This window comes from Leuciscus leuciscus (assembly GCF_965113295.1).
Source record: "Leuciscus leuciscus genome assembly, chromosome: 16".
In the NCBI taxonomy this organism is placed as follows: domain Eukaryota; kingdom Metazoa; phylum Chordata; class Actinopteri; order Cypriniformes; family Leuciscidae; genus Leuciscus; species Leuciscus leuciscus.
Window position 1 is genome coordinate 6,758,052 of NC_138740.1, and position 72,089 is coordinate 6,830,140.

The 72,089-nt window shown below is 38.4% G+C and overlaps 1 pseudogene across 1 annotated transcript; it reads left to right on the plus strand.

Moving 5' to 3' along the window:
- The first annotated feature begins 1,513 nt into the window (after positions 1-1,513).
- Positions 1,514-36,484, plus strand: LOC309477511 (DNA repair protein RAD50-like; annotated as a pseudogene). Its single transcript has 25 exons — positions 1,514-1,522; positions 1,723-1,806; positions 2,006-2,148; positions 3,883-4,068; positions 5,905-6,109; positions 12,686-12,814; positions 13,910-14,075; positions 14,526-14,719; positions 15,115-15,321; positions 16,313-16,495; positions 17,896-18,048; positions 18,660-18,835; positions 20,871-21,108; positions 22,061-22,250; positions 24,136-24,262; positions 25,542-25,735; positions 28,073-28,183; positions 28,359-28,451; positions 28,548-28,661; positions 30,319-30,446; positions 31,205-31,429; positions 35,151-35,236; positions 35,393-35,535; positions 35,650-35,783; positions 35,937-36,484. The product of its transcript is annotated as a DNA repair protein RAD50-like (transcript).
- Positions 36,485-72,089: the final 35,605 nt, after the last annotated feature.

Here is a 72,089-nt window from a genome sequence, read left to right on the forward strand (position 1 = left end):
CATGGCGAGACGCAGCACAGCACCACACTTTTGGAGCGAGGAGGAAAGCGCAAACAAAGGCGATCGCTATCTGCCCGAACTATTCATTATCCGCGTGCTGCTGCTGTTGTTGTTGTCTTTGGATACTGGAAAAAGAATCGGAAATGACGCATATTGCGTCTTAAGGAAGTCCGTACGTCCAGACGCTAACCGCGCGTCGCCGTTTACATCGGGATATTGTAAATTCCATGTATACAGGAGTAACTCTCTCTGCTCACGCATGTAAACGCGTTATTCCGAATGTTTCAGAAACCCAAATAGTGACCTTAACCCGACCATAACCCGGATATTGGCTGCATGTAAACGTAGTCAGTGACTAATAGGTCTGAGAGAAAATCTGCAAACTCTTTTAGGAAATCAGCGTAAGGCCCTGGCGGTCTATATACGGTAGCCAAGGCTAGAGATAATAGGGATGTTTTTCTAACATCTAAGAGCGTAACATTTAGTACAAGTACTTCAAATGAAATAAACGTATAACCCGTTTTCTGGGTAACATTTAGAATATCTTTATAAATGGTTGCAACACCTCCGCCACGACCAATCAGACGGGGCTCATGCTTATAACAGTATCCAGGAGGAGTAGACTCATTAATACCGAAATAATCATTTGGTTTAAGCCAGGTTTCAGTAAGGCAAAGTATATCGAAGCTATTATCTGTGACTATTTCATTTACAATAACTGCCTTAGGTGTGAGTGATCTAATGTTTAGAAGACCTAGCTTTAGAAATAGTTTTTGTTTACTAATAGCAACATTTTCTGTTTTAATAACAATTAGATTTTTCCTAGATCCTGCATTAGATTTATTATTTGATCTCACTAAACGAGGAATAGACACGGTTTCTATGCAATGTTCTACACTAGTATTTATATCAGTTGAATTGGTGCAGCAGAGACTATGATTTGGACTTTTGGTTACTAAAAAGTCCAAATAACTTGAATTACTCCTGTCAAGGACCTACTTTGGGATCGTGGACAAAGGTGTTTCCTTTACTTCCTGGTGGAAAGTCTCCTGAAGTGATGTATTTGAGACACTCAATGATGGTCTGGAAATTCATAAAAAGAAATAGTTATTGCTTCTTATACTTAAGTAGCAATACTTGGTAACACTTTAGGTAACACTTTATTTTACAGTGTCATTGTTACAGTGTAATTATATATTCAAGTACTGAGTAATAATAATTAACAACATGTACTTACTATAGGGTTAGGGTAGGTTTAGGATTTGGTTGAGGGTTAATTGCATGTAATTATGCATAATTTACTCGTATTACTATGGTAAGTACATGTAACCTATGTAACAAGGACACTGTAAAATAAAGTGTGGTCCCACTTTACATTAAGTGGCCCTAATACCTGTGAACGTACATGGTAACTACATGTGTACATAGTATGTAACTACAGTGTAATTACAAACTGGTACATAGTATCTACAGCTGTAATGTTTGTGTAACTACACATGTAACGACCCACAGAATGGTATGTGTAAGTACACATGTGTAACAGGAATTATGTAACTACAATTTTGTAGTTTTTTACAAATATAAAGTGTGTGAACATTCGCCGGTTCCCACCTCCTTCTTCCCATAGCAATATACCTTGTTACAGCGTTTTTAGAGTAACCCTTTCTCCATGGGGCGCAGGAATAAGGTGGCTATTAACTATTTCTTTTTATGAATTTCCAGACCATCATTGAGTGTCTCAAATACATCACTTCAGGAGACTTTCCACCAGGAAGTAAAGGAAACACCTTTGTCCACGATCCCAAAGTAGGTCCTTGACAGGAGTAATTCAAGTAAACAAATATAAGCTGTTATAGAAATGTTCTCAATTACACATATTTTTGCTTGTCTTATTCAACTTTTTCAAACTTGCAAACATTGTTTCGTATTGTCAATGCAAGAGCTGGGCAGTATGACACTTAGTTTTTAAAGAGTTTTAATTATAGATAATGTTGGTCTGTTGTAGGATGTTCATGAAACGGATGTACAGGCACGGATCAGACTCCAGTTTAGAGATGTGAATGGCGATGCTGTGGTAGTCCAGAAGTCTATGCAAAGTACACAGAAGGGAAAGAAAACTGAGTTCAAATTCCTTGAGGGTTTCATCAAGTAAGTTGTCTTTTACTAGTCTCTTATACTCACCAAGGCTTCATTTATTTGAGCAAAAATTCAGTAAAAGTAGCAATACTGTAAAAATATTATGTTCCCATTCAGTCAGTCATGTTTGACGTTACGATGATACTGATGTAATGGGGTCTCGCCTGGGAGACCGATCACCTCCAAGTGGTAACAAAACGAGCCAATGGACATTGGCCAGTGAGATTTGCATGTCGAATCACGCCCACCCAGACAATACGGTTATAAATAGGACCGGTATACTCAATTCATACATACTTTGCTTCTAAGCTGAGTGGTTGTCAAGCGATCGCTCATTTCTAGATCACCTTCACAGAAGAGTGCAAATTTTCTAAAGAAAATGAAGAGAGCAAAACAGCAATTTGCATTGCTATTAGGAGTTCTACACCAAAAACAGCAATTGTTATTGCTACTGTTTGCTTTCCTTTCAGCTCGGAAACCATTCCCTCACCAGCTGTAGCGTCTGGAGTCATTGGCTCAGTCCGTAGTGACCTGGACTTTCTCGAGGTATCAGCAAGCCCTGCCATCACTTCCTCTTCCTCTGTAGTCTCTGTCGAATTCCAAGCCACATTCTCCATCGTCGCCTTCTTCATCTGTGACCGCAACCCAGCCCTGGTTTTTCGTCCTTTTAGCGCTGTTTTGTGAGTTGATATCCCACCGCTGCCACCACTTTGGGGGGAAGGGAAAAAGTAACTGGAGTCCGTAAAAAAAAACAAAAAACATGGCTTACTCACACAGCACTCCTATGCAGGGTGTAATTTATTTACAGTGCCAATGAGTAAGACAGTCCACAGTGAAGTATATTTGTACATGTGTGCACAACCTGTTTGGCCGACGCAGTGTTTACCCGCCGAAAGACCGACTACTCCCAGACAACAAACAAACAAACGAACGAAGACACAAGGACAAAACACAAGACACGGATAATGTGTGTGTGTGTGTGTGTGTGTGTGTGTGTGTGGGGAAGGGAAATGTGGTGCAGAGAAATGTCCGTGAGCCATCGGTCCGTCGTGAGGAGTGCAGTATGGAGTGAATTGATTTGCGCAGGCATTTAATTTAGGTATGTTTTGCGGCACATGGGAGAAAATGAAGACTCTTACGCTCACTCTTACATCCAACAACAGAACACCGGGATTGCTTACAAGACACTGTCACTAGAGCTGCTCGAGCGCAGAGGAAATGGCGGATAGCGTACAACTCGCTGAGGGCGGAAACTATGGTAATGCAGGACTGTCAGTCAGCGGCCATGGGCGGGGCCTGAGCAGTATGATGTCACACTGCTCAGAGAATCAAAACGGCATATCTAATGAGACTGCTTTGGTTTAATGGGGATTAAAGTAAAAGGAGATGGTGGATTTTTATCATTGTAGGGTGATTGTGTTCACACACTGCCAACACACATTAATGTCCAAATACCATGTAAAAGTGGATTTTGCATAATAGGTGCCCTATAATATTCATGAGGTGAGACATTGCTATTAAAGGATAAGCACCCAGCACTTCGCCCACACATCGCACCAGAACCGTTTTTGGAACCAAAACTTAGGAATTTCGCACGGTTCCAGCATTTTAAAAAAAACACTTCCGGTTCTCGGTTCCCAACCCTTTACTCCCACTTGGCCCATGAAAAGTGTAAATTATGTTCCCTGTTTGAAGGACTTGTTTTCTTGTTGGATGTTAATACATCTTGACCTCTCTTGATGTCAGGCACAGAGAGAAAGAGATCCAGAGCTCTAAATGTGCTGAACTAGACCGTGAGATGATCTCATCCCTGGGCGTCTCCAAAGCTGTCATCAGCCATGTCATCTTCTGCCACCAAGAGGAGTCCAACTGGCCTCTCAGTGAAGGGAAAGCCCTCAAGCAGAAGTTTGATGAGATTTTCTCAGCCACAAGGTATTTTTATCTGGACAATGGCTTTGTCACTGAAGCTTCATTCATTAAAAGGGTCATATTGTACTTTTTATTATTGTTCTTTTTTTTTTTTTTTTTTGAGGTCCACATATGACTCTTTGGTAAAATATGTTTTAGTTTTTCCTTTTACATCCTCTCTCTGAAACTTAGAATTAGACGATCCCCTTCACAAATGCTTAATGGGCAACAGCACTGAATGCCTTTAATTTTTGTCTAGTAATTTTTATAGCAATAATGCTTTTGGAGTGTGAAGGATGTTTTCAGTCAGTTTATGAGTTCATCAAGTTATTTTATCTCAAAAGATCTAGGAAAAGGTATTCTTGCTGCATAGATATATCATCCCCATAACAGCATTCAAATGAAGTTTTAATCATTAATATGTAATAAAAAAAAATAAATAAAAATAAAAATATATATATATATATATATATATATATATATAGTGGTTTGAAAAAGTGTTTGCCCCCTTGGTAAATATGATCAACTATGGCTGTAAAAAATAAATCTGCATTTTTAATCCTTTTGATATTTTATTTAAAAAATGTGCAAAAATCGAACCTTTCATTGAAGTAAAATAATTGAAAGTGTGGGGAAAATCACATTATGAAATAAATGTTTTTCTCCAAAACACGTTGGGAACAATTGTTTGCCCCCTTTTATTAAATACTTTTTGCAACCTCTGTTTTCCAAGATAACAGCTCTGAGTTTTCTCCTATAATGCCTGATGAGTTTGGAGAACACCTGACAAGAGATCAGAGACCATTCCTCCATACAGAATCTCTCCATCCTGTTCTCCGTTATAAGATTTCTAGCACAGGCTGTCAGGTTTAGATTATTATCTGTTGGTATTTGATCGAATCCATGATGCCATGTATCTGAACAAGATGTCCAGGACCTCTGGCAGAAAATTAGGCCCACAGCATTAAAGATACAGCAGAGTATTTCATTTTACACATGGGGTACTTTTTTATCCCTGTGTGCACCAAACCCATCTTAAGTGTTTGCTGCCGAAAAAGCTAATGTTTTTGTTTCATCTGACCATCTGGACATCTTGTTCAGATACATGGCATCACGGATTCGATCAAATACCAACAGGATGGAGAGATTCTGTATGGAGGAATGGTCTCTGATCTCTTGTCAGGTGTTCTCCAAACTCATCAGGCATTATAGGAGAAAACTCAGATCTGTTATCTTGGAAAACAGAGGTTGCAAAAAGTATTTAATAAAAGGGGGCAAACAATTGTTCCCAACGTGTTTTGGAGAAAAACATTTATTTCATAATGTGATTTTCCCCACACTTTCAATTATTTTACTCCAATGAAAGGTTAGATTTTTGCACATTTTTAAAATAAGATATCAAAAGGATTTAAAATGCAGATTTATTTTTTACAGCCATATTTGATCATATTTACCAAGGGGGCAAACACTTTTTCACACCACTATATATATATATATAACCTACAAGAAAACATCATCCCATTCCAAAGTCTTTTTAGAAGTTTGATATGTGTATATAATTATTTCTTTTCCCCTTTTCCCCTTCATTTAATGCATATTATTACCCTATAAAGGACTGTTGTGTATTATCTACACAATATATGTTTTGTAAATACTGTAAATTCTCAACAATCATGCCAGAGAAGCTTTGAACACTATGGGTCTAATTCTGTAGGCCTACACCAGTAGATGGCGATAAATGAGTGTCTATTTAAACAGACTTTTTTGCATATTGGCTTGTTGTCCTGTGGTGTCATTTACTCATATTAAGCTGGCATTACAAATGAATGGCCGAAAATAACCAAAACCTTTTGCTTAAAGGTACATTATGGTATTGGAGACCCTGAAGAAGTTGAGACAGAAGCAGGCCCAGACTGTTATTCTCTGCAGTACGGACCTCAAGTACCTAAAACAGTACAAAGATAAAGCCCTAGAGATTAGAGAGCTGCTGTCCACTAAAGAGGCTCAGCTTTCTTCATCCAAAGAGAATGTCCAACGCATCGAGAATCAGATTGACCCACTGAAGGCGAGACACCAAGAATTTGTTGGCTGATCCGGTTTTCTTTTTCTTTTCTGTGGGATTTTAGAATAGAGGTTTTCCATTTTTGAGATCTGTGGCAGTTGATTGTTTTGGATAATGAATATTTAAAATTGTATTTAATAGAGGCAGGTGTATGGGTGGGCCGGTAGACATGATTAATCAGTACAAATTTTGGACTATCGTCTCTATCGCAGTTACACGCTCACGTGACGTTGCTGTGCGGCATGGTCACGAAAACGTATCATTTGCATGCGTTTTCAAGCATTGGCCTTGAATGGTTAAATACACAAACTTGTATGTCAAAATTCATTTATGTCTTATGTGAAAGTAAACAGCTGAGAAAGAAAACACATGTGTATATTGGGTCAGGGTATTCGGTCTTAAAGTGCCTTATATTCCTGCTGTCTGTCTTTCATGATTATCAAACTACAAAAGAGTGAAAATCTCTCCCTGACTAAATCACTTTTGTACATTTAATTAGAAGAAATTTATGTTTAACTTCCCCATTGAAGACTATAGTGTTTTTTATTATTATTTGATTATACAGTTTATGTAGCATTTCTTATTTATTTGTTCTTCAGCATTTTTTATTTTTTATTTATAAAATTTTTTGGTCATATATCTTGGAAATTGGTTTCTTATTCTTATTTTATCGCTGACTGTTTACGTCTTCGAGCTTGAGTTTGTTTTTTGTTTTGTTTTTTAAGCCTAGTATTCGTTTTTTGTGACAGGAATTATGACATTTCTATGGTATCAACATTTTTGTAATCATAACCTAATTTAAAGCAAAATGATATATATGGTGATATTGTTACGGCGTCCAGTGACATGCCTGTTATTCAGTCTCGAGCGCCATCCCCTGAATACTGAGTATGCATACTTGGTCTAGTTTGGCCATTTGTGCGCTGATGATCGATGCACCTGTTCGCAATGAGCGCTGGGCTCTAGCGTATATCTGGCTCATCAGCTCAGTGTTCCTTGCGAAGTATTGTTCCACTACTGTGTTGCATATCTGAGCATTCTTTGATAATCTATATAACCTATCTCTGATTTCTGGAACCCCTGCTTGTCCTAACGACTCTGATTCTGTGCAGCCTGCCAAGTGAACCTCTGCCTGTGACCCGACTTCGATTCACGCCGCCTGCCCTGAACTAAGCCTGCCTGACCATTGAGAACGGACTGTACCAGCTACCTTGCCCTCTTTTCCCCTTAACCCTTTACCTTCACTCTAACCATTAATAAAACGTTGCACATGGATCCGTCTCAGTCTCCTGCTTCAAAACAGAATACTTCGCCACCACAGGATCCAGCAACAGTGTCCGTTCTATCTACTGCATTTAAAGCCCAAGCATCTCAACTCGCTACTCACCATCGTCAGTTGACCCATCTAACCTCGTTGACAGAGGAACTGGTGAAGGCAGTGCAGAGTTTACAGAAGCCCACGGAGGAAACCCCTGTGCCAGTCGCGCCAGTTCCAACGCCAGCCGCTGACTCTGCATCCTCCAGCACTCGTATTTCTCTTCCTGAAAAATATGAAGGGGATCCAGGTAAATGCAAGGGTTTCATGCTTCAGTGTTCCATGTATTTCGCCCGGCAGCCCGCTCAGTACGCTACGGACATGGACAAGATTACGTTTATCTGTTCTCTATTCATGGGGCGGGCTTTGGAGTGGATCACCGCAGTCTGGAGGCCGGATGGAACCGCTTTCGCCTCTTATGCCGACTTTCTTGAGCGCTTCAAGGCCGTTTTCGAGCATTCTGTGGAGGGGAAGGGATCGGAAGACCGCCTACTGGAGCTCACCCAGGGGAAGTGTACCGCTGCTGATTACGCGCTCAAGTTCCGCACTTACGCAGCGCAGACGGACTGGACTGATAGCGCCTTAAAGGTGGTGTATCGACGGGGACTCAACTACGACCTCCAAGCTGAGCTGGCCTGTCGCGATGAGGGGAGGAACCTGGATCAGTTCATTTACTTGTCCATTCAGATTGACAACCTCATACGATCACGCCGTTGCGGCATCCGCTCCTCGACTTATGCACACCATATCCCCAGTCCGCACTCTCCGGGTCCCCTGGCATCGGAGGCTGGAGAGCCTATGCAAATTAACGCCACACGGTTGACGGAGGAGGAGCGTGAACGCCGGAGGATGTTAAAGCTGTGCATGTACTGTGGAGGAGATGGACACTTCCGTTTGCACTGTCCCCAGCTATCCACACGCAAAGAAAAGACAACGGTGAGTCTAACTCTTGACAGTCTAAATCCTCTCTCCTGTGTTTCTGTGCCCCTTGAATTTACAAAGATTAATCAAATATTTTTTACTTCTGCACTGATCGATTCTGGGGCGGCGGGGAATTTTATGTCTCAAGAGTTTGCTCATAAGCACAAGATATCTCTAATTCCCTCCACGTCTCCTCTCACAGTCGAAGCCGTTGACGGACGGCCCCTTGGCACGGGGCGCATCACTCATATGACGCAGGAACTGCAAATGCGCACCGGACTGCTGCACTGTGAAAAAATTCAGTTTTACGTTCTTCAAGCCTCACATACTCCTGTCATACTGGGTCTTCCCTGGCTAAGGAAACATAATCCTCACCTGCAATGGTCCACGGGTCAGATCGTTCGCTGGGGTGAAGATTGCTTTTTCAAATGTTTAAGCCAAGTAAAACCATTGTCCGTTCGAAACATCTCAGCACTCAGTGGAAGCGCCGCTCTTTCCAGTCTCCCAGCGGAGTACAGCGATTTGCAGGAAGCATTCAGCAAAGTTAAAGCCACCCAGTTACCTCCACATCGAGAGTACGACTGTGCCATTGAACTCATGCCCGGATCCGCGCCTCCCAGGGGACGCATTTTCCCCCTTTCACAGCCCGAGACGGAAGCCATGGAGAATTACATCCAGGAAGAGTTGGCCAAGGGTTTCATTCGTTCTTCCACCTCTCCTGTATCAGCTGGATTTTTCTTCGTTAAGAAAAAGGATGGAGGTCTACGTCCATGTATAGATTACAGAGCCCTTAATGACTGCACTGTGAAATTCCGCTATCCTCTGCCGTTAGTTCCCGCGGCACTTGAGCTCCTCCGCACAGCAAAGTATTTCACGAAACTGGATCTGCGCTCAGCTTATAACTTGGTTCGTATCCGTGAGGGGGATGAATGGAAGACAGCGTTCTCCACAAGCACCGGCCACTACGAATATTTGGTGATGCCGTTCGGCCTTTCCAACTGTCCAGCTGTTTTCCAGTCATTCATGAATGACGTATTCCGAGACATGCTTCAGCGCTATGTAATTGTCTACATCGACGACATACTTGTGTACTCAGACACTTTGTCGGACCATGTTCAGCACGTACGGGCCGTGCTTCAAAGACTCATACAAAATCAACTTTATGCCAAGTTTGAAAAGTGCGAGTTCCACCAGACATCCACTTCATTCCTGGGTTACATCATCAGTCCTGAGGGCGTGGCAATGGATGATGGTAAGGTCAGAGCGGTGCTGGATTGGCCCCAACCTACCACTCTCAAAGAGTTACAGCGCTTCCTGGGCTTCGCAAACTTTTATCGGCGGTTCATCCGAGGTTTCAGTTCGGTGGCGGCTCCGCTGACTGCGCTGGTGCGTAAAGGTACCACTCGCCTTCCCTGGACTGAGAGCGCCACTCAAGCTTTCAATCAGCTCAAATTCTGCTTCACTACTGCCCCGATCTTGCGTCACCCCAATCCAGAGTGGCCCTTCATCGTAGAAGTTGATGCTTCCAGTACAGGCCTGGGCGCCGTTCTCTCTCAGCGCCAAGGAAATCCCGCTAAATTGCATCCGTGCGCATTCTACTCCAGAAAACTGAACCCTGCAGAACGAAATTACGACGTCGGAGACCGTGAGTTACTGGCCATGAAATCTGCATTTGAAGAGTGGCGGCACTGGCTCGAGGGGTCCTCTCATCCATTTACTGTGTTTACCGACCATAAAAATCTTGAATATCTGCGAACTGCCAAGAGATTGAACCCACGCCAAGCCCGGTGGTCTTTGTTCTTTTCTCGTTTCCAGTTTACTGTGACGTATCGCCCTGGATCAAAGAACACGAAAGCTGACTCCCTGTCTCGTCAGTACGACTCTGAACTCACCAGTCAGACTCCCGAAAACATTCTCCGTCCTGACCTGGTCATCGGTCCCATCCAGTGGGATATTGAGACTGAATTAGAACAAGTTAACACTAACTCCGAACCTCCGCCTGACTGTCCTCCAGGAAAAATGTTCGTGCCCGAAGCGCTCCGGGAGAAGGTGCTTAAACACGTCCATGCACTGCCTAGCTCTGGTCACCCTGGCATCACTACTACGATTCATATTCTCCGGAACCGTTACTGGTGGCCCACACTGCCTCAAGACACGACCAACTTCGTTCAGCAATGCCAGAACTGCAATACCCAGAAATCTTCACGGCTCCTACCTGCAGGTCTTCTACAGCCTCTACCGGTACCCCAACGCCCATGGTCACACATAGCCGTTGATTTCATTACTGACCTCCCTCCTTCTGACGGACATACAACAATCCTTACTGTTGTCGATCGCTTCTCAAAAGCATGTCGTCTTATTCCCCTGCCTAAACTGCCCACAGCCCTGCAAACTGCTGAGCACCTCTGTAATCTGGTCTTCCGTTTCTATGGCTTACCTGATGACATTGTCTCTGATCGCGGACCACAGTTTACCTCTCGTGTCTGGGCAGCCTTTTTCCGGAGGCTCCAAGTGAATGTCAGCCTCACATCTGGGTACCACCCTCAGTCTAACGGGCAGGCTGAACGTCTCAATCAGGAGATTATCCGTTTCTTAAGATCCTACTGTCATTTCCACCAGGAGGATTGGAGTCGGTATCTCGTGTGGGCTGAATACGCTCAAAATTCCATTTGTAAGCACTCCACGGGTCAAACGCCTTTCAAGTGCATACTTGGTTATCAGCCACCTCTGTTCCCCTGGTCCGGCGAGCCCTCTACTGTACCGGCTGTGGATGACTGGATGAAGCGCAGTGAGGAGACGTGGAATCTAGCTCACACCCATCTTTTACGTGCCGTCAATCGCACTAAGAGACAAGCTGATCGTCACCGCCGTGCTGGTCCCGTCTATCAGCCCGGTCAGTGGGTGTGGTTATCCACCCGGGATTTCCGACTCAATCTGCCCAGCAAGAAACTCAGCCCTAAATTCATGGGTCCCTACAGGATTATACGGCAAATTACCCCAGTGTCTTTCCGCCTTGCCCTGCCCCGTCAGCTCCGCATTGCTCCCACATTTCATGTTTCTCTATTGAAGCCAGCCACTGCACCTTCCACAGTCAGAAATGTAGAGTCTGAGGATCCCCGTTCCCAGCCCATCCTGATAGAGGGCGAAGAGGCGTACCGTGTGCGCCATCTGCTGGATTCTAGACGTCGGGGCGGGCGTTTACAGTATCTTGTAGAATGGGAGGGCTTTGGTCCTGAAGAACGCTCCTGGGTGGACTCAAAAGACATTCTGGATCCTTTGCTCGTTCAAGTATTTCATCATGATCACCCAAACAAACCCGCTCCTCGTCCCCGCGGCAGACCTCGCCGCCGTCAGGGTTTTCGCGCCAGGAGTCGCTCCCAGGGAGGGGGCTCTGTTACGGCGTCCAGTGACATGCCTGTTATTCAGTCTCGAGCGCCGTCCCCTGAATACTGAGTATGCATACTTGGTCTAGTTTGGCCATTTGTGCGCTGATGATCGATGCACCTGTTCGCAATGAGCGCTGGGCTCTAGCGTATATCTGGCTCATCAGCTCAGTGTTCCTTGCGAAGTATTGTTCCACTACTGTGTTGCATATCTGAGCATTCTTTGATAATCTATATAACCTATCTCTGATTTCTGGAACCCCTGCTTGTCCTAACGACTCTGATTCTGTGCAGCCTGCCAAGTGAACCTCTGCCTGTGACCCGACTTCGATTCACGCCGCCTGCCCTGAACTAAGCCTGCCTGACCATTGAGAACGGACTGTACCAGCTACCTTGCCCTCTTTTCCCCTTAACCCTTTACCTTCACTCTAACCATTAATAAAACGTTGCACATGGATCCGTCTCAGTCTCCTGCTTCAAAACAGATATATATCGTTATCATGAAATAAATTACTTGTATCGTGATATAAGATTTTATTCATATCGTTGTTGTCATTGGCAGCAAATTCATCCCAAAAATATATGTTTTACATGTATGTATTTACATAAACATGTAATAATGTGTTTTTGTAAATAATCCAGTCATTTAAATTCTTTATTAATAAAAAGGTCATCAAGATTAGTACTTTTTTTTTTTGATACTTGTTATTTATTTATACTTATTATTTTGATACCAAACTAAAATATAAAATTGATTCTAAATTATTGATAAGTCTGACATCAGTGCAAAAACAGAAGCTTTACATTATGATCAGTTGAGTTAAAAACAAAAGATAGATGAGCCCCACTGAAAATAGTCCAAATGTGTGCTTGTGACTGCACATCAGTTGAATTTTAGCCCATACACTAATGCAGTCATGTGATGTATATTCACTAAACACACTTTCCCCATGTTTTCAGAACCGACTGTATGACATAGACAGCAGCCTCAGCAAAATAATGAAGTTGGATATTGACATCAAAGCTCTGGACAGCAGGAAGCAACAGATGAAGGATGATAACCGGGAACTAGAGGAAAAGATGGAGCAGGTAACCCAAGGTTTTTTTTTTGTTGTTTTTTTATATCAGTCATCAGTTATGAAGCTTTCACTGCTTCTCAGTATTAGTCATAAATGCCAGATAAGGATCATGCGAAAGCAGAGGAAGTGTTTTGCATAGAAAACATGTACAGGATGTTCAATAATTTATGGTTTTGGTATATTAACTGCTGCTGTTTTTCATCTGATGTTGGAATGAGGGGTTTGCGTTTGCTTGTTTTATATTGTTTGAAAATAAAAGAGGTCCATCCACTAAGTTTTCTTACTAAAAGCCATAACATTTTCTTCATTTACCTAAGGGTTCTTCTGGACTATTGGGGATCCAAATAAACTCTTAGTGTTATACTATGTGTTTGTTCTCAACAGTGCTCCCATTGAAGTCACATTAGTGTTGATGCTTTGGTTCACTGGTAGTCAAGTCAAGTCTCCTTTATTTATAGAGCGCTTTTTACAATACAGTTTGTTATCAAAGCAGCTTTACAGAGATAACAGGAAAATAGTGCAGCAAAGTTTGTTTCCAGAAGAAAACAGCGTCACAGTCCAGCTTAAGTAAGCTCAGTGATGTTTCATTTTTGGTGTAAAAAAAAAGTTAGTAATTTAGTTAATTTATATATATATATATATATATATATATATATATATATATATATATATATATATATATATGTATAGCAGCTCTGGTGAAAACAGTGATGTCATCATCCAGCTCACTTCAGTTCTCAGATAATGGTGTCAATGCAGGCAGATCAATAATATTGTTGAATATTAAATTAAATGTCCCCAAGTGACAGATTTGAGTTCAACCTGAGTCATGTCTCGATTTATTCCTCCCCTCTTTCTTTCCCCAAAGGTTACTTCTTAAATTGTAATAAAACAGAGAGACAATCATCAATATTAAACATGTCTTGAGTCTGGAGAAATGTAGAGTTGTCAGCATTACAATGAAACGTAATACCATGTTTTCAAAACATATCACCTAAAGAGAGCATGTACGGAAAGAAAACGAAGGGCCTAAGACAGAGCCTTGCAGCACACCGTGTGTTCATTCCTTGGGGCGCCTTGACTCTGTCTTGTGCTGTGTTTTTAGATGTTTCAGGGCTCAGATGATGAGCTGCAGGACATGTATCAGAACCACCAGCAGACTGTCAAAGAGAAGGAACGGAGACTTACGGAGTGCCAGCGCGAGTTAGAACGGGCCGGCCGAGAGTGCAAGAGGATGGACCGCATCAAAAATGACTTGCTAGTTGAGCAAGGTAGTCGTTTGCTCCTTTGCTATTCATTTATTGTTGTGTGGTGGTGGTGGAAATGTGTTCTCTATATCAAATGGTTGTTTCGTTGATTGTAGTATTTAAAAGAGTCAATAGAAGAATAGTGACGTCCTTAAGTTCTTATATAAAGTGCTCTCGTCTCGAGCTTTTGGCGTTAAACACATATATTTTTGCTTTTCTCCCACTTTGTGGCCTTCATCATTTATCCTCTTTTTAAATTGAAATAACTACTACTGCAAAGTTACTTCACTTAAGAAATTTTGCTTTTATAGATTAGTTATTCCAGTCCTAAAGTACACTATACTTGTAGACATGCACTAATAACTAGGCTAATACTTTCACATCGAGTGATTTTGCTCAAAATGCATTTTTAGCAGGAAAAAAGTTTATTCTTTCTAAGAGCTGTTCATCGTCATTGTTTCTTTTCATTTGAAGGCCGTCTGCAGCTGGAGGCAGATAGACACACACAAAACATTAAAAAGAGGGACACCCAGGTGAAGAGTTTAGCGTCTTCCCTGGAGTTGGAGGGCTATGATCGGACTCCTCTTAACGAAAGACAACTCCAGAGCTTCCACAGACAAGTCAAAGAGAGACTGGACCAGGACACTGAAGCCCTCAACCAAACTATGGTAGATAATTGAACTGCAGGACATCATTTACCACCCAGTTCACGCTCTTTTGTATGTATGTATATATATATATATATACAGTATATATATATATATATATATATATATATATATACACTGTATATATATATATATATATATATATATATATATATTGCATTGCCAATTTTTATACACTTTATGAAGTGTTTTATCCAATATAGAGACATATGTAATGTTTGGGTAACTCTTTAATTATATTATTTTTGTATTATTCAATGCTTAACAGAAAATTATTAAATAATATTAATTCAGATATTTATAAATATCCTGAAACTTCATATATTTTCAAAAGTTCAGTATTAGTATCAGTATATAGCATGTTGCCATTTTTAATAATAATTTCTTGTTTTCAGCAAGATATGCAGGAGAAAGAGGCACAGAAGCAGCAAAGCATCGATGATCTCCGTAATAAGAAGACCGGTCTAGAGAGAACCGTTGAGCTGAAGAGAGACATACAGGCCAAGAAACAACAGGAACTGAAGAACATCAAGTGTGATCTCCAAAAACTGGAGGGCTCCTCTAGCAGACTGCAGGAGCTGGACACTGAGCTTCAGAAAGCGGTTAGATCTGCACTACACCACTAAACTTGCTTTGAGCATTAAGCCCAAAGTATACTTAGTTTTTTTTAACGCATGCGCTAGCATATGCGTACAGTCGAACTCGTAGCCTTTCAAAATAGACTCCATTTGATAGCATGCAGAAACGCAGACGGTCGACACATGCACTCTAGAAAGTTTCATCTGTGTCCAGTGTTTGCCCTATTTTTCTCCAGAAGTTATGACTGATAAAAATGTCTTTTAAAATAAAGTTGCGGCTTTCTCATAACACCCCTCACACAAACGCTTGTCAATGTGTGTTTGTTGTTGTTGCAGTCTTCAGTATGTTCTATGTTGTTGTTGTTCCGTCTCTTTTAGTTTCGTTTTCTACTGTGAAACAACAGCCGGGCCAGTGTTGCCACCTTATGGAACAACTGAGTAGTGCAAAACAAATTCAGTTCGCTTGTGCGACCTGCGCATACAAAACGTATTTCATTTGTCAATGTTCTGTTGGTTTCCACCAACTGAACCTTTAACTAAAATGACTATGGAAAACATTTATGTATATAGCGCGTTCATGTCAGCTAACAGCTTGCACCAGCTCAATCCCTCTTTTGGGGTAAAAAACTACTTTGAGGTTTACTGAAGACACACAGTGAGAAAATAGCGATGAAAAGACAGACACAGTCATTTTTGCAGCTGACCTTATTGCATACATATGTAGGAGTTTCCCTTTCAGATGTAAAATTGATGTGAGAAGTGTATTTAAATAAATTATACAACGTAATCTACTAAGATCTGCGGTATTCAATTTACTGGTATTTGCGACATTATTTTTAATGTCAGTCAGGATTACAGTCTCACGCTAATTTGCCCTGTTTAATAAATCTGGCCTAAAATCTGAAAATAAATTGTAGAAAGAAAACAATACTAACACCGCAACCAACAAAACTACCATCATTGACACCCTGCATTGCTTTTGTATGTGTTTTTCTTAATGTATGTGTGTTTATAGGAGCTTGAGCTTGATAATGCCACGCAGGCCTGTACTGTGGACAGTCTGAAGGCAGAAGTAATCGATCTACAGAAGGAGAAAACTGAACTGGATCTGGCCCAGCGCAGACTGGACCAGGAGATGGAACTGCTCAACACACACACCAGGGCACATGCAGAGATGGACATGCTCAAGAAGACCAAGGTGAACACACACATCATTCTCGCCCGCAGCCATATCACCTGTAGCCCAAGACTGGTTTCCCACTGAAGCTGAGCAGGGTTGAGTCTGAGTCTGTCAGTACCTGGATGGGAGACTCCTGGGAAAACTAGGTTGAGGCCAGTAGGGGGCGCTGCTCACCCTGTGGTCTGTGTGGGTCCTAACGTCCCACTATAGTGATGGGGACACTATACTGTCAAAAAAAGCACGTCCTTCAGATGAGATGTTAAACCGAAGTCCATACTCTCTCCAGTTGTGGTTGAGGAGAGACCGTATGTACAGTATTGTACATTAGTACATTAGAAAAGCGCTTTATAAATGCTTCATCCATCCATTGTGATAACACCTTTATGCCTAATTCCGAAACAAATGTAGCAAACAAACAAAACAAATGTCTTTGGACAATAAAGGGGTGCAGAGATGACATCAGAATTCTGCTAATAATCTCGAGATACCACAATATATCCTACAAAATGTGTAAAGTTCTAGATGTGTTTGAGTTTGCCAGCACAATGTTTGCAGTAAATAACTGTAACACTAGATGTCAGTACAGTCTTTCTGCAGTTTCCTGACCGCCTAATATCCTCCAGTCTTTTATAAACACTTCAGTTTGTCATTTTTACATCACAAAAAATTAACTATTTATAACAATAGTGTACATTTGTACACTATTACAATTGTACATTGTGTTAAATTTCAGTTTCAACAAAAAAAGTTGAATTGATGCCTATTAAAATGAAAACTAATGCTAGGTTTATTTTAAAATGTTTGATGGGGCATCAGCATAATTTATAACATTCCATGCTGCCTAAAGCAAGATATGATTGGAAATCTGAATTTAAAAATGAATGGTCAATCAAACACATCATCTTTTACAAACATTGGTCATCCATTTCTTACTTTGATAATTTTTCAGATTAATTTCTTTAATTGAATAGATTGCTTTTAAATAATTATTTATTAAGGTCATGTGCAATCTATAAAATAGTTCCTTCAGAAATTAGGCTATGTTTTCATACTCTTTTTAAAAAGCAAGAGTGTTTTAGCAAAGACAATATATGCTACTATTTATGTTTTAGAAGTTTGCAGATTTTTATATACAGTATATGGATGAACCAAATTATTCCCATTATTACATTTATCAAAATGTGCTGAATCAGAGCAAACTGTGAGATATTACCTGGACGTCACTTAGGCCAAAAGGCATTCTTTCTAGGCAGTTATGGCAGTATACAGAATATACAGCACAGTAATGTCTGGATAGTGTGATCTATAGACTCTAATATAGCAGTTTTATGATCAGTGCTTATGCCAGACAGAGGCTTGCAAAGAGACAGCTTTATCCAACTAGAAAATAAATAGTTCATCTCTGCTTCGGATTCCAGATGGAGAAAGAGGAGCAAGTGAGGAAGATCAAGTCGAGACACAATGAAGAGCTGGTGTCTCTGCTAGGACACTTTCCAAGTAAGAGCGAGCTGGCAGACTGGATCCACTCCAAAACCAGAGAGATCAACCAGAGAACGGCTCAGCAAAATGAAGTCTGTCGCCCTTTGATTTGTTTATCCGCAAACGTTTATTATAATAAGCTAGAGAATGCCATAAATGATGATATTCAGTGTGAGGGCCTATAATGTTTCATGCAGTTTTAATCAGTATTTAAATGTCTACGTGATGAGCGACATACACACATGCATTGACACTGATGTAACAGAAAATACTGGCCTTTGTACAACCACCCACATACTTAAATCTTATACATATTTGGTTTCGATTTCTGGGTGCCTGAGGAACAGGTCATCTTCAGGTCAGTGGAACATGCAGTGTAGTTTTCAAATGGTGACGTTTAGCTTACACAGACATGTCTAAAATAGGGCTGTCTAGCAAATATGGCAGATATGACTTGCACTTGTAGTAGTGTACATAAACTGTTCGTAAGTTCACACACATCAATAAAATACATGTTTATGTGCAAAATAATATTGGAGAATGTACAATTTTCCAAATGCTGTATTTACACAATAAAATGTAATTATCCTCCAACTTTAACAGTGCTGAGATAATTCCCAATAAATGTTAATACATCCTTTACAGCCTTCAGATAAATTAACTAGCATTACTAGACAAGACTTTTCATTTTTATTTTTCATAGTAAGGAGCTTGCATCTGGAGAACAGAAGAAGACTCACTTAATGGCAGAAATCAAACATAAGGAAGAGCAGCTGGTCAACTATGAAGAGAGACTTTTCAATGTGTGCGGCAGTCAGGACTTCCAGTCAGACCTGAGTAAACTGGAGGATGAGCTGGAGAAGTCCTCTAAAGAGAGAGGTATGCTCTCACAAAACATTTCAGATCCACACTAAATCTACATACTGTGCTCATTTTGTTGGCAAATCTTCAGAATAATACAAAAAATCATATACATTTGGTAGAAAATGCTAATATAATGGACAAATCATACATGAGCCCGTTAGGGTCGAGGGATGCGTTTTGTGTATGATGGCCTTCGAATTCTGCTGAAGTCTTTGAAGCTTTTCAGATGCAGATTCTGTGTGGGCCTGCTTGACGGTAAATTACTGTTTATTGGTAAACAGGATATAGACTTTCTTTATGCCAAGTAGAGCAATGACTGTTGATATGAAGTCTGATAAGATATCAAGCTGGGACCCACACAGCTGAGTTTATGAAGTCCACAGCAGTTACACAACCCAGTATGTGTGTGAATTCAGAACATTCCTGGTTTTCTCAGTCTTCCGTGTTTTGAATGTGATTATCGGAAGTGTTGGGGAAAGTTACTTTGAAAAGTAATGCATTACAATATTGCGTTACTCCCTTAAAAAGTAACTAATTGCGCTACTTAGTTACTTTTTTTTTAAAGTAATGAGTTATGTTAATTTTGCGTTACTTTTTTTGCACCTGGGCTGGGCTTGTTTTTTTTATAACAAAAAAGTTATATTTTTGGGCAAATGTAAAGACCCTTTCACACCAAAAGTGAAATAATAAGCCTCAGGCTGAAGGAAATTCATGGCTGTACAGTAGAGGGCGCAGCTCAAACAAACCTATCAGCTCTGCTGCCATTTCTGGATAATGGAAGAATAGGATGCAGGTTTAACACTTTAACCAATAAAACTTAAAAATTAAAAGTTTAACACTTACTTTAACCAATAAAACAAAAAAAATCTATAGTCATTTTTGCTTATGGTTTAACTGAATCATCAAGGCAAGGCAAGGCAGGCAAGACAAGGCAAGTTTATTTATATAGCACATTTCATACACAATGGCAATTCAAAGTGCTTTACATAGAAGAAATAAAAATAATAAAAATAAATAAGAATAATTAAAACAGTTATATATACAGAAAAATAAAATACAGTACAGTACAAACAGTCGGACGAACAGTGGCACAGTGCTCATTCAGTAAATGCATAGCTAAACAGAAGTGTTTTGAGTCTGGATTTGAATGTGACCACTGTAGGAGCACATCTGATCTCTTCTGGGAGCTGGTTCCAGCATAATAGCTAAAAGCGGACTCACCATGCTTAGAGTGAACCCTTGGTATTTCTAGCTGATATGATCCTAATGACCTGAGTGATCAGTTGGGTTTATATTCAGTGAGCATATCTGCAATGTATTGAGGTCCTAGGCCATTGAATGATTTATATACCAGTAATAATACTTTAAAATCAATCCTAAATGTAACTGGGAGCCAGTGTAAAGACCTGAGGACTGGTGTGATATGTTCATATTTCCTGGTTCTGCTCAGAATCCTGGCCGCAGCGTTCTGTATGAGCTGACACTGTCTTATGGTCTTTTTGGGAAGGCCAGTGAGGAGTCCATTACAGTAATCCACCCTGCTGGTGATGAAAGCATGCACAAGTTTCTCTACTTGTTTCTCTACATTATCAAAGGTCAGAAACAAGTACATTGGTCAATAAAGTGAGATTAAATGCATAAAAATGTATGTTTTATTTAACATATTTAGTTTTTGAAGGTTTGCATAGTATTTTGATTCTGCATTTCACTGATTTTATTCATTTTGAGAAATATTGAATCTTTTTTTGTGCAAGTGAGATGAGTAAATGCACGCTCACTTTTAGTCTAGAACTGCAATAAGCATCATGTTCACACAGCACACAAACACACACACACAACACCTCTCCACTTACTCATGATTCTCTCAACATTGGGACAGGAGAGCTCTCATTATTCTCGTAATTTTGTTGTAATTTTGATATTTTGTTGGAAATTTTAAACTTTACTTTACAAGTTACTTGAAAAAGTAATCTGATTACATATCTCAAGTTGCTTGTAATGAGTTCCCCCCAGCACTGATTCTCATTATCTTTTTGTCTTCTCTTGGCAGCCATGCTGGCGGGCGCCACCGCTGTGTGCAGTCAGTTCATCAGTCAGCTGACGGAGGAGGGCGAGCCCTGCTGTCCCGTGTGTCAGCGTGTGTTCCCCTCAGAGGCCGAGCTCCAGGACGTCATTAATGACATGCAGTCCAAGCTGCGGCTCGTCCCAGACAAACTGAAGAACACCGAGCAGGACCTGAAGAGGAAAGAGCGCAGGCGTGATGAAATGATGGCACTGAAGCCCATCAGGCAATAACACTTTTCTGGCCATTCAGTTATCACTTTATCTATCTATCTGTCCATTCCTCAATCTGTTTATCACTTTAACTATCCATCCTTTATTTCATGTTTATACATCCATCTTTTACTTCACCTATCCATGCATCCATCCATCATCCACCTGTTTACCCCTTCATTCCTGCATCCATCCACCTGTTTACCCATTCATTCCTGCATCCATCCACCTGTTTACCCCTTCATTCCCCATCCTTCCATCTATCCATTCATCATCCACCTGTTTACCCCTTCATTCCCCACCCATCCATCTATCCACACATCATCCACCTGTTTATCTATTCATTCCTCCATCCTTCCATCATCCATCATCCATCCATCCATCCATCCACCTGTTAATCCCTTCATTCCTCCATCCATCCATCCATCCATCCATCCATCCATCCATCCATCCATCCATCCATCCATACTTCTTCCTGTTTACCCCTTCATTCCCCCCTCTGTCCACCTGTTTACCCCTTCATTTCTCCATCCCTCATCCCTCATCAATCCTTCCTCCTGTTTACCCCTTCATTTCTCCATCCCTCATCCATCCTTCCTCCTGTTTACTCCTTCATTCCCTCCTCTGTCCACTTGTTTACCCCCTTCATTCCCCCCTCTGTCCACCTGATTAGCACTTCATTTCTCCATCCCTCATCCATCGTTCCTCCTATTTACCCCTTCATTCCCCCCTCTGTCCACCTGTTTACCCCTTCATTTCTCCATCCCTCATCCATCCTTCCTCCTGTTCATCCCTTCATTCCCCCATCCATTCATCCATCCATCCACTTACTTACCCCTTCATTCCTCCATCCATACTTCCTCCTTTTTACCCCTTCATTCCCCATCCATCCATCCATCCACCAGATTACCCCTCCTTCCATCCACCCCTTATATTGATATTGATGAATATTTTTTGTCTTGACAGGCAGTCTATAGTGGAGCTCCAGGAGAAAGAGCTGCCAGAGCTCAGAAATAAACTCCAGCGTGTGAATCGAGACATTGAGAAGCTGAAAGGAGACACTGAGGAGCAGGAGACGCTGCTGTGCACACTGATGTCTGAGGAAGACACCGCCAAGGCCTGTCTGCAGGACGTCTCCCTCATGGATCGCTATCAGGTCTAAGCTCATCTCCAGCCAGTCCAAACGCAGAAAATAAAATCCAGTAACATGCAGCACATCAGAACAATACAACATTTACTTAAAGACTTATTTATTTATCACATAGAACATTCAGAAAACTGCAGTATTTGGGATTCTTATTAAAAATACACAATACTGAAAGTTTATTATATACTAAATCTCAAGTTTTCTGAAGTCATATACTGTAGTAGCTTTATGAAGAATAGAGCAAAAGTTGTTATCCGGTTGTAAAGGTGCACAATGCAGGATTTTCAGTTACTGTTTGTAAACACAACATTTAAACTTGGCCCCTCCTCACAGGCTGAAAACCGCCAGAGACACAAGCCCTCTCCCTGTCTATCAGTTGCACACGCAGCCGAACGACTCAAGAGAACACCAGCGGGAACATGAGCAATGAGCTGTTTTGTTATAAAAAATCATCCAAAAATAGCATTGTGTATACTAAAGGCCAATTTATACTTCTGCGTCGGGTTCGCGTAGAAGGTACGGCGTAGCATACGCGTTGACGTGTACCATACGTCGTACCCTTCGCCGTACCCTGACGCGCACCTCCTCAAAAATGTAACTACGCGTCGCGGCGACGCGGACCGCAAGATCTGTGATTGGTCGGCTGGATAGCATCGTGTTTCCTCCTACGCATTTCCGGAAGGATCTTCTGCACTCTGCACCGCCCGCCCGCCATTTTTAAATTCCGAAGATCAGTGAAGAGCCATGGAAATAGACCAAGTGACCGAGAGATTGCTTGAAGAAGTGCGGAAATACAGCCATCTGTATGACTCCTGTCCTTCAGTCGCCATTGCTCGTAGAAACCTAAACTCAAAACAGCCGCGAGGAATGTAAACACAGTGGAACTGGAACATTAAAACCCACCCGCGCCAACTAGCGTTTCGGCGGTGTAACTGCAGAGCAACACAGACATTCGCAGAAGTATAAATGCTCACGACGGCGTCGCCTACGTGCGTACCCTACGACGTACACTACGGCGTACACTCGACGCAGAAGTATAAATTGGGCTTTAAGAACAGATACGCAAATAATTAGATGACTGCTTGTAATTTGCGAGCGAGTTTAGCCATCATCAGTCTAGCTCACTAATAAACAATAATTACGTGTCATCATAAAAACATAATTATAATGCCTAGTATTCTGACGGATTACAGATAGCTGTCAACAAGGCAGTAGCAACTTACCGGACAACTTAACCAAGCTTCAGACTCACATGATGAAGTCCCGTCCTCACCTGTGCCACGCATCATTATTGGCTGGGGCTACACATTCCACAGGAATTCAGGAAGAAAATATGAAAATATAGGCAGTAGTGTATTTGTAGACACAAACACCGCTGCACACTTCTAGTGGACCATAAACCGTGATTGAGAGGCATTATTTAGTATTAGTCTATACACAATTTTTTCCCCGAAAATCCTGCACAAGTGCACCTTTAAGTCTGATTTCATACATTACAGTTTCCAGGTCCAAATGCTCCTTTGGATCCCAAAAGCAAACAAACTGTGCTAATATACTCTCATGGTGTGCTGTACTACTCCTGAAAAAATCAGGATCTTAACCTTTATCTCCATAGAAATCTAAAAACAAATTGTTATGAATCATTACAATTTTGGTGTCCGGGACAGAGTCCAGAGACTATAGTGTTCTCCATGTTTTAAAAAAAAAAAAAGCTTAGCTTAAAGGTGTGCTATAAATGAATAGTTCTCATAAATGGCTTTCGATATATTATTCTCACTTGAAATAGAGTATAAACGTGGATGCAACAGTAATTGATGTGGCACAAGTTAGTATTAGCACAACGCAGTATTTTTATTGAACTGTGGGTAATCAGAATGTTTCCTGTCATATGTAGCTTGACCTGAAGGATGTGGAGAGAAAGATCGCTCAGCATGCAGCCAAGCTTCAGGGAGTTGACCTCAGCCGAACCATGACGCAGGTCAGCCAGGAGAAACAAGAGACCCAACACCGCCTGGACACCAGTACGTTCAGCTCTTTATGTAGAATACAAAACACTTTTTGTGAATCTCATGTGAATGTACACTCCTGTTCAAAAGTTTGGGGTCTGAAAGAAGTCTCTTGTGCTCACCAAGGCTGCATCTATTTGATCAAAAATACAGTAAAAACATGTGGACAATTATTACAATTTATAATGTTTTCTGTTTTAATATATACAAAAATAGTAGTGTAATTTATTCCAGTGATAGCAAGGCTGAATTTTCAGCATCATTACTCCAGTCTTCAGTGTCACATGATCCTTCAGTTCATTTGGTACTGCTTAAAACAGTTGTGCTGCTTAATATTTTTGTGGAAACCATGATACTTTTTTCAGGAGTCTTTATGGATAGAAAGTTCAAAAGAACAGCATTTCAAAACCGCATTTGAAATCCTTTGTTACATAATAAATATCTTTACTGTCAATTTTAATCTGTTTAAATAGTCTTTTGCTGAATTAAAAGTATTCATTTACTGACCCCAATCTTTTGAATGGCCATGTACATTAATTTAAACGTGTCATTTGTTCTTTGATATTCTTATTTTATATTTATATAAATTTATAAGGGAAATTGTATATCCTGAGTACTGTATCAACAGATAGACAGAACGACCAACTCAGATAGATAGATAGATAGATAGATAGATAGATAGATAGATAGATAGATAGATAGATAGATAGATAGATAGATAGATTGATGCTAATAGGAAAAGGTATTTTTTCGATACTTTTAATCACTTTCACTACTTAGGGTGAGTTGCACCAATAGGGATTACGCTTATGTGTATCTAGTAATTCTGTTGCACCAAACTTTAAAATTTGTTTAAAAATAAGCATGCTCTCATTTAAACTATCATTTTGATCCTAGTTTTATTTTACATTTAAGATAAATTAACTTTAATCTTGTTGCTCCATTACTTTAAACTCTGATTTAAATCTCAGTTAGGGATAATCTTTAAATTTACAGGAGAGGTTTAAATGCACCTACAATAATAATAAAATAAAATAAAAACACATAAAATTAAAATATGTGGCTGACTAAACAAAGTAATGTAATATAAAAGAAACTGCATGCATTGTTAATATAAAAGAAGTATTAGCAAAATGCTATTGGAATTTATTTTAAATGTAGCATGTCACACCACAGCAAATGTTAACAAAGTATTTCATGTCAAATACCCAAATACTGGTAAAATAAGTTCTAACACCTACTGTATATGACCCTGTTTATCACTGTGTCTCCATGTGATGCTCCTCGTGTTTAGCCTGCAGTAAGATCGAGCTGAAAAGGAAACTGATCCAGGACCAGCAGGAGCAGATCCAGGCCTTGAAAAGCAGCGTAAACGAGATTCGTGGAGAAAAGCTCCTGGTCTCCAGCAACATGCAGAAGCGTCAACAGTTGGAGGAGCAGTGTGTGGAGTTCTCCACTGAAATCCAGACGCTCCAACGAGACATTCGAGTGAGGAGCGCCTCTCCACTTTAATGTGCCTTTCATTCATAATGAGAAAAGTTCCCTTTCATAGGTTCACTCGATGCAGCGTCATTAGCTGACATTATCGAAACACCCTCCAGGTATGAAGATTGTCTGAAACCTGTATAGAATCACACCAATTCATTGGCTGATTGTGCTTGCACCGGTCACTAAGGCATGTGTCACCAGGATGTTATCATGGCATCACTCCTCAGATTTCTGCTCTTCAGAAATCTGAGCCATGTAGTGTGTTTCTTCTGATTTGAATGGATTCATCATGTTTGGTGGCCTTCATCACGGAGATTATTATCCTCTGGGTGAAAACAATGGCATTTCGTAAGTATGTGGCTCTGTGTCCTTTTTTATTACGAGCGAGGACTCGCATGATAAGTGCTTGGGCTATCATCATGCTCAAGCCGCCTTTAATGACTTGTCAGCACTGCAAGAATTTTAAAATGAAAGTGCTTAGTTTTTTTCTCTGAGGAAACAATGATTGGACATCCCTCTATAACTAGTTCTGCTATTGCTGAAGTGCTGCATGACCTAAAGCTTAGGGATCTGATTGTTGAGTTAGGGGATAGTGGAGGCTATGGAGAGTGAGCCCATGAATTTCTGTCATGCTTTCCCTATCGCTCTCTAAATTGCATACTGAAAGCCTCTCCGGATGAGTTTGCACATGATGATTTGTGTGCAGATCTGTTAGCTCGTGGTGCAATATATTTCGGTTTGGAGAATCAGACCGATTCTAGGCCACCTAAACCATATCTGCCCTGCAGGCCTTTGCCCTTCTTCTAGGATCTCCATCAGGGTATATCAATCACAATCTCAGATGCTTCTGAGTTCACCACTATCTGTAAAACTGTGTCTGAGATGTAGGTGGTTGAAGGTACACTTGTTCCTCAGATTCAAACCGAAGATTGGTTTGTTACGATCTATCTGAAGGATGAGTATTTTTGTTTTAAAATTGTCCAGAGGCACAGGAATTTCCTCAGGTTGGATTTTACCAGTTTTGTTTTGTTTTTTCTCAATTGGCCCTCATTTAAGTATTTTCATTTGGTTCTGATTTGCAGGGGCTTGAGTTGAGACTAAACCTTCAGAAAGGGTAGGATACCCTCTACGAGGCACATATGTGCCTTCAAGTGTTGTCTTATTGCATCGTGGTGCAGAGACTGACAGTTGGATCTGATTCGCTGTCTGTGGATTGACTCTCTGGTTTTCTGCTTTATCAAGGTGTGAGGCAGCCAAGACATTTCTGCTCTGTACAATTTCCCTCATTGGATTTATCTTTTTGAAAGGGTTAAAAGATTCTCCATTTGAGCCAATGGAATCAGCTTTAGAGAAGAGTCTGACACTTAAGACAGTGTTATTGGCTCTGTCCTCTCTTGAGAGAATCAGAGATTTACAGGCCTGGCAAAGGTCTTGTTATGACCTAGGTTAGGATATATATACCCAAGGCTGCATCAGCTTAATTTCGTTCCTAGGTTGCAGTGTTGCCCTTTTCTATTCCACTCTTTGAGTCTTGGGATAATGTAAAAGATTGCATAGGTGTTTCCCAGTTAAGAGTATTTTAAGTCGATTTCGCTGCTATGTGGAAAAAATCCAACAGTTACAGAATGCACCGGTTCGTTTATCGACCCCAGAGAGTTAAAGGTTTATGTTGACCATACAAGCTAATGGTGTAAGTCTGAGTAGCTGATGTTGCATTGGGTGAGAAATGCTATTTGTAAAGCTTATGAGGCGTGTGGGTTATCTTCACCTCTGGACACTTTTATAACAGTTTATAATCTTGATATTAACCTGACCCCAGGTTCCCAGTTTTGTTGTTGTTGTTGTTTTTTTTGCTTTTTGCTTGAGCGGGGTGTTATTTATTCATGTTTGTCAGTGTTTTGTGTTTATGCAATCACAGACTGATAAACCAGCAGTTATCTCGTAGTGTAGTGCTGTGGTTTACTGTTCCCATAGCTTCAGCTCCTGACTCAGCGTTATATGAACCCATAAAAGGGAACATCTATAGATTACTTATGTATTTATTCAGTAAGATTGCATCAAACTGATCAAAAATGACAGTAATATACATTTTAGTATAATAGTATAATGGCTGCTGAAAATTCAGCTTTGCCATCTCAGGAGTAACTTACATTTTAAATAAATATTTAAATAGAAAAACAGTTTTCACAACAGTTTTTACTGTATTTTTATCGAGTAAATGCAGCTGTGGAGAGCATAAGATAATTCTTTCAAAAACATAAAATCTTACGGACCCCAGACTTTTGAACGATAATGTAATCATATTTTTACTGGTGTGTCATGATTTGTGTTTATTAGGATGCAAAGGAGCAGATGTCTCCTCTAGCTGAAACTCTGGAGAAGTTCCAGCTGGAGAAACAGGACATTGCAAAGCGCAGGATGCAGAAACGGGAAGAAGGGCAAGAAAAGGTGTTGGTTAATTTGTTTTTGCATTTGTGTTTTAGGTTTTATGTGACTTATTTATGTTTACTGTGAAATTATTCACCACAATGTATTACATGAAAGGTTGTGGATTTTTACTTTAATGCAAGCCAAAGTCATTGCTTATCATCAGAGTTGACTAAAACTTTATACTTTCTTTTAGATAAATTCACTCAAGGAAAAAGTTAAAAACTTGACCCTCCTTGAAAGAGAGATCACCAAGTACATTGAAGAGGGCAAAGACAGCTACAAAGAGGTACGACAAAATAATGTGCATCTCTTAGCTCTCGTTTCCTAATAAATGCAAGTATGTTTTCTCATTTATTTTCTTTTTTAACTTTTTCCTATTTAGCAAAAAGAAACTGAGCTACAAGAGGTTGACAAACAACTACACGAGGCTGAAAAACAGCGAGAGAAGACCAATAAAGACATGGGCAACATCCGACAAGATATTGACACTCAGAAGGTCAAGCAAAGCTTTATGTGTTTTTGCTTTTGTTGTTGCATAGGCCTATATATATACAGTTGTAATCTAAATTATTCAACCCCCATTGCAAATCAGATTTATTGGCAATATTTACAGACTTTCAGCTGTTTGCAATGAACAAATCAAACAAAGGTAATTTAAATAGCTCAACACAACAAATCTTTCAAGTGGTTTCCCCAAATTCAACTGAAAATGCCACTTTTTAATGACTTCTGCAGTTCTAAAATTATTCAACCCTTTAATGGCAAGCATCTTCATTACTTTACATTACATTACTTACATACTGTACATCATTACAGCTGTTTGACCTGCTGCAAACGAGATGTTTACCCAGACAGCAGCTTCTGGCAGCGTTTCTGAGGAATCTTAGCCCATTCCTCATGAGCAATATTACCCCAGTAATATTCATTAATTCTGAATATTAGAATATTTTTCAGTAATATTCTTGGGTTTGCGTGCTGCAACCGTCGTCTTCAAATCCCACCAGATATTTTCTATGGAAGTTCGGTGACTGTGATGCCACCATAGAATCTTCCAGGACTTCTTCTGCAACCAAGCCTTAGTGGAATTTTCGGTATGCTTGGGATAATTTTCCTGTTGGAAGGTCCAATGACGCCCAAGCTTTAGCTTCCTCACTAGGATTTCCTGATACTTTAATGAATCCATCTCTCCTTCCACACACTGCAGGCTTCCAGTGTTAGAGGATGCAAAGCAGCCGCAGAGCATCACAGAGTCCCACCATGCTTAACTGTTGGCAGAGTTTTTTTTCCAGTTTTGTTTCATCGCTCCACAGAACCTCTGTGACTTATTTATATGATTTTGAGCAAATTGGAGCTGACTTTTCTTGTGCTTTTGGGTTAGTAGTGGTGTACGTCTTGGAGTTCTGGCATGAAAACCGCATGCGTTTAGTACGTACCTTACTGTGCAAGCTGAAACCTCAGTGTCTGTTGCCACCAAGTCTTGCTGCAGGTCTTTTGCGGTCACTCAAGGGTTTAGGGTTAGGGTTAGGGCTACTCGGGTGGTTGGATAATTTTGCGACTGCAGAAGTCATTTAAAGTTGCATTCATGTAATCACAGATGTACTTGATGATGGTGAGATCAGATCTCCGTGTGGAGCACCGGCTGTTGTCAGACTCCTTGTGCATTTTAAAATATCACTGGATTATTACAATTAATGGCAAAAGGAATCTTTAGAAATGTAAACGGATATTTCCTACTGACATACTACAGCAAAAGATCCAAATAACTGCATGGCTTAAATAAATTTTTGGGGGGTGAAAATACTAAAGTGCCTAAGACTTTTGTACAGTACTGTATATATAAGTGCGTTCATTTACTGGATTAATCGTACCTAACGTTAATTTTTTTTATATATTTTTTTATTTGTAATAATTTCATATTCTCCAAATCAATGCAGAAACAACATAAAGACAGTAGCCTATATTTTAAATATTTGTTTAATGAAAGAAGGCCAATATCACCGATACCAAAACTGCTATTGATGTCTCTATGAAATAGATTTTTTCACCATTTTAGCCATTAATTATAGGCATTTAGCGTTACAGTATAATTTAATTATACAATATAGCTATTCATTTCCATTTTTAATGATATATGATTTTGTGATTTTTAACAGGTTCAAGAACGCTGCCTACAAGATAACTTGACCTCACGGAAGCGTGCGGAGGAGCTGAAAGGGGTATCTAGAAAACTTGAGGCTTTGCTTAAGGAGATGGGAAACATGCAAGTCGTGCAGTTGCGCAAGTATGAGATAACTTATACCTCTTATATACAACTACCAAGTGCCAGTTAGGAAGTCCTGATGATGTTTGACACTTTCTGAAGCTCAGAAGACTTTATATGCTGAGTATGTTCTTTGGTTACCATAACTCTAAATGAATCTCTCTCACCAACTCATAGATTTTACTCCTTGCTACTTTAATGAAACCTAGTTTGTTTAAAGGGGAACTATGCAGTTTTTTTTAGCTTAATTTACCATAACTGAACGGCTTCGGAGTCATTGGAATGGTTATATGACTTTTTTCGGGTTGAATGGTGGTCTTCTCGCACCCCCTTAGCGCCTGTGAGCGGAAAAAATCACCCTTGCAACTTTGGGCCGGCGGGCCTGACCTCAGCGTCAGGAAGTATCGTGTGATATCAGGTCTCGGGATGTAATTAATTGCTTTACGGCACTGCACACATACACTATCTAAACATTTAAATGCTGGCCTTCTATGTATCATACACACCTCAGTGGACATGGCTCCATGCGTTCGCCGGCTTCTTTGAAAACAAATGCACATGACCAGAGTTAGAAGATGGGATGAGGGAGAGTCACCAATGAGTTTTGACGACAGTGTTGTCAAATATCTATTCCGAAGCTGTAGGGGGAGCTCTATAGAGAAACTGGCGAGAAAACAACGAAGGAATTGCCAAAACTGCATAGCGCCGCTTTAAATGTTCACAAAGGCTGAGAGTTCAAATGAGTGTGTATCTTAAAGAGTGTATCTTCTGTTGTCAAGTGAGCGGCGAGAAGTCGAGCGAAAGTTGGATGACCTGAAAAAGAACCGCAGTGTGGCTGTCGGTCGGCAGAAAGGCTACGAGGACGAGATCCTCCGTTTTCGTAAAGAGCTCAATGAGGATCAATATAGCCGGGCTGAGGATCTCTACAGAGACAAAATGATTGTCATGAGAACAACAGAGTTGGCCAATAAGGACCTGGACATCTACTATAAAGCTCTAGACCAGTAAGTAGGTTTTGCTATCAGGGGTTTTCTGAAGGGTAATTTCAAGTAGCGGTTTGTCAGAGTGTGTAGGTTTGGTTTTGATGTGGTTCGGCAGAGAACAAGAATCAACAATCAGCAACAGGCCATGTGTGCGATGACCTAGACTGAAGGAAGTCTGACTCAACTTTTAGCACTAATGGTGTAGTTGAATCATCACTAACTGGTGGGCTTAATATCACAAGGACTTCACAGAAAGATGCTAAATCGCTTAACATGTTATAACCATTGCTATGGTGATCTTGCCATGTAAAATAATTGTGTAATGTATACAAAATTTGGTCCAAAACATTATATTACACACTATACACATTTTTGTATATTTATTCAGAAAATACTAAGAAATTGTTCAGCAGATGATATTATACAAAGCGCTTTATGTAAGAGAAACAAGCAATTTTTCATACAAGAACAAACAATAATCACTGCAATACCCAGTAAAGTTAGAGTAAGCTACAACATAGGTAAAATTGCAGAAAAGTAATAAAGAAAGCATCATTTTATTTGCAGGAAATGCCTTTGATTGTTATTGTACTTTAAAGGGCTCATGACATGAGAAATCAAATTTCCCTTGACCTTTTGACACATAAGAGGTCTTTATACCGTTAAAATACCCTAGAAGTTGTTAAAACATCCTCCTCATTAAAACAAAAGCATTTAACCGAGCTACAAAAGCAGTTTGTTAGGATATTACAGGGTCTGTGATGTCACATGGGCAAATACACTTGCATATGATATTTTTCCACACAATTGTGGGACTAGTACTAACACTAAACTCAGGTCCTTGTGGAACTATACTGGTTCAGATCATATTTTAATGTTGATTCTCTCCTGCATGAAGACCCTGGCTAAGTGGTTCGATGCACAAGCACTGACCACTCATTTATAGTTTATGAGATCTGTGTACAATTTACATTCATTTGACTCGTCCAAATTTGATCTCATTTTCATTGGTCTCTGTTCTGCACAAATTTAAAATCAAATTTACAAAAAATTATGGTTTCTGTTGAGGAATATACAGAGGAAGTCACAAATCATTATCGTTGGTTTAGATCGGTATCGTCCTGCGTCTTCACAGAAGTTACATCAGCAGGCCTGTGGTTGTCTGAATCGTTCTGCCGTCATCAGCCTATCTACAGTGCACAGGCGTTATCCTGACTTTTCAGCCGTTACTCTTCAATTTCTTATTCTTATTCTTTAAGATATCGAGTTTAAATTGTCAATGACTTTTCTTTACTTTATAAAAGATCACAGTTGTCAGTATAGTCATGTCACTCCAAATATTGAATAATCAGTACTTGAGACACAGTAGCTATAGTGGTCTATTAGTCACTCATTACTGCTCCATTGTGAATAAATTAATAAATCAACAGCATTTATTGCATAATCTCTATTTTAGACTGTATTCAGTTTGCACCAGAAATAGCAGTTTTTAGGCCAAATTGTGCAACTCTCTTAAAACCACAACAGATTATTTCAAAGTTTCAGGGTTTGTCACATTGCTTCTAGCAAACACCGGATATGGCTTATCATTGAATAGAATAAAATAAAATAACTTCAGTAAATTTGGATATTTCAGTAAATATTGCATAAAATAAGAGATTTTATCTCCATTTTGTTTGTCGACTACTTTTAATGTTTTATGCGCACTAACAAAGAAGATAAATTTGTAACACTTTACAATAAGGTTTAATTTGTTAACAATAGTTCATCTATTAACTAACATGAACTAACCATGAGCAATACATTTGTAAATTATATTTATATTTGTAAATATAAAATACAGCTGTGCATTGTTTGTTAATGTTACCTTATAGTGCATTAACTAATGTTAACAAATACAACTTTTGATTTTAATAGTATTCGTAAATGTTTAAATTAACATTAACAAAGATTAACAAATGCTGTAGAAGTGCAGCTCATTAGTTTATTTACCTTATTGTAAAGTCATCATCATCATCATCATCTTCCGCTTATCCGGGGATAAGTATTTATACAGTCATAACACTATAACACTACAGTATTTATATCGTTTTTACCTCTTGTACACAGCCGCGTCCAAGTGATCTGAGAGCGCGGGCGGGTATAGATATATACACTAGATGTCGCATTGGCTACGGTTTCGTTCCAATGAACTGCAGTAGCCAAGGCGACTTCTATTGTATATATCTATACCCGCCCGCGCTCTCAGATCACTTGGACGCGGCTGTGTACAAGAGGTAAAAACGATATAAATACTGTTCGTTTTCTCACACAAACCGCTCGTTTCGTGTCTTAGGCCATCAATGTGTACTTACGATGGGGAATTGTTTCATTTGGACGACGGGGAATTGTTTTAATTTGGACTCTGTGCATGCTCTTTGAGATAATGACCATAGACCTGCATTATATGACTGACAGACAAGAATGGTTTGACCTAAAAATATCAAAATTGAAACTACTGCGGAAAAAAAGACACCTACATCTTGGATGCCCTTGAGGTAAGCTAAAACATACCAAAATTTAAGTTCAAAGTGAACTATCCCTTTAATCATCGTGTCACAGTTAAAATCCTCTATTAAATCTAATTTAATTTCCTACCGTTTCGGAGAGAAATGTAGCAGCACGTTCATCTGCCAGTGGGTCTTTCATGGAGACTGTCCTCATGTGTTTGCAATTTGAATATAATAATGCATTTAAAAGTTGAACCGACGTCACTCAAATGCTTTTTGGGCGCAATTGGATAGACCTAAAACCAATCAGAGCGATCGTCATCGTGTAAAGCCCGCCTCAACGTTTCTGATTGATGCCGCGATTTCGACGGATTAGAAATGGGCTTAAATGAGCTCTTTGCCAGACTACTTCTCGAGCAAATCTGAATTTGCCGGAAGTTGTCTGGGTTTTCCCAGGCTACTGTGTATAGGGAGCGGCAGCACATTTTATAAGATATTTGTCAATGACACTCAGGATCTGTTGGCACCAAATCCTCCAGTCAAGTCAAGTAAACTTCATTTATATAGCGCTTTTAACAATATAGATTGTTTCAAAGCAGCTTTACAGTGATAATAGGAAATTAAAGTAACAGAGACTGTTTTGGCTTTACAGCAGCTCTAGAATAAAGTTATTGTCCAGCTAAAGTTAGTTTTGATTGATTCACTTCTGTCGCAACGATCATTAGTTATTTACTTAGGGGCCGCTAACACGACACTGTTCTAACAGAAAATCCTCAATGCGATCCGGCCGCACATTTGCACAAAACTCGAGAACACAAACCATGAAATAGGTTTCAAGGTACAAGCCTTGAAAAATGATTAAAAAAAATGTATTGCTTCCGCGTAGCCACATGAACTGGAATTATCCCGACAGCGTTTTATCTGTACAGAGGTGAAGGGAAGGAGGCCTTCACAGGGGAGAGACTAGTTGAGACTTCAGGACTGCGTTGTCGTTGTGTCCAGGAGCAGGTCCTTCATTAGATACGGATACGCCCTGGATCCGGGGGACTGTGGTAAACCTCAGGATAAACAGAGAGACTAATATTAGCGTAACACTGAGTAACACCTATGACACAGAATACTGCAGCAAGGCTAGCATGCACAATTAAATAACCAATATCGACGGATACCAAAAAAAAAAAAAAAGATATGGTACAGATATATCGTGCATTCCTAGTATATATGAATATTCATGAAGCTATTTTTTGTTACAGAACAATAATGAAGTTTCACAGCATGAAGATGGAGGAGATTAATAAAATCATCAGAGATTTATGGCGGAGCACATACAGGGGACAAGGTCTGCCTTTACACACAAATGTTTGTCTGCAATTATGGCTTTGTTTTCATGAATCTTTTGTCCTGCTTGATAAGGTGTCAAATCTTTGTTTGATTGTTTGATACTTATTATATATAGTGACCTTTTACCATGAGTATGTCTCCTGATCTCCCACAGACATTGAGTACGTAGAGATTCGCTCTGATGTGGATGAGAACGCCTCTGCCGGCCTGAAAAGAAGGACTTACAACTATAGAGTGGTAATGGTCAAAGGAGACACGGCTTTGGACATGCGGGGACGTTGCAGTGCTGGACAAAAGGTCAAAAAGCATCTACGTGTATCTTGTGTTTCTCTATCACTCCAGTGAAAAAAAAATCTCTCTTAGAATCACCCAAGGTTCCCATTTAAATGTTTTCTGCACGTTTGTCTGTAGGTTCTCGCCTCCCTCATAATACGGTTGGCACTGGCTGAGACGTTCTGTCTGAACTGTGGGATTCTGGCACTGGATGAGCCCACCACCAATTTAGACAGAGAGAATATAGAGTCCTTGGCACATGCACTGGTGGAGTGAGTCTTTTTTTTGTTGTTGCATAAATACAGCCAGTTTTTAAAGAGGAAACACAATGTATTTACAGCAAGAGCAAAATGACAAAACAAGAACTTTTATTTGCCTTTTGACACTTTAACTCACTAAAAGATGTGCCATTGGTTTCTTTGCAGGATAATCAAGAGTCGTTCTCGCCAACGCAACTTCCAGCTGCTTGTTATCACTCACGACGAGGATTTTGTCGAGCTCCTGGGACGATCCAACTATGTGGAGCATTTCTACAGGATCAGGAAGAACCAGGACCAGTGCTCAGAAATCACAAAGTGCAGTATCAACACACTCAACTCCTACCTGCACTGATGCCTCAGATCAGATGAGAGAAGAAAGACTGTTAGTCTATATTCAGAGGTGACATAGAATCAAAGTTTAATTTATTAGACAGTTGATTAGCATGATCTAAACTCAGTCTCCATGTACCAAATCTAAGCACCTAGCAGTAAATCGTCCACAAAACCATACTTGCATTAATTGTCGAGTTAAATTGAATTTATGTAAAAATGTTTTAACTCAACATTTTACACAAGAATGTTTTTGCGTAAAATTTACACACAAAATTGTTCTGTTTCATGAAAGGCACAATGTGATTCAACTTTACTAATATTAGTTTGTACATTTAGTTGCCTTTTTTCTGAAATATTAAAAAAATATTTTCTTGTTCTAATTTCTGAATCATGATCTACTTATTTGTGACCTCACGTCAATATCTGTAATGGTGGCATCAAACATATTTGGATTAGGGCTGTCGATTGGTTTAAAAAAAAAAAGTTAAGGCTTCTGTAATTAATCACGAGTAATTGCACCTAACATTAACATTTGTTATCATCAATATGCAGTGCATCCGGAAAGTATTCACGGCACTTCACTTTTTCCACATTTTGTTATGTTACAGCCTTATTCCAAAATGGATTCAATTCATTATTGTCCTCAAAATTCTACAAACAATACCTTATAATGACAACGTGAAAGAAGTATGTTTGAAATCTTTGTAAATTTATTAAAAAAAAGAAGAAAAAAAAAAGAAGAAAAATCACATTTACATAAGTATTCACAGCCTTTGCTCAATACTTTGTTGTAGCACCTTTGTCACCAATTACAGCCTCAAGTCTTTGAGTATGATGCTACAAGCTTGGCACAGCTATTTTTGGGCAGTTTCTCCAATTCTTCTCAAGAATCTCTCAAGCTCCATCAGGTTGGATGGGGAGCGTCGGTGCACAGCCATTTTCAGATCTCTCCAGAGATGTCCAATCGGGTTCAAGTCTGGGCTCTGGCTGGGCCACTCAAGGACATTCACAGAGTTGTCCCGTAGCCACTCCTTTGTTATCTTGGCTGTGTGCTTAGGGTCGTTGTCCTGTTGGTAGATGAACCGTCGCTCCAGTCTGAGGTCCAGAGCGCTCTGGAGCAGGTTTTCATCAAGGATGTCTCTGTACATTGCTGCATTCATCTTTCCCTCGATCCGGACTAGTCTCCCAGTTCTTGCCTCTGAATGATTCTGCCACCATCATGCTTTACTGTAGGGATGGTATTGGCCAGGTGATGAGCGGTGCCTGGTTTCCTCCAGACATGACACTTGCCATTCAGGCCAAAGAGGTCAATCTTTGTTTCATCAGACCAGAGAATTTTATTTTTCATGGTCTGAGAGTCCTTCAGGTGTCTTTTGTCAAACTCCAGGTGGGCTGTCATGTGCCTTTTACTTAGGAGTGGCTTCCGTCTGGCCACTCTACCATACAGGCCTGATTGGTGGATTACCGTCCTTCGGATGAGACGTAAAACCGAGGTCCTGTCGCTCTGTGGTCATTAAAAATCCCATGGCATTTCTCGTAAAGAGTAGGGGTGTAACCCCGGTGTCCTGGCCACATTCCACCCATTGGCCCTTACCAATCATGGCCTCCTAATAATCCCCTTACATTGAATTGGCTCTATCACTCTCTCTCCTCTCTCCACCTATAGCTGGTGTGTGGTGAGCGCACTGGCGCCGTTGTACTGTGGCTGCCGTCGCATCATCCAAGTGGATGCTGCACACTGGTGGTGGTTGAGGAGAGATCCCCTGATATGATTGTAAAGCGCTTTGGGTGTACAGCAGTAGTACATATGAAAGCGCTATATAAATACCTCATTCATTCATTCATTACTGCAGAGATGGTTGTTCTTCTGGAAGCAGGGTTCCCACAGGTCCTTGAAATCCTTGAAAGTTTGTGAATCTGAAAAAATAAAATAAATTCAAGGCCCTGGAAAGTTTTTGAAAGTAAACATACATAGATAAAGCAGGTCCTTGAAAGTGCTTGAATTTATTTTGTGCAAAATTCCATATTATTCCCTCCGGTCCGCTTATGTGTTATTTCGCCAACACTTCGTGGCTTATGCATTCTAGCTTGCATGATTTGCGTTAGTTACGCACATTTACGCGTTACGTTAAGTGTTTCCCGCGTGAGGTACTTTGTGTTGTACATTGCCATGACGTTCATGTGCACAAAACTACTACGATGGTACCTCAACATTTGTTGTTGGACACAACAAACGTGTCCCCACATTAAGTCCTTGAACTTGAGGGTATTGGACCTGGAAAGTCCTTGAAAGGTACTTGAATTTGAGGTTAACCGAGGTGTGGGAACCCTGTGGAAGGTTCTTCTCTCTCCACAGAGAAACGCTGGAGATTTGTCAGACTGACCATCGGGTTCTTGGTCAGCTCCCTGACTAAGGCCCTTCTCCCCCGATCGCTCAGTTTTGCCGGGTGGCCAGCTCTAGGAAGAGTCCTGGTGGTTCCAAACTTCTTCCATTTACGGATGATGTACTCATTGGGACCTTAAATGCTGCAGAAATTGTTCTGTACCCTTCCCCAGATCTGTGCCTCAATACAATCCTGTCTCGGAGGTCTACAGACAATTATTGTACTACATGGCTTGGTTTGTGCTCTGACATGCACTCTTCTTCTTCAAGATTTTATTGGCGGTTGACAAACAACAAAATGGTGTATTACCGCCACCGACTGGTATGGAGTGTGGATCAAAATTACATTTTTATATCCTCTCCCACAAATTAGTTATTCTAAGATACTGAAAAATAAAACTATAACATTAATTTCCCGAGTTATTTTGTAAAATATCTCCTAGTATGAATTGAATTTTTATTTTTTCTAGATTTTGCATTAGAATCCTTCTTTCAGGCTTGTATTTCTGACAGTATGGCATAACATGTTCCACAGTTTCTTCTTGCTCACAAAATTCACACCTTCCCGTATCATGTTTACCCATTTCATGTAAAAAATCTCATCCTTGATATTATCTCATCTCTCCTGTTTTTTCCTGCACTTCTCTCCCACTTTCCTTTGAATTCTGTAATACCATCGACCTTTCTTCTCCATATCCCATTGTTTTTGCCACCTTACCTTCAACCTTTCCTTAATAATACTCTTGATTTCATTCTTACTTATACTAACACTTTAGTTAATGTAATTGTTTTTTATGGCTTCTTTTGCTGCCTCATCTGCCATTTAATTTCCTTGGATACCAATATGTGCGGGTAGTCGGGTACCCATAAAAATATCACTTTAAGTCCCATCATTTGAATTCTGTATAATGTTTGCTGTATTTCTATTAAAATGTCTGGTCTACTTTCCGAATGACTGTATTGTAAGCTAGCCAATGATGAACTTGAGTCTGAACAAACAACTGATTTCAAAGGTCTTTTCTCCTCTATCCACTGTGTTGCTAATAATAGTGCAATCATTTCTCCTGTATAAACAGATAACTCATCACTGATCCTTTTCCTTATTGATAACTGAAACTCTGGAACAGTAAAAGCAACTCCTATCTTACACTCCTTTGATGCATCTGTGTAGATCTGAACATAGCTGTGGTACTCATTAATATATGTCTGCACATTACATGAATTACATTCCTTATTCTTGTTTTTCTTTTCTTTTCTTGTTTTTTCTTTGTAAAATCTACTGTGGCGTCTGAAAGTAACCAAGGTTTTATTACTGGTAGTGGTTTAGTTGAACTAACTTTTAACTGATTAACTTTAAGTTCTGTTGCTTTCTGTATGACTGTCCATCCGAAGCTTTTTGTTTTCCTCCTCTCTTTTTCCCAACAGGGCTTTGTCTTGTGTTGGATGCTCTTGACTATGGCCTTGACTATGGCCCAATAATTCAGTGATAACTGTATCCTTCTCATTTCTGATGACATTTCCCCCATTTCTACTGTAGTGCTATAATTGGTGTAGTTTTTATAGCTCCTGTACATAGTCTCAATACCTGATGCTGTATACTGTCTAAGAGACAGACGTATCTGCTGCTGATCCATACACCACACAACCATAATCTATTACAGATCTAATCAGCCCACTATATATGGCCTTTTATGCCATTCTATCTGCTCCCCATCCACTTCCTACTAAACACCTCATTATATTTATCACTTTCTTACATTTGTCCAATATTTTCTGGATATGCATCGCCCATGTAATTCTTTCGTCAAACCACAACCCTAAAAACGTAATGTTTCACTCTTTTCAGTTCTTTATTATATAATTTTAGATTTACCTCACCTCCAATTTTTTTTCCTTGTAAAAAAAACATTATCTTTGTCTTGTCAACTGAGAATTTTAAACCCCATCAATATGACCATTCTTCAACTATTGTAATAGCCTCCTGTATTTATTTATTTTTTTACAATAAAATCAATGTTCCTTCCCCTCTTCCAGATCGCCCCATCATCAGCAAAAAGTGAAAACCCCAGCCCATTCTCCAAATCCTCAAATACATCATTTATCATTATAGCAAATAATAAAGGACTCATTATACTTCCTTGTGGAGTTCCATTTTCGATCATAAACTTTTTTCTGAATATCTGTTTCCTATTCTAACTTTTATTGCTCTCCCTAATAAAAAAATCCTTGATCCATCTATACATTTGACCTTTAATTCCTAACTTGCCTAATTTGATTAACAGCCCTTCTCTCTCTACATCATGTTGTATGCTTTCTCTATATCAAAGAAAAATGCCACTACACTCTAGCCTGGAAATCCAGACCTAAATCTGAAAGATTAATGGTCTGGCGTCGACTAATGAAAATCGGCCAGCTCGAGGGGCGGCACCAAGCATGCATTTTAAAAATCTCACTGAAAAAATATGTATTATTTTCCACATAATACATTAACCTTTCATTTACCTTTTTTCCCCCCATTATATTACAGATGTTAGATGTCAAAGCAATTGGTCTATAATTTCCTGGATTTGTGCAATCTTTCCCTGGTTTGCGTATTGGAACTATCATAGTATGCACGTGTTGCCTGAACAACATATTAAAGTCACCATGAAATGGACAATTCTTGTTTTTATTGAATATTGCAATAAAGAAATAATTTATTATAAATGATTTATCCATGCACATCATATATATATTAACGTGCCCTCGTCCCAAGGACGCAATTCTGAGAACCGCTTAGAGAAAACTGCATTGTATATACACACATAGGACCACTCCCACCATCACAATGCAATGGACATTGTGCAGGGATGATTTTTGTCCAAATTAATCAAGGCTAGAAATTATGAGAAAAAAATCTGAATTGCAGGATATAAGGAGTTTCGAAATGTGAATTGTGAGATTAAAAAGGCGCAATTACCTTTTATTCTGTGGCGGAAACAAGCTTCTATACATCACTGAATTAAAACAGCTGAAGAAACTAAGAGGTGGATCCTGTAAAATCTTTTATTAGCTTTATTATAATATCATCATCATCAACATCATATTCTGAGAGTAGAAAACCAGCTACAATCTCAGAGTCTTGCTCACATGAGGCATTCTTACAAATCAATCAGTGGTAAAAAAAACAACAAAAAAACATTCAAATCAGACAATCTCAAAATCTGTCTCTTAAATCGCAATGTCCCTCAGCCTGTGACAGACCGGCTTATTGTTTTATAAATGAGCTATAATATACCCATTAATGCGACTTTTGGTGCTGGTTTTGTGCAGTGCTTTGTAATTAGTTGTAATTAGTTAACTGTGAGATAATGGAAGGAGTGCAGTCTCTTGACCCCAAAAGCCCATCATTCTTAAAAGAGGAACCCCTGCTTGCTTTGGGGAAAACATTCGAGTCAGATTTAGAAGACCTTAAGCATGAGCTTCATCAAACGAGACGGCTTCTTTTAAGAAGGGAGAAAAGTGGAGAGAGACCAGCTTCTCTACTTGAGTTTGTGGGGTTTTTGGAAGAGGTTTTCCATGAACTTTTTAGGCTTAGTAAAATTTCGGTTGCGATTCCAGTTAGCACTGCATCCTGCGAAAGAAGTTTCTCTGCCCTTAAATTAATAAAAACCCACCTCAGGACAACAATGGCAGATGATAGATTAAGTCACCTGTGCATACTCAGTGTTGAGTCAAGGAGGGCATATTCCATTAATATGGAGGACTTTGTAAAACATTTTGCTTCATCTCACCAGAACCGCAGAATTATGCTGTTCTGAATGTTTGTTTTTGTGAACTTAGTGATGTCATACCACTGGGTAGATGCAGGTCATACCTGGTACAACTATTGAAGTTTATCATTAGAGTCAGTGTTAAAGGGCTCTATGTTTTTTTGTATTGTTGTTCTATTATTATTCTTTTGGTACATATTTGAATGTGTACAACTGCCTTGTCCTGCCTTGTTTTGACAGGTCCAAGTTTACCTCAGTTTTTGTTTACTACTGGACTTGATTAGTCCAAGGAACACTTTGAATACTTGTTCTATTTTTGCTGTATACTTAATACATATATAATTGTGTACATTTTGGAAAATAAACAACTTCAATTTAATCTATATACATTTTGTGGAAAATAATTTATTTTTAGTGTAATTGAACACTTTGTATATTGACCCCCCAAAAGAATACCTTGCCACCCCTTTGCCAGCCCTGTTTTAAAAGTCTAGCTCCGCCACTGATTTTAGCATCCATTGACGCAGATTCAGATCGCTTCATAAATGTAAATTCGTCTGTCCATCGAATTTTCAAACGATTTATGAATGACTGGAAAATTACCGCTCCACTTCACATTGTCCAATGAAATTTTAACTTGTGCCAGATAACGATTGGTCGGTGTATTATACATGACAAACAGGCTTCATTGAATTATGTCATATTTTAAAATATGTGATATGTGGATTTTTAATTGAATCGACACTTTTATTGGAAAAAAAACATTTAAAAATTGTTTGGTTATTCCTTCCTGCCGTCGAGCCACATAGGCCACTGAAATAACTATATTTGGCTCGAGAGCATCGGTTCCCGGGCAGAATGTGGAATACCTACGTTTACACTAGTGCATTTTCATTTTAAAACGCATAACTTTTGCTACGGTTCCGCCTGCCGTCCACACACACACACACACACACACACACACACACACACACACACACACACTACTCTGGAGTTTTAGACCCTCATCCGAAGAAAGACACACACAACTTGACGCAACCAATAGCAACGCGTTGTGGCAACGACACCGACCTCAGATTGACAGAAACGTAAAAATAAACGTGAATTTAGGCTACTTTACTTTTGTACACATTGTCATGTTAATTATAATCAAATGCATTTTGTTTTATTGACCAGGGGATCGAGTCATTTTTTGTATCATCTGGACTTAAGTAAAACATATCCAAAAGAATTTTTGAAATATTTGATATATTTTGGATTTTATGAGTTGTGACTCCCAGTTCACGTTGCCTGATTAGGGTAAGGACCAAGTCATTAATCTGTTAACTGTTACTGGCCTATCTGATCTAATGTTGACAAATTATATATCATTGGAAAGCTTACGAACTCATCTAATCAAGTTGTGTTCCAAATTTGAAGTTGATATCACAAAACTTTAAGTTCCCATGAGATTTTGTTTAGGCGTAATACCAAAAATAGCCACCAGGTGACATACATTCCATTGAATTTAATTGTATGCATTCTGCCGTAACAAATTAATACACTTCTGTCCAAATATCACTTCTATCACAAAATATTGAACCTTGAGACTCAGACCTTTCTGACAATATTTTGTCAAGATTAGAAAAGGTTTTGATCATAAATTATGAAACATGATTACGCCCAAAAGGGGAGGAGCCCGATAATAGAATTTAGAGTACCGTTTCTATGGTAACGCAATGTCCAATTTCAAAACGTTTTTCACAGGATGAATTCTGAGTTTGTAAGCTTTCAAATGATACCTAATTTATGATAACTACTAAAATATGATGTAATAAAAAAGTGATAAAAAAGATAATTTTATATTTTAGAGGATAATATATATAGAGTATAATATTATTTGATCATTTTTTATTGACAAATACTAGATTGTTTTATTATGAACTTTTAGCATGAAAACCAAAGTTTCAATTATCAAAAGTGTGTGCGTCGACTTTTTTGTGACAATCGCCAGAACTCCTGTTATGATGTAGATTTTTTGAGGTGCACTTGTCATAAATTTATCTATTACTGTTCCTACATAGTTTGTAACAAAAAACAGTGCTAAAATATATATTTAGGAGTCTTAGACCTTTCCAACGATATATAGTTTGTCATGATTAGATTAGGATTTAATTGTAATATAGTGAATTAAAAACTCAAAATACAAAGATGGTCAAAATGAATCCCTTTTTTATACCCTAAAAAGGCAACGTGACTCAGGAGTCGCATATATTTCAAAACGTGCTAAATAACAACATGAACAACATATTAATTAATTTTATTCTTCAGCACCTTAAGACAATGTTCAAAATTAATGTTAGCAGTATTATTATTATTTTTCCAGAAGAAAAGTAAGTTTAATATATATTTACTTTCCTCAAAATCTGAATGTCCTGCATCACCGGTAGCCATGTTGGATTTAGGTCAGGCTGACTAATTTATCACAAAAAATTTGAAGCAAATTATGTGACCAGCATACTCAAGACAGACCAGGCTGTGATAAATGATAAAAAGGATTTGATGGGGAAAAAAATTCTTATGCCCCAAAAAAGACTCTCAGGTCACGCTGCCTGTTTTAGGGTTAAGTAGGCTATAATTATCTATATAAAATGTCTAAATATTTGTATTTAAGACATTATATATATATATATATATATATATATTATATATGTATATATTTATTAATTTTTTGGGGATAATTATAGCCTACTTAATTATACAATTATATAATAATAAATTGACAAATAAAAACTAAGACAAATAATTTGTATATATTTGCTGATAATTAAAGTCTAGATAAAGTCTTGATACGCGTTATAATCACGTCGATCACCAACACAACTTGTCAATAGTCAAGGTAGTTTCCGAAGTTCTTAAACAAATATTTCACTGTATAATTAATTACTTTAGTATATTTAAAAATAAAAGTATAATAACAACACTTTTAATACAGAATTTTTTTTAATACAACACAAGTTAACTTCATCAACTTCGTTGTTATATTAATTTTTTATCATTTTTGTCTCCTTTTCTTCCTCTGATGGACTGCCACTGGGCATATCGCTTATTGTAAAGAATAATAATAAATAAAGAGATTGATACATTTAATGAATGTTATAAAACTAAGGCAACCAGCTTCCGGAGCTCCTGGGTGTACTTAAGTCATCTCTTCTCTTCCCTCTCTCTTTCTCTCACAGTTTTTCACAGATAGTTCACTGTTGCACACGAACAGCCATTCGGTTATACACTTTTTTTTGAACAACATGTCTTACAGCCATCAAAGATGCTTATCCATCAAACTGAGCATGTCCACCATGCCCTCCTGTTTCAGAGAAACAGAACCCTTAAGCCCCTTAGGTGAGCATGAGCTCATCACAGCCCTCCGCGCAGGGAGGTGTTGGGCAATAATGGAGGTAGAGGATCGTTTACGCTCAAAATTTGAGAAGAACGGGTGTGGGCTCACTTCAGGCCAGTGGGGAATAGTGGAGGCCCCACAAGGAGCCCCAACTCCTGCTAGGTACCAGCAGGGAGAGCCTGTGCCTGCCCAGTCCCCTGCGGGAGCACCCATGCCAGACGGGTCCCCACAGGGAATACCTGTACCTAAAGCATCAGTGACCACTGTGTCCCCTAAGGAAGTACCTGTGCCCAACTCGTCCCAAGAGGAAGCACTCATGTCCACTGCCTCCCCAGGAAGCACATTTAATTCACTAGTAGCTGACTTTAAACACGCTGAAGAAGAGAAGGCTGAGTTCAGAAGAAAGCTCCAGACCTGGTTTCCTGGCATTGAAGGTAAGAACATCAGCCAGGCCAACAACAACAAAATATAGTTTTCTCTTAGATTATTATATATATATATATATATATATATATATATATATATATATACACACAAACATATATATATTGCGTTTTAAACAATACACATAGTTTCAAAGCAGCTTCATGGTAATAAACAGAATCAGTTGTTCAATTGTTCAAAAGAAAAAATTCAATTCTGTTGTGTAAATCAGCTTCTTCTTTTTTTTTTAAATAAACAAACAAAACAAAAAAACATTCATGAGATGACTTGCTTATATAATCTTTGTATTGGACAGGAAATAACATACTTGCTGTCCTCGGTGGAGGGCTCGAGCTCGAGACTTGACCTGAAGCCTGAAGTCCAACCCCATCCTGACAGGAACTCAAGCCGTCACACTAGAGATCAGAGCCTGTCCACGTCTGAGCCAGAACATGAGAGACTGAAGACTGGAAAGAAGTCATCAAGTCATCTTTGTTTTAAAAGTCAAGACAAGTCATCTTTATGTATATAGTGCTTTATAAATGACCAATCTGTATATATGTCCCCTTTGAATAAATGCTTTCAATGAATACAAAAGAAGAAATGCTTTAAAAAAGTCTCAACCTATGAGAAAACTTTGAAGTGAAAAGGCTAAAGCCTATTTTTGTGCTTCCCGAAATAAAAAGGGGTACTATACGGTTATCCGGACCACACGATGGCCTACCCCTAACCCCGCCCCTAAACCTAACCCTCACTGGGGTTAAGACCAATCATACGATGGCCTACCCCTAACCCCGCCCCTAAACCTAACCCTCACTGGGGTTAAGACCAATCATACGATGGCCTAACCCCGCCCCTAAACCTACCCGTCACTGGGGTTAAGACCAATCAGGGATGACTATACGGACTATACGGGACTAAAAGACACACGTGTGGTCCGGATAACCGTACAGTTCCTAAAAAGGTTTAAAATCTCCATCTACTGTACATGGTTGCAAACTTACACAGCCTGTCTAAAACATAACCCTACAATAAATGAGACTAGAGTCTGTGGGTAATAATAATAATAATACAATTTGTTGCCTGACACCCCCATTGGTTATTTAAGTTAAAGATGCTATTTTTGTATTATTAGAAAGATTTAGGTCAATCTTGAAGCTTATAGGAATAGTTCCCCAAAAACAAATAAAAAGTGATGTCATGAAACAGGCTGATTGGTCCATCATTCTCTGTAGGGCACAGCTGATTGGTTCCTGCTGTATGAGTAGCCAATGAGCTTGCGTGCTCAACCTTCAATTACTTTATCAGCATTTGTTGTAGTTACAGCTTTCAGAAACACTACACCTTTCCCAGCTCCACCTGTATTAACTCAAATTGAAAATAATTAAATTATACATACGATTTATTGTAACGTTACATGTAAAATTACACATAAAACGTGTGATTACTAGTAAAATGTTTAGGTCACTTTGTTAAGATTTGATTAATCTAGGTTCAGGTAACTAAATTCAGTCTTTGATTAATCTAAAGATGATAACTATAACGTCTCAGGTTACGACTGTAACATGTTTCCTGAGAACAGGGAACGAGACATTGTGTCGATGACGCTATGGGGAAAGCCCTCCATGTGAACCGGTGTCTGAAAGCTTATCCAACTGAGTATGGAGTGCGAAGCAGATCTTTTAAAAGTCGGAGCGTCGTGGTTAGAGATTATAAATGGTATGAGAAATCAAATTCGTGCTATACACTTTCATGAGATCGGGCTGGATCGAGTGGAAGCACATTTTAAACAGGTAACATAAGTGTAGCTCTTGCTCTGCTGTGGAGAAAAACAGTGCGGATGTATTAAGCGACGTACGAAGAACGGACCCCTGATTTCTAACACACACTCACAGTAGTTCGGCTGGGCTTGCATCTGTCAGATCAGAAACTAAAGCTGATGCTCTGCTTGTGTTTTCTGTCGGCTCCGGTCGCGTTCATATGTAAATTGTGTGGGCTTATTTTGTCCATTAGATTGAAAGATCTGAATAAACCCCATACATTTACCCACCCATAGACTTTCCCCTCGAAGAGATCAGGACAGAAGTGGTTGGAAGTGGACAAAAGAGACGGATTAAAACACCAGATGTAAACTGGAATTACAAAGAGTTTACTAAAAAGAAAGATTTTGAACAACTCGCTGTGTTTCCGTCCGCCGACATTTTGTCAGTCAAAAATAGTCAATCTCCGTAACAGGGAGGAAAGCTCCTAAAGCTTACTTCAATATAAATTCACGGACAATTTGTTGTTTTCTCGTTAGTGAAAATTAATATTGACCTTGTATTTGAAAAAGGATCCTCATATAAGAAACAATACTAAAATTCAGAGTCCGTTCATTCGCATTCGGAAATCGACTATTTTTGACTGTCAAAATCCCGGTGGACACAGCTACAGTGAGTTGTTCAAAATCTTTCTTTTCAGTAAACTCTGTGTACACAAACAATGTTCTCAATGCTCGAGTTCATGTGTAGAGCCCCTGGTGATACTTTGAGCAAAGTTTCATGTCGTATCGAGCCTCCTTAGTGTTTTAAAAATAGTGATTTTGGATGCTATCAGAGAAAGTCTAATGAGGGGAGAAGTGCCACTCAATAAACTTCCGGTTGCAGTTCCACTCTTGTTCCATATGAGGGCGCTCACAGGACGAGTGCAGAATGAATGGAGGTCTATGGCGCTATACACATCAAAATCCACTTTTCTCAGAATATAATTTTTTGTCTAGTAATTTGAATGTTGTTTTCGAAAGGGGATGCAAAGAAATTACACATTGCTTGGTGTTAGATTTTTTAGAGTCACTTATTTGCTTTAAAAAGTCTTTCAAAATGTCAATGACGTCATACACATCGTACGACCAGAGATACTGCTTCACGGCAATCCTTCAGTCACTTTGGTGCTTTCGCGCTCTGCACTTTCTTTTCTCTCGAGGCATCGACAACACAGCTGACACAGGTAAACGCACAACACAGCTGACACAGGTAAACACACAACACAGCTGACACAGGTAAATACACGTGCTAGATGAGTTTTTGTTTTGTTTGTTTCTGGTCCCGCTTCGGATGCCACGATGCCATCAAGCGGCATCTCTGGTCGTAATCAGTCCTTCACTGACCAATCAGCGTTCATTAGCAGAATGCTAGTGTGTTATGGGCAACAACAACTCAACCTGTAAGAAATCGAAAGGACATAAGCCGTCTAGCCCCATAGACTCCCATTCATTTTGCACTCATGGCGAGCGCCCCCAGTGGAACTCAGATTGGAACTACAACCAATAGGACTTAATAGGGCGTTGGAGTGAACAGGCTTTCCGTAGACGGGCTTTGATGCTATCATAAAAGTGCTCCATTCACTCCCATTCACAAGGCATTTTAACCTAAAGCGAAAATACGGTAAAACTTAAAGTGGCGTTTCCATTCTAATTATGCTTTTAAACGAAAGTTTGCCTCGGGTAGATTAACAAAAAGAGCCTAGGTTGCATTTTGGAGAGAGTTACGCTTTAAAAGAGCCTTTTTAATTTTTTTTTATTGGTGGTGATCCTGGATGGCACTGATGGCAGTGGTCCTGATGGTGGTGGGAGTAATTATGAGGCATTAGATGACAGAATACCTCCATGCAACTTCACCTGCTGGAGAAGAGAAGTAGGTGGTGTACCTTTGGCTTATTTCCAGTGCTTCCCTAGAGGCATTGTTGCTGCCAGCTCGCTGGATGGGCTGCATGGCAAACTGTGGCTCTGATGGCAGGGGGGCACAACTTCCTTCCTCTGCATCAGCATCCTCATAACGTAGGAAATTGTGAAGGATGCAAGTGGCCTTCACACCACTGCATCTGCCACTTTTGGTGAGACACCAAGCATGTATTCCTGGACCAAGAGAGACAATATTGCCTCACACACTTCTTTTACCACCCTTGCCACTGTGCAGTAACCCACCCTGTAGCTAAAAGCTATTGATCGGAATGAGTCTCCTGTTGACAGATATCTGAAATAAATACAGAGAAAAGTTGCAAAAGGGCCATTATAAATTAATCACAATTATCAAATGTAAAATAACACTGCATTAATTACTAAATTAAACAGATTAATCTTCATTAAAGTCACAAAAGGTATTCAGTCAAGTTTTTTTCCCCTTTGTCCTTTGAGAAAGCAGCAGGATTATTAGGCTGCTGTCACTTTAAGACCTAATGCACTGATGCAATATAGCCTACTTATACTGTACATGTGTGTTTTCTTTCTCAGCTGTTTAACTGACTATGATGACCTGACCTGATGTACTCGTTACATCATAAGAAGAATGGCATCTACGCTAATGAGGTTTACTGCAGTCAGCCAGATCCGGGCCGTATCCAGATCAGATGGTGGACCTGCGCCTAGACACGACCACAACGCCTTCCTCAAGGGTCAGCCTCATCAGCCCTGTGAAGGCTTCATCGGCACCGATCCTCAACAAACTCGTCTCCATACCGGCGTGACTCCGATCTTCAACCAGATGGAACTGGATAAATATTCTCAATGTTCTGATCCAATCTGACTTCTGACCTATAATGGCTTGCTTAGTTGGGGGACATTTAATATTCAACAATATTATTGATCTGCCTTACTTAAGGTGGACGATGATGCCATTTTCTTCGAAAAACAAACTTTGTTGTATTATTTTCATGTTATCACTGTAAAGCTGCTTTGAAACAATCTGTATTGTATATAAATAAAGGTGACTTGACTTGACTATGTTCACTAGGATACTCGTTGAAACGCGCACTTTTTTTAAACGGCTCAATTCAGTATTTGCGCGCTGTCTGAGTCACAGCTTTCTGGGCGTGTGCTTTTGCGCACAGAAACTTCCCAAACCACTTGCGAATAACAAATTGAGTTCAAACTGTTCTTGCGCTTGCATGTTTAAATTGGCACGCCTTAAACTTTCGATGCAGCGCTGGTCCATCAATCCGAGCGTCGGTCATGTTTGCTCATGTTCTCATAACACTGCATTGTTAGAATTCATAAAAATGTTACTGGCCAACTGGTGATTGACACCGTTTCATACTCGCCAACGTTGATTTTTACTCGTGTTTGGCGAGTGTTAATTTTAGGCCGTATTAATCATTCAGCTTAATAAAAAAATTAAATAAATTCTTGAAAATGATAAGTGGATCTTAGTGGGCTTATAAAAAAGGATGCGATGTAAGTCATGCCTTTTATTGTTTTAGCTGTTTGCTGTTTCAAAGTCCTGTCACGTAAGCGTTGTGGGCAATGACACAGAAGGTAAATGAAACAATGCAGTTTAACTTGAGGCGATCGTCGGTGTTCAAGCACAATGGCTTGTGCTGATGATATATAGTTATACAATGGATGGACATGTCTCTTTTCAAATAAAATATGAGTTTTTAAGTGTCTCTTTATGGAAGTATGAATATATGTAGCCTACTATATAAAAGTAGACAGTTAATATAGTGCCTCTTCTTCAGTTGGACATACATTCATGTCTGCAACTTGACAAATATGTTGTCAATATCATTAAAATAAAAAAAATTCATGGTCTGTAAGTTTTTGCAAACTCATTCTTGGGGGTCCGTGTACTTTTTGATCATTTCATTTCCTGTTTGGAATGGAATAACGAGAAATGAAAACCAGCTCGTTTATTCGTTTTTTAGTTTAGTTTAAAAAACGAAAAATGAGATTTTGGCTCGATTTTTCATTTTTCGTTTGTGGTTTACAAATCGGTTTATGGGTTCAATATTTCATTTGCACACGTGGGCGGCGCTGAAACGCCCCTTTCATCTGATTGGTCAAACCGCTCCGCCTTCAGTAAGCTACGAGCTTTTCTTTCTTTCAGGCAGAATAAGAGTCAGTACGAGTGCGGCACTTTAATGCACTTTAATCAAATAATGTCTGAAACCACCACTCACTGTTAACTACGCACAATATGTGAAGCAGAAATATGTTGCTGGTCACGTAATTCGTGCTGCTGCGACTTGCAAGTGTGACTCCATCTACACTCACCTAAAGGATTATTAGGAACACCTGTTCAATTTCTCATTAATGCAATTTTCTAATCAACCAATCACATGGCAGTTGCTTCAATGCATTTAGGGGTGTGGTCCTGGTCAAGACAATCTCCTGAACTCCAAACTGAATGTCAGAATGGGAAAGAAAGGTGATTTAAGCAATTTTGAGCGTGGCATGGTTGTTGGTGCCAGACGGGCCGGTCTGAGTATTTCACAATCTGCTCAGTTACTGGGATTTTCACGCACAACCATTTCTAGGGTTTAGAAAGAATGGTGTGAAAAGGGAAAAACATCCAGTATGCGGCAGTCCTGTGGGCGAAAATGCCTTGTTGATGCTAGAGGTCAGAGGAGAATGGGCCGACTGATTCAAGCTGATAGAAGAGCAACTTTGACTGAAATAACCACTCGTTACAACCGAGGTATGCAGCAAAGCATTTGTGAAGCCACAACACGCACAACCTTGAGGCGGATGGGCTACAACAGCAGAAGACCCCACCGGGTACCACTCATCTCCACTACAAATAGGAAAAAGAGGCTACAATTTGCACGAGCTCACCAAAATTGGACAGTTGAAGACTGGAAAAATATTGCCTGGTCTGATGAGTCTCGATTTCTGTTGAGACATTCAGATGGTAGAGTCAGAATTTGGCGTAAACAGAATGAGAACATGGATCCATCATGCCTTGTTACCACTGTGCAGGCTGGTGGTGGTGGTGTAATGGTGTGGGGGATGTTTTCTTGGCACACATTAGGCCCCTTAGTGCCAATTGGGCATCGTTTAAATGCCACGGTCTACCTGAGCATTGTTTCTGACCATGTCCATCCCTTTATGACCACCATGTACCCATCCTCTGATGGCTACTTCCAGCAGGATAATGCACCATGTCACAAAGCTCGAATCATTTCAAATTGGTTTCTTGAACATGACAATGAGTTCACTGTACTAAAATGGCCCCCACAGTCACCAGATCTCAACCCAATAGAGCATCTTTGGTATATGGTGGAACGGGAGCTTCGTGCCCTGGATGTGCATCCCACAAATCTCCATCAACTGCAAGATGCTATCCTATCAATATGGGCCAACATTTCTAAAGAATGCTTTCAGCACCTTGTTGAATCAATGCCACGTAGAATTAAGGCAGTTCTGAAGGCGAAAGGGGGTCAAACACAGTATTAGTATGGTGTTCCTAATAATCCTTTAGGTGAGTGTATATGACAGATTATTTTAGCATGATGTATTTCCCATTGATAAATACAGTGCAAATAGTTCCGTCTCTCTGGATAAAAGGGAAGTGGAAATAAAAATCAATAATAGGCTGAACTGTACCATGATAATATGTCCGTAACATTTACCACTCTCGTCTTTTATTTACATCAAAAGGCAGGTAGGCGTGTAGGCTTATATGTAGGCTATAAATCATTTTGAAAATTGAATAGAAATAAAGTTTATATTTATGAATGTAAGCATGTGTAGCCTACTCAGTTCACATGAAAAGAAAGAGACAGAAAAGAAAGAAGCTAGAATCAGTGAACGTACATTAATAATGACAAAATTACCAGGTTTGGGATTAATTAAAATCATTTAAATTGAAGAGCACGGCATACCTTTAAAATGTTATTAGTTTTATTATAAAACTAATAAAATTTTATTACATACTGAATTGGTCGATGTTTCTCTGAATTTTCTTTATTATGTTGGCTTAAGAAAGCCAGCATATTTGAATATTATTATTATTATTTATTATTATTATTATTATTATGAGAAATTGACTCCGCCTAGAACTTTAATGCTTCACCAAATTCAGCTCAGACCTTAAGACTGGTCTGACTCGCTTATATCTTTTCTAACTGGTCAGACTTATTTTCCCAAAAAATCCATTGACTTGCGTTATCTGAGCAATGAAGGCGGTAATACTTAATGCTGTCCACTAGAGGGGGCGACAGGATAATAAGTGTTTTCTACTCTCTTTCCCTGTTTGCATCAGTTTAAATGACAAATAAATGCATTAATTTCATTCATAAACAGGCCATATCTGTGTATCCACTCTCTAGTTTATTTTAAGATATTGTTATTCACACTGGTTTTTGCATTTAATGTTTGTCCATCTGGAACTTTTATTTGTCATGAGCTCTATATTTAAAGATGTAGCCTACTAGAGAGAAAAAATAACACAAACACTGTTTTTACTTGGCAAATTTGTTTTCCTTTCAAGTAGGCTATAGCCTACAAGTTATCCTGCTTTTTGCCATGGCTTTGCCATACTGCCCAGAACAAACAATATTTTCTCCACACGAGATGTTTAAAAACCCTGCATGTAGTTTTTGTGAAGACGAGCGCATATCTTACAAAGGCGCATCTATCTATCTATCTATCTATCTATCTATCTATCTATCTATCTATCTATCTATCTATCTATCTATCTATCTATCTATCTATCTATCTATCTATCTGTCTGTCTCTCTGTCTGTCTGTCTGTCTGACTGACTGACTGACTGACTGACTGACTGACTGACTGACTGACTGACTGACTGAGCTTCCTTTGAGAAAAATAGCAGACCACCTTTTTTAAACTGTTATTTAAAACAGTGGTCTGCTATATTTCACAAAGGAAGCCCATTTGTGCGGTTGTTGGCGTTATACGAAAAGGACATTCTGAATATGAGCCTAGGCTACTATAAAATTAGCGGGCTTAAAAATGCGTATTGATCAGTGCAGAGTTATTCCAGACGCCTCCCGGTGCTATTTGTATTGGAATTGTGTAATCACAGATTATGAACAGATGTTTTCAGAGGTGGACAAAGTACACAACTTCCTCACTTGAGTGAAAGTACAGATATACTGGTCAAATATTACTCCGTTACAAGTAAAAGTTGTAAAGACCGATTTTTACTTAAGTAAAAGTACAGAAGTAGCCTACTCGTTTTTAAAAGTACTTAAGTATCAAAAGTAAATGTCAATGCATTGTTTTATTATTGTTGCATTGTTGTGTGTAATACTTACAGTAGGCCTACCTTATGCCTCTGAATCTGATCAACATCACATTTATTTCTAGAACACAGATCCAGTAATGGGATTTAATGTTTTTTGGCTTTTAGTATGAATATGTTAGCCTTACTGTTATCTATAAGCCAAAACAAAGACAACATTTGCATTTAGAAGACCAAACCCAACGTTGAAAATGAAAATCAGTTTCAAGTACAGTAAAAGTAAAGTAGCCTACAGATACTCAAAAAGTGTACTTAAGTACAGTACTCAAGTAAATGTACTTTTTTACTGTCCACCTCTGGATGTTTTACGCATTAAGGATATATTCCCATTGGGTTGTTGGGTTTTCATGTTTAATGGGAACTTGAGACATAATGATTTTTATACTGTACAAACTGTGTCATCCCCTAACTCTAATGTAACAGTTATGGGTATGTCATCTACGGGCATCTAATATTACGGACATATTATCATGGCACAGTTCAGCCTATTATTGATTTTTATTTCCACTTCCCTTTTATCCAAGGAGATATTTGAACTATTTGCACTGTATTTATCAATGGGAAATACATCATGCTAAAATAATCTGTCATATAGATGGAGTCACACTTGCAAGTCTCAGCAACACGAATTACGTGACCAGCAACATATTTCTGCTTCACATATTGTGCGTAGTTAACAGTGAGTGGTGGTTTCAGACATTATTTGATTAAAGTGCATTAAAGTGCCGCACTCGTACTGACTCTTATTCTGCCTGAAAGAAAGAAAAGCTCGTAGCTTACTGAAGGCGGAGCGGTTTGACCAATCAGATGAAAGGGGCGTTTCAGCGCCGCCCACGTGTGCAAATGAAATATCGAGCCCATAAACCGATTTGTAAACCACAAACGAAAAATGAACAATCGAGCCAAAATCTCATTTTTCGTTTTTTAAACTAAACTAAAAAACGAATAAACAAGCTGGTTTTCATTTCTCGTTATTCCATTCCAAACAGGAAATCAAATGAACAAAAAGTACACGGACCCTTGGGCTTTATTCAACTTTATGAAACTATAATGAATGTATGCTATTTTGACTATAAGTTATTGAACAATTTTCATAGTCTTTTAATTTGCTGTTCTGTGGCTCCCTCTGGTGGACGACATTAGTATTCGTCTCTGAAATACTTTTTTGAACATTAACTTTTTTTATATATATTTTTTTTTATTACTGATATAATAATAATAATATACACACATCAAACTCAAATTCACTGATTCGTGGTACCTTATTTCATGCTTTAACATATCAAATTTTTAGCAAAGCAGTTAAGATACATTATTATTACAACATTCAGTCCTGATTCAGTTTGTTTCCAGATTCGATGTGCGGTCACGCGCTCTGCTCACGCGCGCGACTTCAGGTATTTCGAATAATGCTGTGTTGCTAAAGCGACGCGTGATTTGAATTCGTTATTGCGGCGTGTTATGAATTCTGTCTGCAAATATCTACAGATCGCTAGATCACTTACTGCTGGTTGAGACTGAATATTTGCTGTGCTGATCTTGCGATTTTGAACCTGTTTGGAGGATTTCAGAGAGGAGACTTATATTCTAGAAGGAGATCGGAGGATATAATCATTTACATAGTTTTATTTATAGTTTTATCATATTATTTCTGAGGACACTTCTATTTGATTGTTCTTTTCTGATTTTAAAGGGAGTTTGGAGGTTTTTTTTTTCTGTTGTTGTTTTATTGGGAGGGGTATTTCTGTGGAGAATTGTATTTTATTGTATTGTATTTGTATTTTTTTTTTTTTTTTAAGTTTGAAGGAGGATGCCAGGCCCGAGCCAGGAGATTATTCCTGGATATTTAACACCTAACGTTATGTCTTGTGAGTTTGTTTCTGTGTCCACAGGTCCGGCTCAGAGGAAGAGAGAGTTGCAGAGGCCAGATGATGGACGTCCGTCCACTTCATCCAAACGCTCTCGCAGAGGTCAGAATTGGTTTTTATTAAACTTCATAAATTATTTGTCATTGAAAATAGAAAGTTGCATTTTTTTTTTTTTTTTTTTTGGGGTGTAACCACTGACATTGATTATTAATATTATTAGAAATGTTCCAAGAGTGGATGTGTCCTCCACTGCCAGGTCAAGTTCCCGTCGAGCCAGTGAAGACTTCAAACGTCCCGACTTCTCTGGGTGCAATGAAGGATGTGAACAAGAGCTCCACAGGTGAGACTGAAATAAGGCAGAATGGAGACTGCTTAAAATAGAAAGTTGAATTTTTTTGGGTGTGAGACCACTGACATTGATTATTAATATTATAAAAAATGTCTGGTATATTCCAGCCTCAGGCAGATCCAGTGGAGATGCTCCCACAGATTCTCCACCGGGCATCATGTCCACACCATCTTTGTCCGACTGCGTGAGGGATGTGGTGCGGCGGTATTGTGGGTCGTCGTCCAGTTCCGACAGCTTCCAAGAGTGGATGTGTCCTCCACTGCCTGGTCAAGTTCCCGTCGAGACTTCAGACGTCCCGACTGCTCCGGGTGCCATGGAGGATGTGATCAAGAGCTCGACAGGTGAGACTGAAATAAGGCAGAATGGTGACTGCTTAAAATAGAAAGTTGCATTTTTTTGGTGTGAGACCACTGACATTGATTATTAATATTATTAGAAATGTGCCAAGAGTGGATGTGTCCTCCACTGCCTGGTCAAGTTCCCGTCGAGCCAGTGAAGACTTCCAACATCCCGACTGCTCCGGGTGCCATGGAGGATGTGATCAAGAGCTCCACAGGTGAGACTGAAATAAGGCAGAATGGAGACTGCTTAAAATGTTTGACAAGTTAAGGTCTGGTCACATTTACTGTTTCTGTTTGCATGGTCAAATACTGACAAAAATGTGTCAAAATGGCTGTTGTGACCAGTATTCATGTAAACAGAGTCGGTTAAGTTATGTCTTTAATAAGACATTGCTGTATTTAATAAAATCAATGTTTATTTAAATATATTATATTTCATAAAAAATAAATGTGAAATATATTTTAAGACATGATGGCTCATATGACCTTTACCATTGCCAGAACTGTGCCAAATGAGGCCTGGAAATGTATGCTCTCTTTTTAATAAAAGATCAAGTAAAATAACAAAAAAATCATTATCGTGAAATAAAATGATTATTACTTAATATTGTGAAAAAAAATGTTGGTCACCGCTAAGGGACATTTAATGCAGGTATTATGCAGAAACAGGGCGTCGTCAGGCGGATAGCTTGGAAATATTTGCATTACTTTGGATTTGTGACATTAAAGATAAGAATTTAACAGTAAAATGGAAGTTATATCATTGTTAAATGTGAGGTCAGAGATGTTTCTAATTTTTTTTTTTTTTTTTTTCAGGAAAACCTACAAAACGCAAGAAGATGGAAAGAATTCATTCGTTCATCAGGAACTTGTGGAGGAGTCTGTCCCGCTGCTGTTCTGGCAGTAAATCTGTGGATGTTGTGGAGCGTTTCGTTCCTCCTCTAGATCTGGACTCAAATCATGGTAAATCTGCAGTCATTATTGTTTTAAACAGTATTATCGTCTTGTTTTCCACTAAAGATATCTTGAGGCTTGTTTTCAGAGAATATTAATATTATTTTTTCGACCTGCACTGATATTTCTAATATAAAACAAAGGAAGCTCATATATTTCTCATATTTTCCTGTTTGTTTTTCAGACTCCTTTGAGTCTCGGGAGAGATGATTGGATCCGGAGGATTCGGAAGAGTGTTCGAGGGAACATGCAAATTTGATGGCAAAAAGGTTTTTGCTGATTTTGCTGAATTGTATAAACATTTTGCTCTTGCACGCATCAAAACATATTTAATACACATGGTTTAATACTTAGAAGCTCAAATGGTAAATGTTATGAGCACGGTCAGGCGCTTGAATGCTGTTACTGTTATTGAATACCGTTTCTTTTTTCATTTTTGCAGGTTGCCATCAAGCGGATGCGCAAGACTTGCTACGATCTTTATCCTGCTATTATTGTAAGTTGGCCAAAAGCTGAATGTGTATTTAGTTGTTTAAGTGCTGATTACTGTAGTCAATACACCTGTAGGAAGCATTAGGTGTAAATGTAATAGACAAATAAGCCTGGAAAGGCTCTGTTGATCGTATCTACAAAGATCAAAGAAAAGTACCTTTAAAAATGAAGTTTTCTTCAGATTTTTACCCAGCTAATCTTCTGTCTTCTTTTCTTTTCTCTAGCCTGGGCGTCCTGAACCTCTCATTACAGAAGTGGCTCTGCTGCTAACGAATGGAGTATCCCGAACCCTGCGAGAGCTTGCTGGACTTTATCAATCGGAATCCTCAACTGGACGAAACAACCGCACGGGTCATCATGAGACAGGCTGTTCTGGCAGTGCAACACTGCATTGATCATGACGTTTTTCACAATGATGTTCATGCACACAATTTCCTGTTGAAGAAGGATGTAATGACTTGCTGATTATTTGACACTTTGAAAAAATTGCTCAACAATGCACAAATGTCTTTCTTACAGGAGTCCTGGATTACTGCCCTCCTGAAGTCTTCACAGAACCTCGATTTCACGCCGTCCCAGCAAATGTCTGGGCTCTAGGAGTGTGTCTGTACGAGATGGTGAACGCATCACGCATGTCCTCCTTTTCACAATCCAGCGGAAATCAAAAAAGCCAAAGTTACATTTCAGAACACCAGCTTATCCAACGGTGAGTGAATGATATTGATAACATTAATAAACACACACATAAAGCAAAAGGCTCAGTACAGACACAGTTAAAGTTGAAGTGTGTAAAATTCTTGATATATAGTTAACTACTATAAGAAATGTAGCTTTAGTCACAGAAGTGAAAGCCAAAATTCACTGCATTTCTACTTTCGGAGATTAAACAGGTCATGAACTCGTCAAAGTGAACAGATCATTGTGATGCTACACGCTATAAAGCATGCTATAATACCATACAGCATCATCATGCATCCGCTCAGAAAGACAAATGTTCATAAAGACAAATGCAACACAGTTAAAAGTATTCCTAATATGTTGGACCTGAAACATGCCTTCACAAGAACCAGTAAGAGCTGCGTTTGTGATGTTTGAGTCGGGGATGACGTGATGACGTAGGATTTTAAAAATATGCTTTCTTTTGTAATTTCGCAATGTGCCACTAGTGCAGAAGAAAATACATACTTCACCTTTAAAGTAAAGATGAAGAACACTTTACCTTATATTAATCATGTTTCAGATGCTGTTTTCATAGATGCCAACATTAGTGTCACATGGTCATGACTAACCAGCTCTCTCTCTCCTTGATAAAATGTGTACAGAATGCAGTGATCTGATTAGCCAGTGCCTAACCCTGGATCCAGCTAAACGCCCGACGTTAGAGCAGATCTTACAACATGAGTGGATTAGAAATGATCTACTGTAGGATGGAGAACTTCAGGAGATTCACTCGATCAGTGATTTCAGGAGTGAGGAAGTGTAACAGACAGAGTAGGATTATTAGCATTTGTCTTCAATTCTGGATTATTTGTAGTGAGGTTTTCAAAATTTTGTTCATTGTAATGTTCTTTTTATAGTCAAGTCACCTTCATTTATATATATATATATATTAGTATATTATTTTCACCAATTGTGTCACTTAATGATTTTTTTAATGTTTTATTCAGTAGTTTCTGACTCTAAACACGCTGAAGAAGAGAAGGCTGAGTTCAGAAGAACCAGACCTGGTTTCCTGGCATTGAAGGTAAGAACATCAGCCAGCGCCACAACAACAAAAGATACTGTTTTCTTTTAGATTATTAATATATTATTTCCACCAATTGTATCTTAATTATTATTTTTCATTTCACCAGTATCTGAATCCAAACCAAGTGAAGAAGAGAAGGCTGCCGTTTTATAATACTCGAAGCTGAGAGGCTTTCTAAGCGAAACCCCATTCGTCGTCACAGCGTAACGTCTCCGTTCCCTACTCAGGGAACGAGGGTTACATACATAACCGAGACGATTTCTCTTAAAAATGTGTTCTCTCTTAATATTGATTATTTCCATCAATTGTGTCTTAATGATTTTTTATTCCTCCAGTATCTGACTCTAAACCAAGTGAAGAAGAGAAAGCTGAATTCAAGAGAAAACGCAGGACTTGGTTTCCTGACCTCCACCGTAAAAACTTCAGCCAGGGCCGCAACCACCATAGACATTGAGAGGGACGCACATTTCCCCCAGATATTCAGGGTAATTGTCGAAAATGATCTCTTATTATGATCAATTATTTTCAGTTTTATTAAAAACAAACAAACACAGTCTTCAACTAAGCTACTTTGTTTGTTATCCTCAATTTAGAATACTTTGTAAATTTCAGTAAAATTCATAGACCCCTCATGGTAAAACAAGTGAAGTGATATGTCTTTTTGACCTCCTTCCAGCTTATTAAACCTGATTATGTCTATTTCCTCAAAAGGAAAATGTAGGTGCAAGTCAGCGAAGTCCATGGAAAAAGCGGAGCATGCCTAAGGATACCAGCGAATCAACAAGGGAACGAAGCATCACCAACATTTGTACTTTGTAAAATGAACTGAATAAAAAAATGAAACTATTTATTTATTTGGACGATACACATGAATTAACAATGGTGTTTACATTTAAAGCCAAAATAGCTCATTTTCATGTGTAAATCTACTATATTCTCTGTATTATAAATATACATTAAAGATAAACAGAGTATGCATGTATTTCCCGATTCGGTTTTTATTTGATATATCATATTTTGTTTGATTATAAATATGCATAAAGTGAAGATAACCGCCTCCTTCCAACTTTGTGGTGATTTTCCTTCCTCCTAAATTCTATTGTACATTTTTAATAAAACATCCTGAGATGATTGATCATTATATAGCTAATCTGATTCTGATCCATGCCTGAAGCTGATTTCTTGTTTTTTTCTGAGAGCACGATTTAACTCTGTCTTCGTAAATGGCATATTTAATTGGTCATTAGTGTATTCCTCATTCTGTATTAGCTCTTTATACTTCTCTAACGTACTTTCCCTTCCTCTTTCCCTCTTCACTAATATTGTTTGAGTTATGAACATTTGAACATTGCCAAATGTCTTCTTTAAAACAAGACCAATTATACGTCTATACTCCAAAGCATTCTTTAATTACAACCATTTAAGTTTGAAATGTGCATTTTCATGTCTACTCAAAAAAAGGGGGGTGACAGTTAACAGGTTAAAACATTTGGTATCAATATAATGGCAACACATTACAATAAGGTTCCACTTGTTCACATTAGTTTACTACATTAGTAAACACTAAAAATATACTTTAAAAATAAAAAAGTTTTAACTGTCAATTTTATCTAATGGACCTGAGCTAACACGAACTAACAATGAACAGTTATTTTTAACAATATTTAAAGTATAACTAAATATTGCAACAAGTGTATTGCTCAATTTTAGTTAATGTGAAGTTCCAGTTGTGTCTGAAAACTGAATATGCTGGAGTTTGTTTTTGGATGAGCGAGGAGGATTTATTTTCTTGAAACCCTCTCAAACAACATGTTTCCGACCCCAAGACTCAACTAATCTCTGCAATTCTCCATCTGTGATCCTAGGAGAGTCTTTGGCCACTCAAACCTTCCTCCTCACCGTGCATTAAGACAATATAGACACACGTCCTCCTCCTGGCAGATTGATACCATCTTTAGTTGATTGGAAAATTGGTTAAATTTTCATTGGTTTTTCTAAAAATGTACATTTAATCACTCCATAGCTTAACTCATGTCAACACCGTCAGCCGCATTAAAAAGCTTGCTAATTTATTTTAATCCATCCAATATGTTTTCACTGTAAAGGGATAGTTCACCCAAAAATGAAAATTAGCTTATGATTTACTCGCCCTGAAGTCGATCCTAGGTGTATATGACATTCTTCTTTCAGACGAATACAATCAGAGTTATATTAAAAAATGTCCTGGCTCTTCCAAGCTTTATAATGGCAGTGAATGGCTGGAGAAAATTTGAAGCCCAAAAAAGTGCATCCATCCATGATAAAAGTGCTCCATTTTTACTCCAGGGGGTTAATAAAGGCCTTCTGAAGTGAAGCCATGCGTTCGTCTAAGAAAAGTATCCATATTTAAAACTTTATCGCAATTTAGTTTTTTTCCTCAGTTGTAGCGGTTTTAAAAAACATAAAAATGCCAAGATTGAACTATTTACAGAAACTATTAAACAGGAATGACTGAGCTCAGATGTTAAAGCTGTGACTGCAGAGACTTTAACATTTGTTTGTATAAAATAAAATTAAAATTAAAACTTTAAGAACTGTGCCCTACTGTGAGATCCACAATTAGTGGGAAATAGGAAAGGGGTCAGAAGAGATAAAGATGACCATGGCATTGCCTGATTTATTCACACATATATAAGAAAAAAAATATGCAGACAGACAGAGTTGATGCAAAAGTGAGGACACAACTTTGATAGGCCTTTTTTTATGGAAAATATAATTCAAGATTTACTTTTTTGTATTTTTGGATATATTACAGATCTCTGCCTCTCAATTTAAATGTATATTTGTGAATTTGTTGCAATTTTAAACACATTGTTTGGCAGTTTTACATTGTGATCTCTTTCTGAGGACAGGTTAAATTACATGTATTTTCCAAGTTTAGAGCATGTATTTCAAATAATGGTAACACTTTACAATAAGGTTCATTGGTTAAATACATTAGTGAACATGAACAAACCATTAATATGAACAAACAATGAACAGCTGTATTTTTATCTACTAAATTAACAAAGATTAACAAATACAGTAATAAATGTATTGCTCGTGGTTAGTTCATGTTAGTTAATAAATTAACTAATGTTAACTAATGAACCTTATTGTAAAGTGTTACCAAAACAATCCTAAATTTAAGGGAACAGGTTTTTCTGAAAATGTTTTTTTTTTTTTTTGTACATTTATTCACTCCATAGTTTAACTCATGTCAACACCATCAGATGCATTAAAAAGTATGCTATTTTAATTTAATCCATCCAGCAATAGTGTAAAGTCTTCAATTATGTAATAATTGTGTTTAGTAATAGAGCTAAGTGAAAAAAACACATTCTCTACATTATTTCCTAAATTCCTAAATTCTCTACCCTCCTTTTTAATATTAAGGATATAAGATTAAAAATAAATGAGTAGGCTTACATAATAATAATAATTTTATTCAGCATGAACACATTAAAAGTGATAGTAAAGACATTTATAATGTTACAAAATATTTCTATTTCAAATTTTGAACTCTGTTCATCAAAGAATCAAAAAAAAAAAAAATGCCTTACAGTTTCCACAAATATTACGTTTTTCCAACATTGATAATAATAAGAACCATTATTAATAAGTGAGCAACAATAATAATTGATAACAATTGAGCATCAACTCATCATATTAGAATGATTTCTGAAGGATCATGTGACACTAAAGACTGGAGTAATGATGCTGAAAATTCAGCTTGGATCACAGGAATAAGTTACATTTTAAAAATAGAAAACAGTTATTCTAAATTGTAATGATATTTTACAATGTTCATTTTTTTCATCAAATAAATGCACCATTGGTGAGAAAGACATTAATTCAAAAACATTTAAATAGTTTTAATTCTTCCAAATTCTAGATTGTTGTTTTTATTATATCCTCACCCTCTGACTCTACTCACTCTCTTTTGAGCTGTATTCTCATTTAAGCTTCTTCTTTTTTCATATCAAGAGCGACTTGATCTCCGTTTTCTATAAATCTACTTACAAAACAGTAACCCTACAGTGGGCCTAGTTGGTAAACTCTCAACATCCTTATCAAACAGCAGTGAAACGCCGACACCATGTGGAAGGATGTGGTGATGACAACCAAAAATGTGCCTGCCGAATGAATGTGAATATAAACAGAATATGAAGAAAAAACTTCATAGTGATTTTGAAATTATATATTTGTATAAAATATAATTGAGAATAATTTGTAATTACACAATTTTGTCGTTTTGTTAAGCCACTGTAATATCAAATGTGACTCCACACATCAGAATGTAGGACTTCGCTTCTGTCTCAATGATGAAACATCAGAACAAGCCTAACGTTACTTCAGTTCAGATTATGTATAGAACGATCAAGATCGAGGACACTAGTAGTTGATACCACGGACCACCTGTCAAAAAATGATTGATTGACAGGTGCCCCGCCCCTTCCGGTGACAGGTCCCGCCCCTTCCGGTGACAGGTGTCCCGCCCCTTTTGGCATAGTATCAAAGGGCTTTTGAATTTTGATTGACAGGTTGACAGTTAGTATGACTTTTGATCATGTTGTTATTGACAGCTAGTTTTGACTTTTGATTGACAGTTTGACAGCTTTTGATCATGTTTTGACAGCTAGTTTTGAAGGCTTTTGAAGCCTTTTGATATTGACAGAAAGTGTTATAACAATATGTCATGGTATCTGACAGCTAGTTTGATGCCTTTTGAACATGACAGTTAGTGTTTTTGAAGCCTTTTGATCGTTTGAAGACACTGTGATTAAATAATACGTCATGGCTATATGACAGCTAGTTTTAATTGTTTGAAGCCTATTGAAGCCTTTTGAACATGACAGCTAGTGTGTGTTTTTGAAGTTGGTATCACACACACGATCCTCCCTACATATTCCTGAGCGTATCCGGGCTGTACTGTGAAACTGATAAGAAAAAACTGTGGAAGTTTATCTCACACAAATGTTGAAAAACCATTCAGTTCTTTTAAAAGAATATAAATGAAATGTTTATAAAGATCTTACTAAAACCTCACTCAAAAGTTTAAATAAAATTGAGTCACAAAAACAATTGCAATCAGTTAAATGTTTATAGAGTTAAAAAACAAACAAAAAACAAAAAAACAAAAACATACAGGTTATGAAACAATCAGTTAAATGTTTAGAGAGTTGAAGAAAAAACATATAGCTTATGAAACAATGCGATAAATGAAACGGGTTCACGAAAATAAAAAATCATCTCACATGTTTAGATAACTAAAGCGCCTCTCCAGCACAGCCCCGGCCTGAGTGGTGCGTGCGCCCTCCGCATTCTGACATCCCCCTGCTTCTGCTCCTCCACATTCCAGAGCACAGTGATAGTGAGAAACAGAGATTTTATAAAATAATGTATATTTCACACAAAAAATATAATATACAATAATATAAAATAGCATCTTACTGAAACCAATTCTTTCAGTTTTAGATAAACAAAAGAATAAAAAAATCATCTTACATAAAACATTCTGTTCTTTAAAAGAATATAAATGATTATAAATAAATAATATAAAATAAAGATCTTACTAAAACCTCACACAAAAAGTTTAAATAAATGTAGAACTATCCAGTTTAAATAAAATGGATTCACAAAAAATTGCAACGAGTTAAATGTTTATAGAGTTGAAGAAAAAAAACAAAACAAACAAAACAAAAACAACATAGGCCTACATGTTATGAAACAATCAGTTAAATGTTTAGAGAGTTGAAGAAAAAACATACAGCTCATGAAACAACGCAATGTATGAAACGGGTTCACGAAAATAAAAAATTATCTTACATGTTTAGAAATCAGGGCCCTCTGGCCTCTCTTTACACCAGCGTTTGACCTGTGTGTGTGTGTGTGTGTGTGTGTGTGTGTGTGTGTGTGTGTGTGTGTGTGTGTGTGTGTGTGTGTGTGTGTGTCAGAGAGTCACACAAATTCAGTGATCAGGATATCAGGTGCTGAGTTTATAAGAAGTATAATCTTAAAAGTTTAAATGATATCTTTTAAAAATAAAAGATTGTTTAAATGAAATCTTTAAAGTTTGAATACATACACATCTTCTATTTATCTTTTAGAAGATTACTGTAATGATTTTGTTTAAATTGAACCTAAGGTATAATTGTTATTAAACAATGTCTGTTCAAAAACTTTAGATGGTTGAAAAACTGTACTTAGTCGTCTTAAATCTCATTTATATGAAAAGATTCAATCATAATTTTTTGTACGTGTGGAGTTTCAATTTTGATGGCTTTCCATAGCCATGATGATTTTTGTACCGTAACTGCATATTCGATCATGTACAACACGACCATCACAGAAAACTATAAAATAAATAATTTAATATCATTTCTAAGCTGTATTGCACGCGCGCACACACACGGTTCTAAAAAAATGAACTAATCTCTATGTGCATCATGTCACAGCGTATGTAATGTTAGTCTGCTAACGCCTTTCCAGAGCCAAAGTTTTGTTCGTACTAAATTTATTTCAAAGCATAATCGTAAAAGTTTAAATATGATCTTTTAAAAGTAAAAGACTGTTTTAGTTTGAAGTTTAAAGTTCTTAACTTTCTTTCTTAAAAAAATCTTTAAAGTTTGAATACATTCATATCTTCTATTTACCTTTTAGAAGATTTCTGTAATGATTTTGTTTAACGGTGACCCTAAAGTATAATTGTTATAATGTGAGACAATGTCTGTTCAAAAACTTTCGATGGTTGAAAAACTGCACTTAGTCGTCATATATCTCATTAATATGAAAATATTCAATCATAATTTTTGGTCCATGCGGAGTTTCAATTTTTATAGCTTTCCATAGCCATAATGATTTTTGTACTGTAACTGCATATTCTATCCCTTACACCTAAACACGACCATCACAGAAAACTACATTTGTACATTTTCGAAAATTAAATAAATAAATAATTTAATAAAATTAAGCTAAATAAATATATAAATAAAAACACCTTACATTTCCAGAGAGGAAAGCAACAATTCGTTATTCGCTAGTTCGTTATGCAACAATCCAAAAAGCAAATAGTTTAGGTTGTCAAACAAAACAGCTCCAGATCCTTCAGAGATAAACTACAGTGCGAAATAAATCATTTAAAAGCATAACCTTAAAAGTTTCAATAAGATATTTTAAAATTAAAAGACTGTTTAAATCAAATCTTTAAAGTTTTATTAAAATCATATCTTCTTAGAAGACTTATGTATGATGTAAATGATTTTGCTTCGATTTTAACCGAAGGTATAATTGTTACTAAACAGCGTCTGTTCAAAAACTTTAGAATGTTGAAAAACTGTGCTTAGGCGTCTTAGATCTTATTTATACAAAAATATTTCAAACAGTAGTTTTGTCCATACAACATGTTATCAAAGTTTGTCACAATGTTTTTTGTTGTTGTTGTTTTGTTTTAAGAAATCCGAGGACTCTACATTGCTCTTATTTAGATCAAGTTGTATCTTTTAGAAAATCACCACACATTTTTCAGAGATGCTGGTGGTCCGTGGCGCCACTGGCGTGGCATAAGTAAAGTTTGTCTTGAGCGAATATTTAATTTTACCCGTCTTAATTCAAATCATGACCTTACTTGTAGCTATGATCTTTTACACGTATAAGATCATTTTTACTTGTATCTCCCGAACTATCCTTAATCAGTGTGGAAACACACAGGGTGAAACCCTTTACTGAGAATATACTATCGGTTATCTACTCAAAATATATGTAGAAGTTTAAAATGTTAGCATTTGTTGCGCGTACATTTACACGAAGGACATGTATTTAAGAATAATCTTTATTTAAACTCTTATTTTGTTATTCACATTCATTTGTTTCAGTATAATGATGGATTATAAGAACCACACAAAACAATATTAATTATTTATTGTTAGGTTTTCATATGTTTACATTTACAGCACATTTTTATATACATTGTTACTGATTTGAAGTGCACACAAATTAGTTACGTTGTAAATGTTACTTATATTTGTTTCTATTTTGAGATTAAGTTTACAGTGATGAACTTCAGACATGGTCCGCTGCAGGATTAGAGTCCGGACAGGAACAACATTTTAGCATTATTGGTTCTGCCCGGACATACCATTTGCTGGGAATTGCACGGGGGAGGAAGAAATGTTAATGTCTTTATTTAGTTGTACATTTATGATACTTGACTACATTTTGCTGTCCTTATCATACATGTGCTTAGTTGTACATTTATGATACTTGACTACATTTTACTGTCCTTATCTTTATTTACTATATACCTCTGTTTGATTTGATTTATTTAATGTTATAAATATAACATAACAGATTAATATATCCTGTTAATATAAATATACAGTTTAATAACAGTAAAATATAATATAACAGTTATAAATTACAAAATACCATTTTTCAACCGAGTGAATCTAGGCCTTCAGAAGTCATAACTTCAGGGGTCAACGGTTTAGGTCAGTTGGCGAAAACACTGCGTGTTTAAAAATCAAATACTGTATTATAGGGGTGTGCATTGGTGTGCATTGCACTGATTTTTGAGGGGGTCATGACCCCCGTAACCCCCGTGCAAATTACGCGCATGCGTTCGACAGACTTGCCCGAATCGTAATAGGAATAATGGCGTTAATGAGGTTTTGGCTGGTAATATTGTTGATGGTAGGGCGCGAGGCTCTGACGTTGCGGACGCTGCGCCGTTACTACATCCACAAGCCGACGCGGAGTCAGCGCCGAGTGGCTCGCTCGAGGAGCATGGGGAAAGATCCCTGTCGGCTAACTCCAGCAATAGTGCCGTGGAGATAACTGAGGTGACCCAGGTAGCTGATGTTATGCCCGTAGTCAAACAGTCGGAGTTGAGTTCGGATCAGATAAATGCAAAAGACGCGCATGAGGCCGATCCACTCGAGGATCAACAACAACAAATACAACCTGAAGTAAGTGTGATTAAAATAAGCAATGATGAGTCAATCGATCATAGTCAAGAAGATGTTTCACAAGAAGTGGATTTCGATAAGGACGATGAGGAACTATATGGGAGTGACGTAATGGACTTGGAGAATACTTCTGAAGGTAGGACTAAACTTTACTCATTACAACAGATAAACACCTTCCTTGACAATACAAAGGGGCTTCGCAAACCCAGTATTGAGTCGTACTTTCCGGATTTAAAACTTTTCCTGGTATCTTGTACTGTGGCTATGCGGAAGGCAACATTTGATGAGCTAGACAGACCAAAACGGTACCGCCTTAAGAAGCTCCTGAGTAATGTTAGAAGTATACTGCACTTACCAGGCAAAAGGGGATATGGCTAGCATGCAATTTTTTTGGTACCTTCTCTTCTTTCTCTTCATGGCATCCTTGAGATTTGGCACTTTAAATATCAACGGTTGTCGTGATGCTATTAAAAGGTTTAGTCTTTTTGACTATATTATGATAAAGAGGGCTAGTATAGTTTTTCTGCAAGAAACTCATACAGACTCAAATAATCAAGTACAATGGTTGAGTGAATGGAAGGGGCAGGCGATTTTAAGTCATGGTTCTAGTGTTAGCGCAGGTGTTGCAATTCTCTTTGGGCCGGAGTATAAGGTGCATCCTGTGAGTGTTTTTGAATTGGTTCCTGGTCGAATGTTGCGTGTGGACGTGACGGTTCATGGACTTAATTTTTCGCTATTTAATGTGTACGCCCCAAATGTGGGTTCAGAGCGAACTCTCTTTTTTAAAAAACTGAAGACTGCTTTAAGTGATGTTTTGCAGGATAGAATGGTTGTTCTGGCTGGGGATTTTAATTGTACCATAAATCATATTATAGATAGGAACCATGAAGAACCACATAAGCAGTCGTCAGAAGAGCTTAAAACCTTGATAACTTATCATTGTCTTGTAGATGTTTGGAGAGAAGCTTTCCCTCAGACCAAACAATATACCTGGTTGAAAGTAAACTCTAACATGATATCCGGAGCCAGACTTGATAGAATATATGTGAAGAAAAGTGTTAGGGGTCATTTTTTTAATAGTTGTATTATTCCCACTGCTTTATCTGATCATCAGTATATGACTGTTGAAATTTCTACTACACAGAGCACTCTTAAGCACTCACTCTGGAAGTTTAATAGTAGACTGTTGCAAGATCACAACTTTGTGCACTCTTTCACCTTTTTTTGGGAGACTTGGAGAGAGAGTAAAATGTTATATAAATCCCTAAGTCAATGGTGGGATATTGGCAAAACACAAATTAAACTTTTTTGTCAGAACTATATTGCCTATAATAAAAGCATTCTGGAAAGTACATTGAAACAGCTTGAACAAGACATTCTTTACACTGAGGATAAAGTGGATGGTGTGGACACTGCTGAAATCCTTGAACGGAATACATTTCTCTTACGGAATCTGTTAGAAGAAAGGGCCCAAGGGACACTTGTCCGAGCAAGGTTTACTACCTTTAACAATATGGATGCTTCGACATCATCCTTTTTTAGTCTGGAGAAAAAGACTGTAAATAGGAAGATTCTATGTCATTTGAAACTTCCAGGAGGAGGAAAAGTGACTGACGATCGTGGAATCATGTCCTATGCTTCATCTTTTTACGAGGATCTTTATAAGGCTGAAATCTGTGATGATGAAATGGCTGACTTTCTTCTTCAAGATTTACCTCAACTTGCAGAAGAGGAGAAATCTAGACTTGATCAGGCTTTGACATTTGATGAACTGACTGTTGCTGTTCAGGAACTCTCTTTAGGTAAAGTTCCAGGATTGGATGGGCTGAATGCTGAATTTTACAAAACATTTTGGTCTGTGATCGGAAAGGACCTGTTTGCTGTCTTCCTGGAGTGTCTGGAAAGAGGCACGTTACCTGTGAGCCTTCGGAGGGCCGTGATAACTTTACTGCCTAAGAAGGGTGATCTTGGAGACATCAAAAATTGGCGCCCTGTGTCATTGCTAGGAGTTGACTACAAGATACTTTCCAAAGCTTTGACTAATAGACTTAAATGTTGTATATCTTCAGTGATTCATGCAGATCAATCTTATTGCATTCCGAATCGATCCATTTTTGATAATCTTTTTTTGGTTCGGGACTTGATTTCCTTTGCTAAAGTGCATAAACTTGATGTAGGCTTGGTTTCTCTGGACCAAGAGAAAGCCTTTGATCGAGTTGATCATGGCTTTCTTTTTAAATGTCTTAATGCCTTTGGTTTTGGTTCATCATTTATTTATTATGTTAAGCTGCTGTATAC